General features: G+C 37.4%; 2 protein-coding genes and 1 long non-coding RNA gene across 6 annotated transcripts; 1 reads left to right on the top strand and 2 right to left on the bottom strand.

Annotated features, from left to right (window-relative positions):
* Nucleotides 1-27,334: 27,334 nt before the first annotated feature.
* LOC131433144 (caspase-like) lies at nt 27,335-28,735 on the bottom strand. Of its 2 annotated transcripts, none has more exons than XM_058599987.1 (3): nt 28,527-28,735; nt 27,993-28,442; nt 27,335-27,932 (listed from the first exon to the last, which is right to left on the bottom strand). In XM_058599987.1, the coding sequence occupies exons 2-3, from the start codon at nt 28,285-28,287 to the stop codon at nt 27,406-27,408; spliced, it is 822 nt and encodes a 273-aa protein (XP_058455970.1). In that variant the 5' UTR covers nt 28,288-28,442; nt 28,527-28,735; the 3' UTR covers nt 27,335-27,405. The 2 variants fall into 2 exon arrangements, with proteins under 2 accessions (XP_058455970.1, XP_058455968.1); XM_058599985.1 differs by having other exon boundaries at nt 27,338-27,932; nt 27,993-28,288; nt 28,527-28,733.
* A 6,058-nt stretch (nt 28,736-34,793) lies between these two features.
* LOC131433137 (uncharacterized) lies at nt 34,794-63,231 on the top strand. Of its 3 annotated transcripts, none has more exons than XM_058599971.1 (7): nt 34,794-34,928; nt 35,012-35,349; nt 39,723-40,044; nt 40,641-40,756; nt 49,563-50,081; nt 50,762-50,921; nt 63,101-63,231. In XM_058599971.1, exons 2-7 carry the CDS (start codon nt 35,125-35,127, stop codon nt 63,154-63,156), a joined length of 1,398 nt encoding a protein of 465 aa, XP_058455954.1. In that variant the 5' UTR covers nt 34,794-34,928; nt 35,012-35,124; the 3' UTR covers nt 63,157-63,231. The 3 variants fall into 3 exon arrangements, with proteins under 3 accessions (XP_058455954.1, XP_058455953.1, XP_058455952.1); XM_058599970.1 differs by lacking the exon at nt 63,101-63,231 and adding an exon at nt 62,759-63,082; XM_058599969.1 differs by lacking the exons at nt 50,762-50,921; nt 63,101-63,231 and adding an exon at nt 50,198-50,454.
* LOC131433148 (uncharacterized) lies at nt 54,903-56,297 on the bottom strand. The gene is made up of 3 exons (XR_009230026.1): nt 55,259-56,297; nt 55,101-55,188; nt 54,903-55,033 (listed from the first exon to the last, which is right to left on the bottom strand). It is a non-coding gene; the product is annotated as an uncharacterized LOC131433148 (long non-coding RNA).
* Nucleotides 63,232-72,089: the final 8,858 nt, after the last annotated feature.

Below are 72,089 nucleotides of genomic sequence, written 5' to 3'. Positions count from 1 at the left end.
TTCGTCAGTTTATGCCAAAATAGTTGATGGCAAAACAGATAGTTGGCAAACGAAGTTCGTCGCAAATTGGTGCAGCGAAAAGCCGCGTGGGCAAGAAAGCAGACGAGTCACGTGTCGAACGTGTTCCACACAGTCCAGTGTAACTTTTTGGCTGGCACTGCTCCGGCGTACTGTCGTGAATCACAGAGGGCGACTTAAGAGAGAACGACAAGGTCCGTGAAATCCAGACAACGTGGAATCAACACCTCCACCTTCCACCTGCCGAGGTTTAGTCGAACTCTCAGACAACGGATCAGGCAACCATTGATGGACGTGAAACACCCTTCCAATGGGCATCTGGAATACACGGAGAGCACGTTCCGAGGTTTATTGGCACGGCGTTTGGAGGTTGAGAAGATTGAACGGGAAATACTCATCGTTTCGTGTCAACTCCCATTCTGGACACGCTCCCGATCGCTCCGACCGTGTTGGAATATAAAAGCAAGCGGTAAGACGGCCAGGATGGTAGTGAACTTTGGCAAACTGACGACAACATAAATGGTGAGTGCACCGCTTTTTCTTACTATTGCCTCTTGTAAATGAACCGTTTATTATTGATTGGTGGGTTATTATCGCTTTGGGCAGAGAGACGAATGTCCTCTCCACGACGACCAATGTTTTATAACACGAACCATCCTAGTTTCGTTCGTAATGCTGTCGGTTCATTTGCTTTCCCAATCCGTTTTACAAACGGAATGAAAAGATGACTATGACTCAGTCCAATAAGAATTGTCGGTTGTACATTCTTATAGGTTTTCAATGGAATATTCTTCAAATATGGATATTCAGTCTGCAGTTTTTTAACATCCATTGATTGCTTAGGCAGTTGAAGATTGCTGATCGTCCTTACATCCTTAATAGTGAATTCCTTGTTGGATTCGCCATGAATTTTAAGTTGAACCCTGCGGCTCTCCTCCTCATTTCTGGTGACATTTTGTGTCCATATAAGTGTTAGTGGATCAGACCTTCCTTGTAGCTCTAGTTCTCTAGCCGTATTTTCGTCGAGAAGCGTGAGTGACGAACCGACATCCAAAAATGCATACGTATCAATTTTCTTATTCCCGTTGCGCAAAGTTACAGGTACTATTTGGTAGAAAACGTTTTGTTTGGTGTGTTCGTGGTGGTTATTTAATTCCACCTCTTGAATTTCTTCATCCTTTGGTACCTCTTTTTCGTGTGTTTGTTGTGTAGTAACGGGTGATGCTTTTTGTTGCATCCATCTATTCCGCAGCATTTGGTTTCTCTACAGCCTCGCATTTTATGATTCTTAAATACAAGACAGCTCAAACATAGTCCTGATTTGAAGGCCAGATTGTTTCTTTCTTCTGGTTTCAATACTTTGAATTTGGTGCATTCAGGTAGTTTATGACCATCACTACACATAACGCATTTATCTGCATCCTTGCTTTGATGCATGTTAACATGTATTTTTGATTTTCGCTCTGGTTCTTTATGTGATGCGATCATCAACCTGCTAGTTCTAGCATGCGTCTTTAGCCATTCATTTAGATCCGATAGTGTTTTTATCGGTGTATCATCTTGGTATTGGTCCTCGTGCCATTTTATTTGTAAGCCATATGGTAACTTTCGTACCGTGTCATCCACAAGTCTGTGGTCTATTAGATACTCTTCTCTGTCTAAGAGTGATACGTTGCAGACGAGATTGTCCAATGAATCGGATATCTCTGCTATCAGATTTCGATTTTCCTTTTTTATATTAATCAAATCTTTATAGACTAGTTCGGGTCTTCCGAAATTTTCCTCTAGTCTCTTTATTATTTGATCCACACTGTTTGGATCCATCATTAGTTGACGCACGCTTTTCTCTGCGTTGCCGTACAACACAGTCTGGAGTCTAGTGAGATTCTCCAGATTGTTAAACAACCCCTTTTAGGTTGTTTCCAAGAATATTTTCTTGAATTTAGGCCATTCCTTGGCCGTGCCTCCATATTTGGGCAAACTCATAAGCACTTGTCGTTTCAAATAAACCGTTCAATCGGGCTCTTGTTTGGTGGGTTTTATTCCTGCTGCCGATGTACCTGGTACAGGCTCTTCAGTTTCTGATTTAATTGCCTGCATGGATTTTATTAATTGTTCCATCGCAATTCTATTTTCCCGAAGTATTTCCTGGATGACGTCTTTATATAGCGATTGTTTTTGTTGAGTTTTCAATTGAATAAGTTCCCTTTCTGCGTCTAAACATTTAGGGCATATCCATCTTTCTTCCTCTGGTGGTGAAATTGAAAGTTTCACACACTTCAGATGGAACCATCGATCGCATTCGTCGCATGCGATCATGGCTTCTTTTTTATTAGCTGCCGTACACAGACGGCAACTGCCATGGGGGTTCGGTCGATATGTCGTGAACATCATGTTTCTAGCTGTGTTTAGTACACGAGCTATCCCTTTCGTTGCTAACGAAAGCCTTCTATCGTGCTGATAACGTGAGTTCTCGTCCTCTCTGGAGGACACCAATGTTACTGAGGGATATCTGTATGAAGCCTAGTGTAATTGTTTCGCCGCCGGATAGCTCTCGTAGCGGTCTATCCACCTTGAAATCAATTTCACTTGGGCTGGTTTTCGGATGAGTAACAATTTCCCCCTGACTGCAGTGAAATGCAAGTGATTTATTTTAACGAAATCTTAACTATATATACAAGTATTTTCCTTACAACAAATGTAAATGTTGCGCAACATTAACCACAACATTCTCGGTTTTCCCTTTCCATCTCATTGCGGGATCCTAGCTCACACGGATACCTAGCTATGTCAGCGCGCGCATCTAGTTTTACCCAAGGATGGCTTTTATCGTATCAAAGAATGCTTACTCGCAACTCTTCCACGATTAAATCGGTGCCATCAAAGAGAATCGGAAATCATCGCAACAACAAAAAAACCGGCATGGTACATTTAACATAGAATAGACACTAGTGCGAGAGCGAATTTCTCTCGGTGAACCGACTGAGAATCAACGGCTAGCACGCTGCTGTAGGGATTCTCTCTGAAGCAACAAACGGTCGCTTATTCTCGTTTCGCGATCCGATTATGTATGGGCAGTGGATAATTGCGATAGAATCATTTTACTATTGCCGCTTATTCTAACTACAGGCTTATAACCTTTGTATAATTTGTGTCTATGAAAATGTATGTGAATGCTCCACACAAGGGTTTTTAAATATTGCAACCTAGTATGAGAATCATCAAGTCGAATCATCGATTCGATTTTCTGCGATAATTGTCAACTTGCGATTCTCTCTTGGTAAATTCCACACAGCGGCGATCATTATCAGACTGAAATTTTTTTAAGGGCCATGAAATACTCAGAGTATGAAGTGAAGCGAAGAAATGTAGAAAAATTCTCTCGAGGTTCATGCATTGAGAGACTCAAATTCTTGTAGCATCTTCTACCGGATTGAAAATGTTGTATACAATATAGATAAAAATCGAGCAGCTTCTGTCAAATTTTCAGCAACCACCAACACTGGTTTTACCTGCTTGTTTACAAAGGTATTATTTACTTCATACATCCTGGTGCGCGGCTCAAACCGATGCTGTGTGTTTACATATTTTAGTCCTTATGGAAAGCTGAGCGGAAAGATTTTATTGCTCTAAATGTGTAAATTCCTATATTTGGCCCTAGACCCGCTTGAAGAGCGGCTTGTCTCGACTTGCACACAAATCATAAATCTATACCTGCTTTATTCAGGCACTACAACCGCTTGAAGAGCGGTTTAGTTTTGTTCATTATTTTCTTAATACTTTACAATGTCTAGACACACTCTTTGGGCCATCGGATAAAATCCCTGATTTGATTTAATTATAAACTGATATAATTGAATTATTAAACTGGTCCGTAACAATAACCTTGGATTCCCGACTTACGGGTTTGCCGACGGGTATCACATATTGATTACAGGTATTAGCATGAACACTTTTTTATGTAATGCAGCAAGCCCTGTGATTTGTTGAGAAATGTTGTTGTAAGGTTGGATTATCTGTAAATCCGGACAAAACATCAATGTTGCTTTCATCTCATCGTAGGATTATCACTGGAGCTCGGCCATTACAGCTCTTTGGTTCAGAAGTTGTTGTGGTAGATCAAGGTCAATACGTCGGGGATGTTTTTGATTCAAAACTGAATTGGTCAGCTCACATTGACTTCAGGATTTGCAGTATTCTCAGAGCTCTGACTGGACGTCAGGATTTAAAAAAAACTTGCATGACTTTCGGTCAATGCAGCCGAGCTATTTCTATTATTCATGTGATTTGTGTGAATGCTATCACGTTGCACCCAAACCTCCATTTACGAACCTTATATATGTATGTATGTATGCTTACACAAACACTCATTTGCGTATATGTGTATATATTTATACATATAAATGATCGCTTTTACTTCACCAATATTTATATGTATTAAGAAATACAAATATTTGCACACATGCGTACGTATATTAATACATATATACATATATAAGTTACGTAAATGGAGGTTTGGGTGTACTTCATATCATCTTATATGTAACTGCCCCGCAACTGCGTATCCGGATTTCTAGTTCTCCATACGTGGTTGAGTCTGTGTATGCGTAGCTAAAATTCAAGGGTATTCTATGGTTTCTAACCCAATGTGGTAAGGAGCTATAGTCAGAGGGTTTCATTGCTCTTCCTGGAGTGAATGAATCGTTTATGTATTGACCTTAATAGATTTTAGCAGATTGTTTGACATCCCTTATGGGGTGCCGAATTTACTTCTGCTCATACATACTGCGAGTCGTTCTGCATTCTTCCGGGGTCGGAGAATGGTTGCGCTTTTGTAAAATCCCTAAATCCTCTCGAGGGGTTGGAGGTTTTATCACAGACTAACAGACATGGCAGTATGAGTAAATTCTTATAAAAATATTTTTTGTCGTGAATACGACTTACTTTACTATGGGGCGCCTTTTCAAAATTAGCCATATGGAAGAATGGGCAGAACTTAATCGCGAATATCTCGACTTGTATTAATGGTAGCAACATAATTCTTTCACCATTTTATCAAAAATATGATCAGGAATTCAGGATAATATTTTGAACAGTGTGCGATAACCACAAACAACTCAAAAATTAAGTTTTCTTAAAATTTGAAAACAACGCGGAAAACTTTTTACTTTCGCTTGGGTTTTTCGCGCAAGGACGACGATTTTGAGATAGTCAGGCACATATCTTCAACTGAATGCGTATAAAAGGGGAACCGTGGTCGAAAATCGATCATTCCACCATCCACCAACTCACAAGGGTTAACAACGTCATCCAGCAAAACAAATCAGTGTCCAAAACGACTGCCATGGCAATACTGGATATTGAAAAGGCATTCGATAATGTGTGGCACGATGGACTGGTGTTCAAACTGCATCGGTATAATTTTCCCATGTATCTTATTAAAATTATCAAAAATTATCTTGCAGATAGAGCATTCCAGGTTTCTCTGAATAATGCACTTTCAGAAAGATTTACTATTCCTGCTGGTGTACCCCAGGGAAGTATCCTAGGTCCCATTCTATACAACATTTTTACATCAGACATCCCTCCTCTTCCAGGTGGTGGTGTTCTGTCACAATTTGCTGATGATACTGCCATTCTTTACAAAGGTCGTGTCATTAATGCTCTGAAGAATAAACTACAGACAGGTCTGGACGCTTTAACGGAATATTTTACAAGCTGGAAAATTGTGATCAATGCAGCAAAAACTCAGGTCATCTTGTTTCCACATTCAAGATCTCCAAAACTTGTTCCATCCGACGAATGCAGAATACGATTCGGTGATGAGATCATTCAATGGTCCGATGAAGTTATCTATCTAGGACTCACCTTTGACAGACATCTGATATTCAGGTCACATGTTGACAAAATCGTTCAAAAATGCAGCATACTCATTAGGTCTCTGTATCCGCTGATTTGTAGAACATCTAAACTATGCCTGAAGAATCAGATGGCTGTCTATAAACAAATCATCTACCCCGCAATTGAATACGCAGTCCCTGTTTGGCGGGGCTGTGCACGAACACACAAACTTAGGCTTCAGCGCATTCAAAGTAAGATCTTAAAGATGATTCTAAATCTACCCCCTTGGACAAGAACTAGTGAAGTACATGAGATGGCCTCACTGGATATACTAGAACAAAAATTCGAACAATACTGCACGAAATTTGAAGAGAGGTGCTCAATCTCTGAAATACAAATAATTCAAAATTTGTACGTATTAGGTTAAGGATAGTTATAAGTAGGTAGACATTTTATAAATAATTAAAATAAATATTATGATTAAACATTAGTATGTAAAACAAGAGTAACTAAAACACCTAATATCAATAACGAATCGTATGAACAACAAAGATGAAAGGCCAAAGGGTCAAAACACTTGTACTGTAAAATGTTGATGTAATACACAAAAATAAGATTAATAAAAAAAAAAAAAAAAAAAAAAAAAAAAATCGATCATTTCTTTTCGTGCGTTCGATGGAAGCAGACGTCGTGGGAGTGGAATCATCAACCAGCAGCGACAGAGAATGCACCTTCTGCGTGGTTAATAAAAACCTCAAACGCTCAGGTCGCATCTCTCATTCGCTTGCTGGCCATCGAGGCGCGAGGACCAGCCAGCAGCAGCAGCGGGAGTTAACCAGCAGCGAGAGAGAATGCACCTTCTGCGTGGTTAATAAAAACCTCAAACGCTCAGGTCGCATCTCTCATTCGCTTGCTGGCCATCGAAGCGCGTGGACCAGCCAGCAGCAGCAGCGGGAGTTAACCAGCAGCGAGAGAGAATGCACCTTCTGCGTGGTTAATAAAAACCTCAAACGCTCAGGTCGCATCTCTCATTCGCTTGCTGGCCATCGAGGCGCGAGGAGTTAACCAGCAGCGAGATAGAATGCACCTTCTGCGTGGTTAATAAAAACCTCAAACGCTCAGGTCGCATCTCTCATTCGCTTGCTGGCCATCGAGGCGCGAGGACCAGCCAGCAGCAGCAGCGAGAGAGAATGCACCTTCTGCGTGGTTAATAAAAACCTCAGACGCTCAGGTCGCATCTCTCATTCGCTTGCTGGCCATCGAAGCGCGTGGACCAGCCAGCAGCAGCAGCGGGAGTTAACCAGCAGCGAGAGAGAATGCACCTTCTGCGCAGGGTTGCCACATTTAAATCTGCATTTTTCAGAAGAAAAATCTGTAAATCTGTATCGGGAGCTCAATAACCTGTATTGAAAATCTGTATATAGAAGTGCTAAGAAATCGAAGCACAACGGAATGAAAAAGTCGTTAGAACACAAATTTAAAGATACCAAAACTTTTCTTAGTCTGAAATTTATGATTTTGTAGTTGAAAAAACGCTGGAAGTTGTTTTTGTGTTGGAGCCTTTCGAACTAATGATTTGACGAAAATCTTTCAAAATCCAATCTGAAAGTGAAACTTAATCTGATTGATCAATTGGTAATCTTTCTTCTTTACTACCTTACGTTATGGCCATCTTTTTATCTTATCAGAAGCAATTTTTGAAAGCCTAAGCAATTTTTAATCCACGCTATCAAAAATCTGTACAAATCTGTATTTTTTGCCAAAAATCTGTAATCTGCATATACAGAATCTTGGTCACAAATTTATCTGAAAAATCTGTAAAATGCAGATTAATCTGTATATGTGGCAACCCTGCTTCTGCGTGGTTAATAAAAACCTCAAACGCTCAGGTCGCATCTCTCATTCGCTTGCTGGCCATCGAAGCGCGTGGATAGGGATGTCGGAAATTTCGAATTACTCGATTATTTAATAATCGAGTATAATTTTGAAACTAATCGATTGTAATTTATTCGACTATCTGGGTTACTAATCGATTACTCGATTATTCATTCGATTATTACTATGAGAATTTTTTAATTATTCGATTAGCTCAATAATCGAATATTAGTTTTGAGCTAATCGATTGAATATTACTCGATTATCTGGGTTATTAATCGATTACTCGATTAATCGATCGATATTACGACATCCCTACGCGTGGACCAGCCAGCAGCAGCAGCGGGAGTTAACCAGCAGCGAGAGAGAATGCACCTTCTGCGTGGTTAATAAAAACCTCAAACGCTCAGGTCGCATCTCTCATTCGCTTGCTGGCCATCGAAGCGCGTGGACCAGCCAGCAGCAGCAGCGGGAGTTAACCAGCAGCGAGAGAGAATGCACCTTCTGCGTGGTTAAGAAAAACCTCAAACGCTCAGGTCGCATCTCTCATTCGCTTGCTGGCCATCGAAGCGCGTGGACCAGCCAGCAGCGGGAGTTAACCAGCAGCGAGAGAGAATGCACCTTCTGCGTGGTTAATAAAAAGGCGGGTGAGTAATGTCAGAGACATAACTGGATGTCGTGAATACGAAAAAACTGACACGCTCCCATCACTTTTCCGAATATCAGTTAGTTGATTGATTGTATGAATTGTGCAAGCTTTCCTCTTTTTCACTAATAGAATTTGAAGCGATACACCTACATTAAAGTACAGTTTAGTTACATTAAACAGCTACTATTCTACAACTATATATTCCAAACTTGAAACAATTCCTTTTTAATTTGCTAATATAGGAAGCTAGGTACGACAAATTTGTAGTTTATTTTTATTAAAGCTATGAAGTTCGAAGATATCTGATTCTTCTCGAAATTTCAGTACGAGACAATTGCAATGGCCTGGTCTGAAATGTATCTACGATCTTCGGTATGCAAGAGTGATTCTAATAATAATAATAATAATGATAATAATAATAATAATAATAATGATAATAATAATAATAATGATAATACAGATTAATCTGTATATATGGCAACCCTGTTTCGCAAGGCATATTTTCACACGACCCCATACTAGTATAAAGATGTGTTCAACATCATCATTTTCGCTTTCGCATTGCCGTTCGTAATTGAATGTGTTAGTGACGGTACAAATCTGCTTTTCTACCTGTCTTCGGAGCCATCGTTCTGACGGTGTCTCGTACGTACAGAGTAGCTGCTTTAACTTAAATGACGCTATTTCTCACATCACATTTCCTTTTATACGTGCTAGTGGTAGCACGGTAGGACGTCCCCTTTGTTAGAATTCCTTTCCTATACGCAGAACGGGAAACAGTGAAACGATATAAAAGAGAGAGTTAGCAGAGCGGCAGCCAGTAATACTGAATGGGTCGTCGAGCTGTGGAGGAACAATTAAGGGCAAGGCAAAGTCCCGCTCAAACCGTGCTGGTCTGAAGTGCCCAGTTGGCGGCAGAATCCATCGTTTGCCTCGGAAGGGGAACTACGCCGAGCGTGTCAGTGCTGGTGCATCGGTCTATCTGGCGGCAGTGATGGAGTACTTGGTTGCCGAAGTGTTGGAGTTGACCGGTAACGCTGCCCATGACAACGAAAACGAAAATCATCCCTCGCCATCTGCAGCTGGCCATCCGTTGAAAACCCCGTCCTTTTCAGGATGACCACATCACTGTGATAAAGAAATATTTAGAATTGCTTTAAGTTTAGCCAGTTCTGATACGCCTGGAAAGTAGAATGCGCAAATCAAGTGGAAACATTTGTTCTAACAATTTTTGTTTTCGGCCGCATACTAAAGTACTCGCGACAAAAATACATATTGATCTGTGGCAACTCTGTTTCGCACGGCATATTTGTAAACTAGTATAAAGATGTGTTCAAAATCATCACTTTCGCTTTCGCATTGCCGTTCGTAATTGAATGTGTTAGTGACGGTGCAAATTATTTTAACTCCCATCTTGATGAATCTTTTGGTAGGAAATATTGAGATCTGAGATGGTTCTCGTGTGTGTCTTGTTTCGGTAATGGGCCTTGCTGGACTTTTTGGCTGCCTTTTTCGGTGGCATTGTGCTGACGGTGTCTCGTGCATTCATATCGGGAAACAATGAGACGACAGGTCCTCGATGTTGCTGTCGTGTGTCTTGTTTCGGGAAGAGTTGCTCAGCAAATGATAGGAAAAGTGAACCATTCAACTTTTATATGGATGCTCTTGTATAGATACAGACATCTCGCGTTCTGATTGGCTGGTGCTGTCATGGGTTAAATCAAACAGGTTTTTCAATAGTGTACTATTGAAAAACTTCAATATTGTTGTAATACACGTTCAAGTTGAATATTTCCGATTCTATTGGTAGTTAGATTATATAAATCCTTCTACAGATCACTGAGCTATGAGCTTTCAAAATACGAGAAAGGCAAACGCGCCATATGAATTATCCTCTTTGATACTCGTTTATACCAAACATTTCAGAAAAGTTTAATTGTGAACTATTTAAGAATATGTCACACAACTGAAAGTTTTATCATAAAATTGTGATCATATTTCCGATGGCATGTAGCAAGAATTATGTTGATTCGTTAGATATAACAGGAGATATTCACGATCAAAAACTTATCACTCTCTCAGAGGGTAAATTTTGAAAAGGCGCCCCATAGTAAAGTAAGTCGTATTCACGACAAAACCTCAAACGCTCAGGTCGCATCTCTCATTCGCTTGCTGGCCATCGAAGCGCGTGGACCAGCCAGCAGCAGCAGCGGGAGTTAACCAGCAGCGAGAGAGAATGCACCTTCTGCGTGGTTAAAAGCCTCAAACGCTCAGGTCGCATCTCTCATTCGCTTGCTGGCCATCGAAGCGAGAACCAGCAGCGACTGAAACTGGATTCTGAGTCTGTTATTGGATCTAAATTTAGGTCTTGAACTCAGGGTCCAGTTCTCTATTCCAGACTTCTATTCGGTTCTTCTTAAAACCATAATAATACTCCTAAAGAATTATGCGGAATTTACTTTACTGTACCTCTATCCAACCCATTTTTGTCGTGAATACGGCTTACTTTACTAAGGGGTGCCTTTTTTTCGTGAATATCTATTGTTGTATCTAATGAATCAACATAATTCTTGCGACATGCCGACATGGAAATATGATCACAATTTTATGATAAAATTTTCAGTTTTGTGACATAGTCTCAAATAATTCAAAATTTAACTTTTCTGAAATGTTTGGTATAAACGAGTATCAAAAAGGATAATTCATAAGGCGCGTTTGCCTTTCTCGTATTTTTAAAGCTCAGTGATCTGTGAAAGGATTTATATAATCTAACTACCAATAGAATCGAAATTTTTCAATTTAAGGTAGCGCTTCGCCGTGGTCAGGTCGAAGCAAGACAACTCACTGCTTCCTCTTGCTTTGTCGCCGAAATTTCACCCTAAATTGCAAATTTCTAAAATACTAACTCGATTCACGAAAAATCAAAAACATACGATTGTAGGTAAATGATTTTACTATGCATTTGGCGAAAAATATCAGTTAGAAAGCTTTTCTTTCGCGAGATTTCGTGCGAGTTTTGTTAAAATTTGGTTTTCTTTTTTCCTTTTCTCGCTATAAACAACTCGCATATGTAGGGATGTGCTACGTTTTCAACAAAGCGTCAAAGCTAGTAGCGATGAAAATCATTACTGATTTCTGGTTCTACTGAAACATGAATAGAAATTGTTTTACAAAGTAGTAACACTTACTTACATTTTCTACTCATCTATATGCAACGTTTACGCAGAGAGAACGGACAACGAAAACAAAAGAAATATTGTTAGCGTCTACCGCATGTAGCATTTTGCACAACCCAATGCATGCGTTGACATTGTGTGCGTGCGAAAGAATAAGGAAAAACTCATTTATTTTTATAACTCGCACGAAATCTTTCGATAAAAATGTTTATCAGGAACAATTTATATACGAATCGATAGAAAAATTAATTATCTAGAATCGTATGTTCTTGGAATTTCCGTTTTCTTCCCCGTTTTCTCACAATTTTGGGTAAAGTGCGTGAAACCCCGGGATAGGCAGCGAACTCCCGTGACCACGGCGAAGCGCTACCTTAAACGTGTATAGCAAAAGCATTGAAGTATTTCAATAGTACACTATTGAAAAACCTGTCTCATTTGCTCCATGTCAACACCATGTCAGAACGCGTTCTAAGGAAGAGAACAAAATATCTGCTGCTGTACAACAAATCGTCCGGGAAAAATGTTCCGAAAAGTGGTGAATATCGCAGTGAGTTCCTCAATTTGGTCCTTGTGAATGCTAGAAACGAATCCCTACATTGATATTGATATTGATAGTTTCTTTCAATAAATTATGCAAATCCGAAATGAAATAATCGACAATAAAATTCTGTATGCTGCTATTTTTATAGCCGTTAGGACCGCCCATTAGTGAAAAAGCTACAAACGAAATCACATAAAAGGAAATCTCTTAACAAAAATTCAATCAGTTTGGATTCAATCGCCACTGCGAGCAGATGTGTTTTGTGTCGTCTGCACGCTTTCGACAAGAGCGATTACGTCACAGCTGCCAGTCATTAGCATTGGGAAAAAAACAACGGTGGAGAGCATTGCACAATATCAGCCGTTCTAATGGCTCTAAAATTTTTCTAAATAACTACTAGGATTTGTTGTTCGCAAATCGTAGGGAAATATCCTCAGTTTACTGCAAATCAAGAACAGTTTGCTTAGATTTGTGCACTTTTCGCTGTGTGAAATTCACAGTAATCGAGATCTAGTGAAGCTTTCTTTATTTTTGCGAAAAATGTGAAAAAGGGGAATGCGTGCATAATTCATACAATTGATATTCGGAAGTGTTAAGGTACATGTCAGTTGTTTTCGTATTCACGACATCCAGTTATGTCTCTGACATTACCCACCCGCCTTTTCGTGATGCACTAGTTCCACCTATATTGTACTGCGCGAACTATTTACTATCTGTACACCCCTTGTGTTATGTAAAAGTTTTTTAACTATTTGGTTTCCCCTCGTTTGTCAACACCGATCAGCTGCTTGCAGGGATGCCTGATATCATCAAAATATTTGGAAATGAATCGTCACAATAAATTATTTGATTACGTTGATAATATATTCAACTTTTTCGCGATGTTGGAAGGTAACCATTTATTTGATTCAACGTTGTTCATCTAGACTAGAGTGTTATTGTGTTGGTAGTTTTCACCCGAAATTAAGTGGCGGCAGACCAGAAGCAAGTAAATATTGTAACAAAACGGGATCAATTTTGTATTGCGTTGGAGGATGAGAAGTAGGCACAATTATGTATATAGTTTTGGCAATATGTATTAAATCTGTATCCTGCATGAAATTCGCATGGACGTATAGGGTAACAGGGGTATTTTGGCCCACTTTAGGATTGATTTTATTTTGGCCCACTTTGTAAAACTATCCACCAAATGCTGTAATATCTTTGAAAACCCCTTCCGCAATAGATAATTTAATGTGATTAGCTTCAAATTGATGCAACATGGGTTACTTAACATCGATTAAATCCATAAAGTTTGGTCGATAAAGTTAGGTGTGCCAAAATATATGAAGTGGCCAAAATACCTCTGTTACCCTACAAATCAATACATTACAGGTAATTCTGTATGAATGGCAACTCTGTTGGTAAATGAAAAAAAGTAAACACAGTCTAGATGACAGACAGGATGTTTTTGATAGGGTAACGTGGCGCCATCATGACACATGTGAGTACTGTCCCAAATAAAGGAATATTCGAAATGACCGTTAAAATGATTGAAGAATCTAATTTGAGCGTCCTGTCTGTGCTTACACCACAATTACAACTATTTTTTAATTTATCTCTAAATAAATGAACTTTTCCTAAAACATGGAAATCTTCGTTTCTTGTACTAATATTTAAATCTGGTGCAAAGTCTAACGGAACTACCGTGGAATAGCCGATATCTCATGCATTCCAAAATTTTTTCATCAAATGAAAAAATGTCAAAACAAACAACATGGCTTTTTTAAAGGCCTGCAACAAATCTACTAGAATTTGTGACATTCACTCTGAATGCAATGAATTCATGCAATCACGAAAAAACTCTACACCGATATGAGCAAAACTTTCGACCGTATTGACATAAACAGACAATAAAACACAAGCGGTTCATCCGATTTCAAAATTTATTTCTTCATATTAAAGTACAATCCTTCCGGTTAATTGTGGAATATAATTTCATTCAAATGGCTGCCTCTGCTGGCCTTGCAGTACGCCATATGGTCAATCCAGTTTTTTAGTTCATTTTCGATTCTATGCAGGATGATTTTTTTTTTGCAAACATCGGCGTCTTCGTCAAGCTGATCGCAGGCCCAGTTGACGAAGCGATAACGCATCGGATGGTCTCGTGGATTCAACTCCTGAACCAATTGAACTTTGTACGGTGTCATACCAAGGTCTTTATGCAAAATTCGTCTCAATGATGTCTCCGAAATGTTCAATTGTTGAGATCGACGCTTCATTGATGTCCCTGGCGTCTCATGTACACTCTCGGCAACAACAGCGATATTCTCGGTTGTGCGCACTTTTTTGGCTTATCACGCGTTGGTTTGTCAATAATAGTGCCAGTTTCTCTCAATCTTTTCAAGAGAAAACGCACATACGGAGCTGACGGGCGCCTCTTCTCTTCCCATTTTCATACGTAATTTTCGCACACGTTCCGCAACATTACCATGATTTTCAAAGTAAAACTGCACTATTTTCACGCGTTCCTCAAGCGTATACACAACCATTTCCGTTCAGCGGAAGGATAAAACTAAGTTTCTGTCAAATCAGAAGTGACATTAAGGTTACCAATGTCGAAATAACCGCTAGTTAAAAAAAAATTGGATGGAGGACCCTGTAGTACATATGTCAGACCCATTTGGAATATTGCAGCCTTGTATGGAATTAATATAATATTATTCACGAAGAACGCATTGAATCGATCCAGAAAACAATTTCTTTTATATGCACTTCGTAAATTAAACTCGGCAGCATTTCCTCTGCTGTCATATGAAGCACGCTGCAAGCTCATGAATATACACATAATTCAAGAACGACACGACCTTGCAATGCTTTATTTTATAAGTGATATTATTTCTCAACCCATTCAATTAGCTTCATTAATATCGCAATTAAATTTCAATATACCTAGCCGTCAATTACGAATCAGAAAATTATTTTTAGAAAAACACACAAGAGCAAATTATACAGGGTGATTTTTTAAGAGCTTGAGAACTTTTTTAAACAATAAAACGCATAAAATTTGCAAAATCTCATCGGTTCTTTATTTTAAACGTTAGATTGGTACATGACATTTACTTTTTGAAGATAATTTCATTTAAATGTTGACCGCGGCTGCGTCTTAGGTGGTCCATTCGGAAAATCCGCTTTTTTATCGACAAATTTTGTTCAGCGATGAGGCTCATTTCTGGTTGAATGGCTACGTAAATAAGCAAAATTGCCGCATTTGGAGTGAAGAGCAACCAGAAGCCGTTCAAGAACTGCCCATGCATCCCGAAAAATGCACTGTTTGGTGTGGTTTGTACGCTGGTGGAATCATTGGACCGTATTTTTTCAAAGATGCTGTTGGACGCAACGTTACAGTGAATGGCGATCGCTATCGTTCGATGCTAACAAACTTTTTGTTGCCAAAAATGGAAGAACTGAACTTGGTTGACATGTGGTTTCAACAAGATGGCGCTACATGCCACACAGCTCGCGATTCTATGGCCATTTTGAGGGAAAACTTCGGAGAACAATTCATCTCAAGAAATGGACCGGTAAGTTGGCCACCAAGATCATGCGATTTGACGCCTTTAGACTATTTTTTGTGGGACTACGTCAAGTCTAAAGTCTACAGAAATAAGCCAGTAACTATTCCAGCTTTGGAAGACAACATTTCCGAAGAAATTCGGGCTATTCCGGCCGAAATGCTCGAAAAAGTTGCCCAAAATTGGACTTTCCGAATGGACCACCTAAGACGCAGCCGCGGTCAACATTTAAATGAAATTATCTTCAAAAAGTAAATGTCATGTACCAATCTAACGTTTAAAATAAAGAACCGATGAGATTTTGCAAATTTTATGCGTTTTATTGTTTAAAAAAGTTCTCAAGCTCTTAAAAAATCACCCTGTACAAAACACGCCACAACCATCAATACTGCGAACATCTCAACCTTACCATACCTAAAAATCAATTTGAATCTGAGTTTTGTCGTAGATATAATACGTAGTATGTAAGTAAACATTATAAATCATTTATATGTAGTCTACATTTACTTGACGAAATAGATAAATAATTTTTTTTCCTTTTCAATTTTTTTGTTACTTTTGTGGTTACGTTTCTACCTACTTACGTTTGTATAAAAGGAACTTCACTGCAGCATTATTTCAATAAACTTATAAAACTGATACACTGAAGAAGGATGTAAATAACATTCCGAAATACGTATCTGTATTATAACGTTTGGTACACTTTCGGAAAAATAGTGACTTTGTGAGAGTGTAATGACGTGACATAGTGGAATTCAACGGTACAACAGCAGTACTATTAGTAAGAATATTCTACTAACAGCTCAAACAGAAATTTAGTGAAATTAAATAACTTTTTGTCGTGAATACGACTTACTTTACTATGGGGCGCCTTTTCAAAATTAGCCATATGGAAGAATGGGCAGAACTTAATCGTGAATATCTCGACTTGTATTAATGGTAGCAACATAATTCTTTCACCATTTCATCAAAAATATGATCAGGAATTTAGGATAATATTTTGAACAGTGTGAGATAACCACAAACAACTCAAAAATTAAGTTTTCTTGAAATTTGAAAACAACGCGGAAAACTCTTCACTTTCGCTTGGGTTTTTCGCGCAAGGACGACGATTTTGAGGTAGTCAGGCACATATCTTCAACTGAATGCGTATAAAAGGGGAACCGTGGTCGAAAATCGATCATTTTTTTTCGTGCGTTCGATGGAAGCAGACGTCGTGGGAGTGGAATCATCAACCAGCAGCGACGGAGAATGCACCTTCTGCGTGGTTAGAACCTCAAACGCTCAGGTCGCATCTCTCATTCGCTTGCTGGCCATCAAGGCGAGAACCAGCAGCGACTGAAACTGGATTCTGAGTCTGTTATTGGATCTAAATTTAGGTCTTGAACTCAGGGTCCAGTTCTCTATTCCAGACTTCTATTCGGTTCTTCTTAAAACCATAATAATACTCCTAAAGAATTATGCGGAATTTACTTTACTGTACCTCTATACTAATGGGACAATCGGACGTTTTGGATAAAGACCTACAACTTGCTAGAAATAACAAACGCGTCTTTATTGCTCTAACTTTAATACAGAATGAATAAAAGTAAAGAAGGTTTCGTGAGGGGTCACGGAATAGCTGTTTGGAGAGATGCACATTACACTGTCAAAATGCATTACATACATTATGCCTCAATACCCCTCCTTAATTTATGGAATCTCGTAACCCTATGGCATCTCGAAGACATTTGAACTGACCAACGGCCACACCTTTAGTAAGGATGTCTGCTACCTGCTTCTCCGTCGGGACGTATTTTAACACAACAGTTCCTTGTTGAACCAAGTTTCTAATGAAACAATGCTTTATGTCAATATGCTTCAACCTACTGCGATCACGAGGTTCTTCAATAATCCTTATGACGGACTGGTTGTCCTCATGATACGGTATTGGTGTTTCGCTTTTGTATCCAATATCTTCGAGTAAACGTGTCAACCATATTCCGTCACAAGTTGCTTCGCAAAGAGCATACAATTCAGCCTCGGTAGAAGATAATGATACGGCACGTTGTTTACGTGTTGTCCATAATACTGTGCAATTAAACACCTTAAAAAAATAGCCAGTAATCGACCGCCTGTCGTTTACATCGTTCGCCCAGTCAGCGTCACAGTAGGCTATCATCAATTCATTACCGTCTTGCCCTGTGTATTGAAGACCTAAATCCAGAGTCCCCTTTATGTAACGTAACACACGTTTTAGGTGTGTCCAATGCACATCTGTTGGACAGGATTGAAACTGACTGTAATAATTTACCGCTGCCGATAAATCTGGTCGAGTAGTAAGGGTTAAGTACATGAGACAACCTACCAACTCCCGGTATGGCTTAATCGTGCGATTTGCCTCGCTACCTTTGTCTAAACGGATGCGACATTCCATCGGTACAGAGCTTGCCTTACAGTCAGCCATATTGAAACGGTCAAGCAAAGCCTCCAAGTATCTACGCTGACTTATCCTCATCGTTCGACATTCCAGATTTCGTTCAACCGTCATTCCAAGAAAACTTTTAATTTCTCCTCCATCCGTCATCTCAAACCCCTTAGCAAGATTCCTTTTAACAACCTCAATCTCAGTTGGAAGGTGACCAATAATAAGAATGTCATCAACATATAGCAATAGAAATATCTTTTTCGTTCCAGTGCCACGTACATACAAACACTGATCGCTCTTTGTTCGTCGGAAACCCAAAGTCGTCACGAAGCCATGAAATTTATCGTTCCATGCTTTAGAAGCCTGCTTCAGACCGTAAAGAGATTTCTGCAATTTGCAGACCAAACCATCTTCTAAACACATACCCTCAGGCGGAGTCATAAAAATATCTTCCGAAATCTCACCATTCAGAAATGCCGTCCGCACGTCCATTTGATGGACTGACATTCGCTCCTGGTTGGCAACTGCTAACATAACACGGAGGGTGTCTAACTTAGCCACTGGCGAGTATGTTTCCATGAAGTCGAACCCTTTCTTTTGGCAAAAACCTCTGGCAACCAACCTTGCTTTAAAACGGTCCGGCTGTCCATCATCACCAGGCTTGATACGAAATACCCACTTACATGTTATCGCATTCCGCCCCTCCGGAAGTCTGCAAATGACCCACGTTCCATTTCTTTTTAACGAATCTAGTTCTTCTTGAACTGCCAACTTCCACATCGGCCAGTCATTTCGCGTTTTCAATTCGGCTATAGTATCCGGCAAATTATCTATATAATCAATGGCACCAAGCGCAACTCCAGCAAAGCTCATGTCATAATCTTTACACCACGACGGTGGCTTTCGCACACGATGAGGATTCGTCTCGCGATCGGTTTGCTTAACAGTATCTTCACCAGTATCATCATTTGAGTCTTCATTTATTTCGCACTCTTCTATTTGTACTTTTTCATCGGTTTGATCGGCTTGTTGATATGATCCATCATTTTCTTTGGCGTAGTTCCAAATACTCACTTCGGGCGATATTTGCTTTTCCGCTTTGGCATCGGACAATTTCGCGTTCTCATCGACAATAATGTCACGCACAGCAACGATTTTCCGCATTTCAGGGTTCCACACACGATATCCGTTCGCGCAATATCCGACCAACACTCCTTTCCATGACTTCTCATCAAGTTTCTTTCGGTGTTCTTTCGGAATATGGCAATAGGCTGGCGACCCGAAAACTCGCAAATTTGAAACGTTTGGCTTCTTGCCTTCCCACATCTCATACGGTGTTACATCCGAATCGAGAACACTACTTGGGCTTCTGTTTACCAAAAATGCTGCAGTTTGTATCGCTTCCCCCCAAAACTCATGACTAACAGCGGAATCGAACAACATCGATCGCGCCTTCTCAACAAGTGTTCTGTTCATTCGTTCACAGATCCCATTTTGTTCGGGAGAATAGGGTACTGTAAATTCCATTTTTATACCCTTGCTTGCACAAAATGAGCGCATCGCCATTGTCACCACCATTGTCTGACCGAAAACTCGAGATTTTTGCTCCAAATTTTGCATTTACTTGGGCTTCATAATGCTTAAAACATTCCACTACTTCGTCCTTCGATCGGATTAGATACACCATTGTAAAACGTGACCAATCATCAATAAAGCTAACAAAGTAACGCACACTATTCCACCCATCAGGAATCACCGGTCCACAGACGTCCGAGTGAACAATCTTCAATACTCGGTTTGAACGACGCTCTTCACGTAGCATAAACGGATTTCGTGTTTGTTTCGCGGACACACATGGCTCACAGATTACTGTTGCACTGCCACTATTTTCCGTCGGAATCCCGTTCACAATTCCGCTCTTGAAAAGCAACGACAGGTTACGTTCTCCCAAATGGCCAAACCGTCGATGCCATAATTCGGTTGCTTTGTTTATTTGTCCCGAAAAACTTAACATATCTCCATTACACTGACTCGAAAAGAAATTCAACTCGTATAGTTTATTCCGACGTTCACCAGTGGCTACCACTTTCGACCCGCTGCGAATTTTTACACAAGCATTCTCGAATACCACTTTCATCCCTGCAGATTCCACTTTGCTTATCGAAAATAAATTGCATCGCGCCTCTGGAATGAACAACGCTCCGGTCACTGTTGATTTGATCACATTTTGTCCAACTTCTGATAGCACAGGTACATCTCCTATGTATTTGGCTGTCACCCACTCGCCGGTTTTTGCTACGGCTATTTTCAATGGTATCTTCAGTAACGACAGATTTAAAAACAAACTTTTGTCATTGCAAATGTGTTCGGTGGCACCAGAATCCACGAACCACTGCACACGCCGCATAGGTGGTTTGTTTTTATTTTCACCCATCAAAAACATCACACCGTCTTCGTTAGTTTGCGCACTGAAAGCCGACAGTTTTATTGCTTTCTTCTCATTTTCGTTGTCTGGACAATTCGCAATTCGGTGACCCTCTTTTTGGCAGCCGAAACACTTCAATGGCTTCTTCTTTTTAAATTTCGAGTTGCGAGCCACATTACCACTACCACTGAAGGCAGTGGAGTCGTTTTCCTCTTCACACACATCTTTCGCGCCAATTGATTTTCGCTTAATTTCTTCGTCAAGAAGTCTACACTTAACGAATTCCATTGTTACTTGCTCTTCGGGCTGACTTTCGATTGATGTCACAACTGCATCGTACTCAGCACCTAACGACAAAAGCAAACGGCATACGACATCGACATCGTCAATTTTTCCACCAGCATTTCGGAATAAACGGATTAGACGATCGTATTTTACGAAATACTCCTGTAATGGACCTCTGGAATGGCGCAGTTCGAAAAATTCCCGGTTCAATTGCATACGTTTCGCGACACTTTTTCTTTCGAAAACGCGCACTAATGTGTCCCACATTTGTTTTGCGGAATTTTTCCCGTGTAGCAACTCTAACTGGTCATCAAGCATTCGCGACACAATAACGGATTTACACTTTTTATCCTTCTTTCGACGTTCGTTAAGGGCATTCTGCTTTTGCTGTCGTACTGCATCCGAATCCGCCTCCTCCACTTTTAACTCCTCTACGTCGTCAATCTCGGCTTCAATACACTCGATTAAGTCATGCTCCTCTAATAAGGTCAACATCCGAAACTTCCACGAGACGAAATTGTGGCCATCAAACATGGCGACTCGGCGCATCTCTTCCTGCACGGATTCCGTCATTTTACATCCGAAAACACTTTTACGACCGAAACTTACATCAAACTCACGGCGCAATACGGAATCGATTCTGGGCCCATAACCTAATGGGACAAGCGGACGTTTTGGATAAAGACCTACAACTTGCTAGAAATAACAAACGCGTCTTTATTGCTCTAACTTTAATACAGAATGAATAAAAGTAAAGAAGGTTTCGTGAGGGGTCACGGAATAGCTGTTTGGAGAGATGCACATTACACTGTCAAAATGCATTACATACATTATGCCTCAATATATACAACCCATTTTTGTCGTGAATACGACTTACTTTACTATGGGGTGCCTTTTCAAAATTTACCCTCTGAGAGAATGATAAGTTTTTGATCGTGAATATCTATTGTTGTATCTAATGAATCAACATAATTCTTGCGACATGCCGACATGGAAATATGATCACAATTTTATGATAAAATTTTCAGTTTTGTGACATAGTCTCAAATAATTCAAAATTAAACTTTTCTGAAATGTTTGGTATAAACGAGTATCAAAGAGGATAATTCATAAGGCGCGTTTGCCTTTCTCGTATTTTTAAAGCTCATAGCTCAGTGATCTGTGATAGGATTTATATAATCTAACTACTAATAGAATCGAAATTTTTCAATTTAAACGTGTATAGCAAAAGCATTGAAGTATTTCAATAATACAATATTGAAAAACCTGTCTCATTTGCTCCATGTCAACACCAGCCAATCAGAACGCGTTCTAAGGAAGAGAACAAAATATCTGCTGCTGTACAACAAATCGTCCGGGAAAAATGTTCCGAAAAGTGGTGAATATCGCAGTGAGTTCCTCAATTTGGTCCTTGTGAATGCTAGAAACGAATCCCTACAGCATATTGATAGTTTCTTTCAATAAATTATGCAAATCCGAAATGAAATAATCGACAATAAAATTCTGTATGCTGCTATTTTTATAGCCGTTAGGACCGCCCATTAGTGAAAAAGCTACAAACGAAATCACATAAAAGGAAATCTCTTAACAAAAATTCAATCAGTTTGGATTCTATCGCCACTGCGAGCAGATGTGTTTTGTGTCGTCTGCACAGCTAGTTTCGCTTTCGACAAGAGCGATTACGTCACAGCTGCCAGTCATTAGCATTGGGAAAAAACAACGGTGGAGAGCATTGCACAATATCAGCCGTTCTAATGGCTCTAAAAGTTTTCTAAAGAACTATTAGGATTTGTTGTTCGCAAATCGTAGGGAAATATCCTCAGTTTACGGCAAATCAAGAACAGTTTGCTTAGATTTGTGCACTTTTCGCTGTGTGAAACTCACAGTAATCGAGATCAAGTGAAGCTTTCTTTGTTTTTGCGAAAAATGTGAAAAAGGGGAATGCGTGCATAATTCATACAATTGATATTCGGAAGTGTTAAGGAACATGTCAGTTTTTTTCGTATTCACGACATCCAGTTATGTCTCTGACATTACCCAACCGGCTTTTTTCTTTCACTTGTTACCGACAGGTAAATTTGATGAGTTCGGGGTTGTCTGTATTTCCTCGAAGTGATTTTCATATATGTATATAAAGTACATATAGTACATTCTGTGAAATATGTTAGGTAATATAAATACTCTGCATGGTAATGTTACTTTGGAACAAAAACCCTAACGTTTTTATTTGGACGCAGGACTATGTTTTCCATCGCTACACTCACCTGGGTGCATTTTCTAAATTTCACACTTCAAAAGCGTTACGAAATTACTTCAGAATTGATTTCTTAATAGCTTTTCCCTTGTTTGATAGCTTTCTTTCATTGTTTCACTTAAGAAACAGAATAGGTGTAAGATTGTTATCAATATCACGTTTATTACGTAAAGTTTGATAAGTCTAAACACAAAACATAAAAATCTATCGAACTTATAAGTAAACACAAAACGCCATCCACCTCAAGATAGTGAATAACAATGCAGAAAATATAATCAGCTCTTCAGTGCGGTTCCCAAAGAGCTTCAAGATATACATCCTCATTCTTGTTTACGTCCGTATCGATCACTCGACGAATACATACTTTTGAACGAATACGATAAAGCCATTCTTGTTTTCACTCGAATGTATTTGAACGCGACTCGTTTGCAACAAAATATTGAAATATCCTATCTTGATCATATGTGGTTCTCTTCCACAAAGATCAAAGCTGATCGAATCATCCAACGACCTTAAAAAGGTCAGATAAGTAGTGATCTTTATTGGGAAAAGTTACGAGTGATCTTCTTTGGCAGTGATCTCGATTGGATAAGTTTTCAATCTTGCTTTTCCAGCCCAGGTTATTAATAAATGTATTCTTAACTGTTATCAACTATATGTTTAGCTTATGTCTAATTCTGCGCGTAGAGCGTCTACGCATTGGAATCATTGTTTTCATTTTTTGGGCCAAATCAACTGTTTTTTATAAATCATGGAAGAAGATGGACATTTTTCTTTTTACATTTTTTACCAATCGTTTTAAGCATACAATTTTTGCGCATACCTGAAAGATTACGAGATGATCATTCATAAACATGGATTCAACGAAAACAATTAAGTACAGACGAACGCATATAAACTTGAGGACATTTCGTTATTAGCAATCTTTTGAATTTCAATATCTCTGTACGGGAGTAAAAATGTATGTGAATTGTTTGATTTTTGTAACACCAAATCTGTAAACGATTCCTAATTTGTCACTAAATCTTTTTCATCTTAAACAAGGTTAACTTTATCACAAAACCGCTGTTTGATAAACACTTGTTATTGAATCATAAATTTCTTCAAATCGAATGAATTCAACTTTCCCAAACGCTTCAATTATCGATGTTGTTTTCATTGACATTTTGAAGCGACGCAACTAAAAAAATTATTGATTTTCCACTGCAATTATTGTTTTCCTTTCAGCTGTCTCCGGTATTTGACAGCATTCAAAACAAGATATTTTTCAACTACTTGAATATATGCAAACCAAAAACCATATTGGTTGAATCAAAAAGAAATTAGTTGAATCAACTGGTTGGTACTGTGTTGCTAACAAATCAATTATTGATATTAAATTTTGAACAAACAACTCAAAGGTGGTCTGACGTTGGAATGAAACCCTAACTAATGGAGAATAATTGAAAAACTCTTATTTTGTAAGATCTCGTTCTCATATTATCTGTGTGCTAATTATGCGATCTGATTTGTTTGGATTTCACGACCAAATAAATAAATGGTAAAATAGAAGCAATATGAAATTATATCGTGGATATTCAATGAACAAATCCAAATATTTATATTTATGATAAGTACTATGTATATTTATTATGTGGCATTCGTTACTACCTGCGATGCCGATCCTTCTTTTGCACAGGACTCGCGTTCGTACACATTCGAATGAAAACAAGAATGGTTTTTTTGCCGTATGTATGTCGATCCAACTTCCGGTTCCGAAATTACAAGGATATATGTGCAAAGTTGCAAGTGCAAGTCCCCAAAAAAGTTGATTCAGATCCGACTTCCGGTTCCACAGTGATTAGAGAAAATTTTCAATTTCATGATTATTTTTTCACAAGTGATGGCGAAACGAGGTGCACATTTTTATAAAACTTACTGCTAAATTCATCTAGTCGACAGATCTTGTTAGTAAGTGAAAATATAACACTACTTTGGGATTACTAGTCCCCGATTTCCGCTTCCGAAAGCACCGATAATAGTGAAGAAAAGCTCCAAAAACGAAACACACTTCGATGTCTCAGCAACGGTTAAACCGATTTTCACATATCATGATTCAAATTAAAGCTCTCATTGTCCTAAAATATACTGTGAAATATCATTCAGATCCGACTTCCGGTTCCGAAATTATAGGATGATGAGTGTCAAAACATTTGAATCGTCATTCAAATGACGATGCAAAACTGGTACGCATCGGTACGTGCGGCTATGCTCCGTTCGCAGCGTGTTTTGTTCAATTTCGTATAGCGTGCAGGGTTGCCACGTTTGAATGTATATTTTTTAGTTGTAAAATATGTAAATTTGTAAATCTTTTATTCAATTTGTACCTGTAATCTGTACCTGTACTTGTTAATGTTACTACAAAACCATGATAACGATGCTTTTCAATAAAAGTACACTTATTGCCTTTTTCATATAGAAAGTTTATACAATCATTTGAAAAATTGACCCGGAGGTCTAAGTGTTCTTTACAGCCACCTGCTATGACGTCATGTAACGGTGGTCAACTTCCTTTTGTAAAGACCTAAACTATGAAGAAGAATGGTTTACAAAAATTTGGGTATTACTAACTATTGTTTATTCAGCACCCTTTACCACACTTTCCCACAAATTATCGATCAGAATATCATCACTACGATAAAGAAAATTAAGACTTTACTCGATTTGAAATGCTCGATGGTTTGTTTACCATACTCTGAGCGCTCTGATTGCCAACAAATGCCCCAGATTTTGTTTACGGTAGCACTTGCAGGAGCGCCTTATCATTACCACCGGGCTGGTTCTATATCATTCGACACAGTTCCCCGCTTGGCTACCTGTGCAGCCATGGCCATCACCCCTTGCTATGGAAGCTGGTTCCTGAAACCGACGCATTTTGTTTTGGCGGCGTTGTTGTCAACAATATGTTAAGCTACGTTCATACCAGACAATCAAACCGCGGTGGTGTCAAAAGTTAATTTCTGCAAACCCAATATAAATATAACTCTAGGCTAGTATTCTCTATAAAACAAGTAATTTTTGAATAAGAAAAAGAAATTGTGGTTTATTATAGTTTGATTATATGGGGGACGGGTATAGCGTGATGGGATAGTCGATGCCTATCACGCAGCCCACCTGGGTTCGATTCCCAACCCCGCACATAGGGCCAGAAAGATTTTCTGGTCCGAAGAGGCGAATGACCTTAAGATGTTAAAACCTCTATAATTGAAACAAAAAAAAAAGTTTGATTATATTCCATCAAAATCGTTTCCTTATGTTGGTGCAACCCAATGAAGAAAAGTGTGATGGCTGCCAGCCATATTTTGCCCGCTGGCAACGTTTATTCAGCCGTCCGGCAGCCATGCCCATGCGGGTCATCGAGCTGAGCAATGTCTGTGTGTGTTTGTCTATGTGTAAGTATGTGTCAAATAATGTCACTCTGAGTGACACAGTGACTCACTCATAAAATAAAAAATCTCATAGTCCCATAGGTTGCTATCAGAGAAGACAGATTTGCAGATTTGATTGTAAAACTGCAGATTTCGTACATAGTGCTGCAGACTTGTTTTGTTCTGCAGACTTTTGAAAATCGAGGTTTTCGCAGACTTGCGTCAAAATTTACAGACTTTTGAAATTGTCGCGACCTTTTTTTTTTGCTCGCGTATCATACTTGATGGAGAAATGTCTGCCGGAAAGACATACTTGCTGACTGCAGATTTTTTTTCAGATATACAGACATTTGCAACCCTGTCTGAATTTTTTTGAAATTTTAACCTGGCATCTCTGGTTGCTATTGAATTTCATCATGCTTTCATAAGGTAAAGTTTGTTTAAAGTTGCACACCGTCATTTAGAGCGACGATGCAAGAGGGTAAAATTATTCTAGATGTGGCTGGAAAAATTGGTCAAAAACACTCAACGAGACTCACTCAATTTTCTCAGAAATGATTTGATCGATTTACACAAACTTAGGCTCAAATAAAAATTTCTATAGTCTCAGGTTGTTGAATGTGTTTTTGATCATTTAGTGCGATGCAAAATAAAGAAAGATTCTTATTAACTTGACATAACTGTTTACAAATTGAAAAGGTTATGTTAGTTCATATCCAAAGAAAGTATGTTCTTATGCGATGTATGAAAGTGTGATTGATTCGATCGTAAACGGAATTTAACATACTTTCGAACGTATCGCATACGACCGTAAACAAGACTGAGGGTGTATAATCTGACAGAAATGATTTTTTTTCAAATTTGTCATCATTTTAATCACGACACAACAGATATGATTAGTATGTTAATACAACATATTATAAATATTAAAATGTTACATAATACTTTTTTACAATGGTAACATTAATGAGAGTTAAACATAATTAAATAGTAGCAACCTAGTTAACATTGAAACAACACATGGTGTCTGTTTTTTCAGATGGTATTCTGGGGTATTTGGAGCAATTGATTCGTAACCATACGCGACCTTCTGCACAACGAATGTGAGAAGTGTCAACAGATCATATCTTTGGCCATTTTCGTTCAATTCATTACATAGTTCGCGTATGAACCACGACCCGTTCTTAGTGTTTCGAAACGACATAAATCCAGGGATTGTTGCATATGCAAATAGGAAGTCGGCATGCGTAGGTAGACTGTAGCGAGCCACACCATCTCTCTCAACTTTTACTCCAGCATCTAATTCGTTGCCTCGACAAGCCTGTATAAAAAATATTTTTGGTTTTCCGATTAACGTTGGACACCGATCGCCTGTAAATTGTTTCCAAACACTCGAAATCTGATAGGGACAATCGTGAGCATAAATAATTTCTCCTTCGTCGCCATGGGTAAGAACTACAACCACTATGCAATCGTTGTTCGAATGATCCATTAAAGAAACTAAAAAGGTATGCAGTTAGACAATTTAAAAACGATTTTCGAATCACCCTATTTACTTGCCTTTTTCAGTAATTTGAAGAATATCTTCCAAGCGTTTATCCTGGTGCAGATCCACATCAAATCCTAATCGTTTAAGTGAGCTAGTTAACATTTTACAGTCCACATCACCTCCTTCTCTAGTAGGTAGTTTCACGTTGGGTACATTAAATACGTCATGTGTGAATATTAAGGCCTTTCCACGATTCTTGTGATTCATCGGATAATACGATGAATACCGATCAATTATGTACGCAGGTACCACCGGTGCTCGCACTTCTGTAGAATCAACATCTTTTCGTCCAAACATTTTTTTCATTCTATAAAATAAATCAATTACTAAAGCAAAATTTTCACTAGGAACAAAGAACTTTCGGCTAGTTAGTAATTGTGAATGCGCGCAACTGCATGTCCTGTCCGTGACACAATTTATCAGTTGTAGTCAAGTTCATTGACATCTTTTAATCTGACTCACTGCAGGCGTACCGAATACACGGATGATGAACACGTGTGAAGTGTATATAAAAATAATTGTGATTTGAAAAACCTTATTCTCACCTTGCGGCGTGTATGGCACACGTTCTATTATATCTAATAACAATGTTATTTCAGACTTTTCGTTCGTTTCGAGGTATAAACTTATCACGTTATGTTATGAATGGAACTCATCCCTGAATGACCTCATCTGTAATGTGTTGCTTTTTTTCTTATACAAAGTACAAAACAACTCCAAATATCAAAATGTCATCATTTAATGAAGCTCTTGTGACTGTCAAATCCTGAAGACAAACCTTTCAAATTGATCTATATGCAAATGAGAACCCCATTTTGTTTACAATCGTTTTTTCGATAGTCAGGGCTAGAGTGACGCATATTTAGGTAGGCTTTTAAAAGAAATTTTATTTCCTTGGTCATGTTTAATAAAGAGTTTGAATTATTTTCATATATTCCAAAACATTCAGATACGTCTAGTTTCCATGGGTTAGAAATTCGTTTTATATTTTTATGTCATTCATCGTAAGTTCATGATCTTCAATAAAGGTATGTTCAGCTACTTTCGACTTGAAATGGTCAACATTTTTTTCCAGGGGCAAGGTTAGCATTCTATGGGTCATATGGCGAAAAACTGCCATTTTATGCCGATGAGAATGATTAGAAATATTTTTTATAATTCTCTCCGTATTGGTTGACTTCATTTATATTTAAAAAGATAGCTTTTCCGCCTACCTCATGATGAAAATGTATAACAAAGGTATTTAACTGCTATTTTCTTTTACATTCTAACTTTCCCTGAGAGAAAAGATAATGTGCAGCTAATTTAAATTCAATGTCATGAACGCAATGAGAAACATATCACAATCAAAGTAACTTGTAATACACCGTTCATTTCATTTTAATTTTTTTCCTTATATCAAAAGTGATCTGCCAAACATTGCCTTCGCAGCCTATAGGTTTCAGCTTTCAGCACTATTCATAACATTCACGAGCAAAGTTAAATACTACTTCATAACTCTTGAAAGTGAAAACGATAGGTCTAAAGAGCGTAATTCTACATTATTTATAGGCGATATTTACTTTCGCCGGAAAAAAAGCATTAATATATAAAAAATGTTCTCACCGTTATGTAGGCATCATGCTCAATTCGACCGTCCCACGACAAAAGGGCCTAACTGCAAATGACAGTTTCTCTTTGTTTACTTTTTCTTTCACGATTTATCGAACCGATTTTATATTTGACGCTTCACTCTTCGCAAAACTTTCAAGGTAAAACTACAAGCTTTCGATTTATATTAGAAACATTAGAGAATTTGCAATAATGGCTTCGTAATAATCTAAAGAAAAAGTAAACAAAGAGAGGCTCTCATTTGCAGTTAGGCCCTTTTGTCGTTGGACTATCGAATTATTTTTGACATTCCACTTCTGGTTGCACGCTAAACGCAAACTATTAAACATGACTGAACTAACAACCTTTTCCGTCACGAGATGGCGTTACTGTGATGTCTTTTTCGATTTGTATTGAATTCGTTAAAGTGATCCATATTGATATATAGTATATTTGAGCATAGTCTATAGGGTTACTGTTCCGAAGCCCAGTAACCTTAAAACGGTATGCACATAATAATGCTTCTTGTTTCAGAAACGCATGTAGTGGCTTAATGCAAAGCTTCTAGAGCAGCAGCATGTATCCAATTTGTGATACTTGAAGGTATGCCATGACCACGAGTGGCTTCCAGAATTGAATTGAAAGACACGTTATCGTGAGAAAGCTTTCTCAATGTTGTAGACAACATCATGTAACAGGGTTGTAGTCGACTTACCACGCCCAAACTAACATCCTGCCCATTTGAGCAATTCAATCGTCACTATTCTTCGAGCAAGTGTCCAAGAATCGTAACTACCCGAAAATGTCTCAGGAACAGCTGTCGGTGATGGCACCATACATCCTGGAAAGTGAGTGTTAAAAAGGTAGTGAAATACATCACCTTCATCGAGCAAGTACTCACTATCTGAATTTATTAAGGAGGGGGTAAATGATGAAAAAAATCATCATTTTCGCGAATTTTTTTTCAGAATTATCGTTCAACTAAATTAATTCAAATGTTTTGCATGATAAAAAGTATCATTCGAATAACATTTTATAATTTTTTTCGTGGAAAAATATAGATAAATAAATCGGTGAAGAGATATTTTTGAAAACACTTCTTAAAAATCATGATTTGCGGTGTCCACTGTATCTCAGCGGAGACTAATCAGAAGTCAACAAATCCACGTAGCATGGTTAAAGTAGAAGTTTCTCTATATCCCAACGTTTCTGATTGATTTTTTTTTAATTTTTGGAAATTTTGTTGGTTGCTCAAAGTGAAAACTACGTCATTTTGTAACTGTAAAATCTTCTCAAGGTAACAAACAACGAAAAGGAAAACGTTGGGGTTTGATTTTGATGTGGAACACATCTTTATTTTCTATATAGGGGTGCAAATAAGAAAGTCAAGGAAAAATACACGTAGAAATGTGGTCAGGTTTTAAACACTTACAGCTCAGCATATTTTGTATCAATTATTAATATTATTTCATTTTTTGATAGGAAATATTTCTATGATTCGATTTGCATGTATCAAGCCACGCATTTTCAATTATAAATTATTGAAATTTTGATTAGTAGCGAGCAGTGTCCTATTTTGTCTGCTAAAAATCACCGGCATATCAGATTCCCCTGCCATACACAACGTTTTGAAGGAGTATGCGATATATCAAAGGGAAAGCATCGCTCTGCCCAAGTAACCATATGCATTATATAACTGCACATTTACAACTATATTTTTACATTGTTAATGTATAATTACACTAATCCTACATACTTTAAAGCAATGTGCATTACATTTGCATTCAAAACGTAACTGAGCATTATTTTACAACAATCTTCCGCGGTGCTATACATCGATATTCAATGCTATATTTTTAGGCAACGAAACTTTAATGATAACTATAAGAGTAATAATTCTATAAGAGTCCAATAATCGCCCTTTTTACCTTTATAATAGTATTGAAAAAGCATGTGTAACTCCGTTGCATTTAATCAAATTTTACACGAATTTTCAAAGCTGAATTAATGTAAAATTATAATGCGTCGTGGTTACTTGGGTGGTTGGTCAAGCGAAGCTGTTGGAAGCACGCAAATCTATAAATAGAAGCAAAATTATGGCTAACGTTTCAGTCCTACGCGTAGCAAGCTAGAGGTAGGTTGTTGCTAGACAGCAAGTCAAAAAGTGCGATAAAACGATTTGAAGCTTTAATTGGTATGCTCTGATCTTGTGTCATGCAAGCTCGGATGAAATTCCATGTAATGTGGTTTCGCCTGAGAAATTGACATCTACCCCAGGGTAAATTTTGAGTGTTTAAGAATAATTTCTAATTTATATAAGATGAACTAGATTGATATTGAGAAAAAGTTTATCGCTTCAACCGAAATCGCAGAATGGTGGAGAAACTTAACGCTACAATAATAACTGCTTGCATACAAAACTTGAACACAAGCTTGGCGAAGAGAAGCTTTATAATCAATAGCGTATCGCAAGTATGCACAAAGATATAATTGCATACATTTTGGATATTGGTGTAATTTCGTCGGCTATAAAACAAACAATGTTCGGTGTTGGTTCCTAATCAAGATCAATCTAGACAGACTCTCGTGCAATTGCGGATTCAAAAGTGTGACGATTGATTGAACTGTTTGATTATAGATCATTAGAAATTTTGGTTGCCTTGTTCCACAGCAATGGCCGGAACAACCCCATGGGGCTGATCCTTGTAGTTTTTTATATGTAAAATGTGTGTGCAAAATTTGAACAAAATTGGTGCAGTAGTTTTTGAATGACGATTAACACGGACTTTCAAAACCTGCTTTCGAGAAAAACGCGTTTAAAGTTTTTTGTCCATAAAATCGAAGTAAACAATTCATTACACAAGAGAGTCTGTAGGTACTAATATTCTCAAAAAAACATATTTTTTATTTTGTATTTTGTTAAAATAAAACAATTCGATAATCTTAGGCCTTGGCGCCGAGTTCTCACTTCTTCGCAGTATGAGATAAACAAATTTAAAGGCATATAACATGTTGAGTTTTGTTTCGATAGGCTCGAAAATTTCTCAGAATATTCTTGAAATGTTTTACTATAAGAAAATATGAAGAAAAAAATTAATGATTTTTCGAAAGTGTTAGACCCTATTTTACTTATATTTTGCCCCGATTGATTTTTTATATAATAAGTTTAAGTTCATTGTATTATTTGCGGTTTGTGAATGTTGCATTAAAATCTATTTATTGTTAAGGAATGGCATGATTTTGCTGAAAATGGGACGAAAAAGGCGGGTGGGTAATGCCAGAGACATAACCGGATGTCGTGAATACGAAAACAACTGACATGTTCCTTAACACTTCCGAATATCAATTATTGATCAATTGTATGAATTATGCAAGCATTTCCCTTTTCCACATTTTTCGCAAAAACAAAGAAGGCTTCACTTGATCTCGATTACTGTGAAGTGCACAAATCTTACCAAACTGTTCTAGATTTGCACTAAACTGAAAATATTTTCTTTCGATTTGCGAACAACAAATCCTAATAGTTCTTTAGAAAACTTTTAGAGTCATTAGAACAGCTGATTTTGTGTGATGCTCCCCACCGTTGTCCTCTTTTCGTTGTTTTTTCACCAATTCAAACGACTAGCAGCTGTGACGTAATCGCTCTTGTCGGAAGCGAAACTAGCTTTGCAAACGACACACAAAACATCTGTTCGCAGTGGCGATAGAATCCAAATTGATCCAATTTTTGTTAAGAGGTTTAAATAGATGATTTCGTTTGTAGCTTTTTCACTAATGGGCGGTCCTAACGGCTGAAAAAATAGCCGCATACAGAATTTTAATGTCCATTATTTCATTTCGGATTTGCAGAATTCATTGAACGAAACTATCAAAATGCTGTAGGGATTCGTTTCTAGCATTCAGAAGGGTCAAATTGTGGAACTCACTACGATATTAAGCACTGTTCTCCCCCCGGTGAACGACCAAAAGGTTAAAGCCGGGGTAAAATAAATTATATTAATAATAATAAGCACTGTTCAGAACATTTTTCTCGAACGATTTGTTGTACAGCAGCAGATATTTTGTTCTCTTCCTCAGAACGCGTTCTGATTGGCTGGTGTTGACATGGGTCAAGTGAGACAGGTTTTTCAATAGTGTACTATTTAAATACTTCAATGCTGTTGCTATACACGTTTAAGTTGAAAAATTTCGATTGTATTGGTAGTTAGATTATATTAATCTTTTCACAGATCACTGAGCTATGAGCTTTCAAAATACGAGAAAGGCAAACGCACCTTATGAATTATCCTCTTAGATACTCGTTTATACCAAACATTTCAGAAAAGTTTAATTTTGAATTATTTGAGATTTTGTCACACAACTGAATATTTTATCATAAAATTGTGATCATATTTCCGATGGCATGTAGCAAAAATTATGTTGATTCGTTAGATACAACAAGAGATATTCACGATCAAAAACTTATCACTCTCTCAGAGGGTAAATTTTGAAAACGCGCCCATAGTAAAGTAAGTCGTATTCACGACAAAATTTCATTTTGCAATAATTTTTAGAATTTTTTCTGTGTTTCTGTTGGAAAGTCTTTTTATTGAACAAAACAGAAAAAAACACAATGTGCGATATTTGAATTTGATTTCTGTCTACTGAGCTTAAGTGCCATTTTGAATGAGATGTGAAGTACTACTGATTTGTGATCAAAATACCATATAAAACTGCTAAATGTTAGTGATAAAGCTTACCGTGAAATACAAAAAGTGTTTAATATGGGTAGAATAGGAGTAACGTTCGGTCAAACTGATCGTCTGGTGTTTTGGATACCAAAACTACATTCTTATATTACTACGCGAGGACTTATAAGATGTTTTGACCTTTTTATTGCTTCGTCAACTGACAGGAAACATTTTTACGCACATTCTATACATCAGAATAGAAATCAAAATTGATCCCAAAGTTATAGAATTATGCTTTTCATTTGTTTGGTGGGTCTAATCTCTCCTCCTTTTTCACGTCTATGAATATAAACCTGCAAAGCAAAACTATCTTTACAGGTACATACACATAATTCATTCAATGGTAGCATACTTCTCAGTGGTTTATCTGTGTGTGCGGTATCATCGCCGGTTTGTGCATTCACATTCAGCAGGCAAGTTCTCGTTCGAAGCTTGCGTTTGTTTAAGCGCAGCACAGGTGTTGTATCCATGTCCCACTTCTCCAGATCTTAGTTAAAGTGTGTGCTTGTATATGTGATTTGATTCATAAAATTGTTCATTCCATTGGGCGTTCAGGAGAGACTGCTCTCATCGTGATGAGTTGTTGTGCCAGCTTTATTCCGCAAGTAGGTGCCAGATATCAAACAGGTATGTGATTCTCCACGTATACAAATTAAATCCAATTAGTATTCAAAACTAATTCTTTTCTGATGGCCACTGCTGCTGACCAGAACTTGACGAGACGTTTTCAAAGTGCCTAACTTAAATCCATCACACTGGATTTGGTTGAAGAATTTAAATCATTTATGCTTCAGAACAACTGGAAAGTGTAACGTTGAACGTTATGAGTACCAATAAGGGCACCGATGAGACTGACCGAAGTGCGGTGGCTAATGGTGACGAGAAGCAAAACAATGCAGCAGCGCTACCGTCAGAATTGGAAAATAGGTACTCTTCCATTCAAGAAACATCTCTTTCAGTGACAAATAAACTAAGTGTGTCGTCAGATAAAGAAGCTAATAAAACTACCAACTGGGTGAAATTTGATGATGACGAAGGCGGTAAAAAGGTATGTTAATACAAACATTATTATTTTTCTAAAAGTTAAAATGATTATCTACCTAATATTGAGGCAAAAAATGGGAAGAGCTCGTGCTACTAGTCATTGATTTAACACTTTTGTATATTGCAATTGGTAATGCGTCCATCACGCTTGTTCCCTACGCGACGGGTTCATCAGCAGTGGCAGGACGGAAACTGTGCTTTGAGCTATGTACATAAAATTCTCCAATTGCACCAAGACACGATCGGTTGTTAGCTCTATTAATGATCAAAAACTAATTGCGTAAGTGTAAACGGAACTGCAACTTTAGCAGCGAAATGTGACATGTGTATAGTCACATGTTACCATTTTTATGGATCATTAATTTTCAAGAATGATTCAAGCGGGTAGCAATCAGTTCAATTTGTTTACTTCCTCTCTGGTGTACAATGACATATATTCTTAAAATATATGAAATTGTAGTAATATTTGTCATAAGTTCACATAATTAAAATATAGATGTACACTGGATATAACAGACAAATAGTGTTGAAAAGGCCATCATCTGATTTTGAACATCATTCTTGTACAGAAAGACCCTGGAAGCCGAGTTATATATACCATTCAAATCAGTTCCACGAACTGTATTCTGCAAATTTCAAATCAGTTCTCTGGTTTAGTTTAGTTGACAGCCCGTGTGATTCCTACGATAGCTTAAAAGAGATGAAATTGCATATTGAATCAAATGCAATAGTTGGGAGTAGCACATCATGCTCACCGTAAACAAAAACTGCCTTGTTTTACGTGTATAAGGTTTCCCAATAACAGGTGTTATTTCGATTTTCAAAGAAAAATGGCATTTTCTGAGATAAATGATCGGATGTTTATTTCAATGTAGAAAGGAACGAAATTGCCACCACGACTACGCTTACAGTACCATATCCTTTTCATGAAACTTTTCAACACCAAATCACAAGGTGGCTTTTGTATGATCTCAATAACTTCACGAATTCCATCATTAAGGTCATTTTCGAAAAAAGTAAAGTTCAATGACCTGCCGAATCATAAATAGCACCATGTAGTAACTCGGTCGGCAGGCGGGTACAGAACATGTTTATAAATTTCCATACGTATATAATAACTTGAAAAATTTTATGCACGACATTCTAACTATTACCTTGAAAACCGATACGCATAATTTTAATACTGTATACCATAATATGTTGATGACTTTCAATTCACAAGCACTTCGTCTCGTGTTAGTATTTTGGCGACTCGATGTTGCAACAAAGCGAGGTTCTTACTTGTAGTCCAGTAAAAATAAAAGTCCATTGAAATATCAAACGAAAATTTGCTGGCAATATAGCAGTTGCTGTGCTATCAATCGACGTCATCCCAAGTCAGGTGACGCCTCAGCTGAAGTGCCCATTGTATTCCACACAGAATCGCGCAGATTTCTGCTTGGAACACAGTCTACCAAGTGAATGAGACTGCTCTAGTTTTATTTCACGACAGTAGACACCAGCACCAGCACGACCATTCAACAGAGAACCGTCCGTATAACAAACTATGTGTTCATCAAGTTTTCGTTCCAAACAACCAGAAAACCATTCCTCACGAAGAGGATAGCTCACATTGAATGTTTTGAAAGGAAAACTGCATGTGAGAGTTAGGTCACTAGGAGCGAGTAAATACTCATCCCACGTAACCATTTGAGACCACAAGCGAGTGTGGCTAGTAGCATAATCTAAAGGGTTACTGTTCCAAAGCCCTGTAACCTTAAGACGGTATGCACAAGATAACGCTTCTTGTTTTAGGAACACATGTAGTGGTTTAATGCACAGTAGCGCCTCTAGAGCAGCAGTAGGAGTTGTCGTGAAGGCTCCTGTCATCGCCATTAGGCCCATCCTTTGGAGATGATTTAGCTTTGACTGAACTGTCGCGACTTCTCCTTTCTGACACCATACAAGACATCCATATGCTAAAATTGGTCTAACAATAGTTGTGTAGATCCAATGAATGTATCTGGGTTTGAGTCCCCAAGATTTTTCAATAGCTCGTCTGCATTGGCCGAAAGCCATGCAAGCTCTTTTAATCCTGAAGTCAATGTGAGCAGACCAATTTAGTTTTGAATCAAGAATAACCTCGACGTATTTAACTTGATCGACCACAGTGACCTCTGAACCGAAGAACTGTAACGGACGATATTTATAGCCTGCCATATGCGGCTAGCTTCAGATTCCAATCCAATGTATGTTTAGATCATCTTCCTAAAGTTACGTGTCACAATAAAAACGTCGTCAGCGAAAATGTGAAGTTGTGCCGATCCTCGCTCTTTGAATTACAACTTTCAAAGCAAAGCAAACAAAAGTCAAGGGTGTGCATCACCTTGCCGTAGCCCTCTCTGAGATTCCTCCTCCCATATCATAGAAATCATCCAGTGCACGCTGTAGTAAGTGTCCATGTTCATGCTCACCATATAAAAGTATGTTAAAATTTCTATAGTTGTGCCATATGTCGTTTTCAAATGGTATAATCTTTTACGTATCGCTTTCTAAACAGCTTGAATTATTATTATTATATCAATTACACGCTTAAGGACTGAGGACAGTACCGTAAAGTGGTAGGTTTTCTGCTATTTTCCCGTTTCAAATTGAATTTTCTTGGAAACGGTGCAGAATATAGAAAAACCCACCTGACAATGTCTTCGAAATTTAGTTGAGAATATTCTGTGAAATTTTCAGAATGATTCATTGAGTTTAACGGTCGTGTTGTATTTTTTCTGACTGAAGAACTGCTGAAAATTGGAACGCTCGGAAATGCATACCTCTACTTGTTCATCGAATATCTCGGCTTTGAAGACTTGTATCATAAATCTACCGTGACAAAGTCTAGATAATTTAGTTTAGATGCGATTAGTACATAAAAACATATATGTTATCGCGATAAAAATAAAGTCTTGTATTTTTCTGTGAAACAAAGTCAGTTTCAATGCATTCACCATTTTTTTCGCTTTAGTTTCCTGATAGCATTCTGAAAAAGGTGAGAGAAATAAAATTTCCTCGACAAGGCTGCCAAACACACAGACATTCAATCTTTGTGAAAGTTGAATATTTTTTCATTGTTCATGGGAATCCATGTAATGTCCAACCCATACGATGGATTAATGTGATAAAACTTCTCATCAAAATAATAAAATTTCTGTGCTTTTTTGGAAATGCAAAATAAATTTTTAATGAAATGTGGCGCTGGGTATAGAAAACTCTATAGGACACTCGTCTTATTAGCCAGTTGTCGTATGGTCGGGCGCAAACCTGCACACCTAGAAAAAATCGTGTAAATTTACGTCTTCTGAGACCGACATATATGAGCTTCATTGTTCATGGGAATCCATGTAATGTCCAACCCATACGATGGATTAATGTGATAAAACTTCTCATCAAGATAATAAAATTTCTGTGCTTTTTTGGAAATGCAAAATAAATTTTTAATGAAATGTGGCGCTGGGTATAGAAAACTCTATAGGACACTCGTCTTATTAGCCAGTTGTCGTATGGTCGGGCGCAAACCTACACACCTAGAAAAAATCGTGTAAATTTACGTCTTTTTAGACCGACATATATGAGCTTCGAAAATAACTCAATTTTACAGTAAATAGAACTTATATTCAATTCATTCTGACATACTTTTAAGTGCTAAAACATGTAAATTTACATGTTTACAGAACCAGAAACACTAGTCAGGCAATGGTTCTGTATGCTAAGAACCGAATGCGAAATCGAATTCCACAAAATGATTGTAAAATCAGAACACTGCTTTGCTTGTTACTCCGGAATCCGGAAATTAATAAGTCTCTATGGCCAGGTAGAAATCTCCGTGACATTTGAGACAATGGGTTCTAAATCAGGCTGATGGTGAGACTATTGAAGAGAGTTATTCAATGAATAGATGTCAATTTTTAATACTTTGGTTAAGTGTTTTATATATAATATTATAGTTTAAGTACATATTTATTCACTGGCAATCAATTAGGCTAAGTTAAGCAATATATAGCACAGAGAACAGACATCCATGTAGAGATTGCAACATGTGTAAGAAATGTTACGATTGTTTGACAAAGTGATGATCCAGCAGCAATTCGCATTTAGTGGCGCTTTGAGCCCCGGAAATTATCTATTATGGGCTCTTGCGTTTGAGCTTGCATACAATGGTAATTCATGCGTGCAAAGTCGTTCGCAACGTTTATTTTAAATGAATTTTCATTTGTATGCTTTAAACAGCTTTTTAGAAAAAAAAGTTTAAATTAGGATGTCTGATCTCTGTAATTACAGATCATAATATAGTCAAAATAAAAAGGTCACCTTTGGTCTCTACAGTTGAGCATTTTTCGTTTTTTTCAGGAGGCAAAAGCTTTGCAACTTCCTTCCTCCATTAAATCAATGACAGCGCCTGCAAATGAAAATGTGACACCGGCGGTACTAGCAACAGAATCGGTTCACGTCACTGTTGATTCAAGGTTACCAGCAACACCAAAACAGGGTACTGCCACAATAAGTTCTAGTGGTTCATCCATGTTAACGGTAACGACTGCAGCGAATACCATCAACAAAACATCACAACCGGCAGTCATAGATATCCCAAAACAGTCAGTCAATGTTGTTCAACCTATCCAGTCGATGCGCACAATTGAACTATCGACAGGTCGTGTTCGCGAGGGATTTGGTAAGTTTCATTGATACACCACGATGTCTTCCATATCAAAATTAGATTAATTAAAAGTAGATTTATGCTCCCATGGAATGAAGTAAGTAACATAATACTTACTGTACTGTAAAATATGTTGAATTGCTTCCTCCGACCTGATGGTTCAACATAAATGCAAGTAAAGTTGGTTATGTGCACCTAGAATAAATTAGGGGGTAAAAACCCTTTGCCCATTAAACTTACCGATTGAAAATTGCTTTTATTCTTCTTTTTCTTTTTTTCCCTTTATGGGCTACTCTGGCCGAGGGGGGATTTAAAATGGCTTTTATTCTTCATAATAAGATATTTTGAAAAAAAAACCATAATATTATGCTGAGCTAGCGTATTTGAAAATCTCTTAATTCGATTATGTTCCCATATCCAGCAGTTTTTCGAAATTTTGACGATTATATTGAGAGAGAAACTGCCACTGCTTATTTTTCCTTATCAATGAACTTTACGCTTGACTCGGAAGTTATGGCACAGAGAACAAACATCTAAACTAGTTCAAACTTTAAAAAAACCATAGAAGTTAAAATTCGTTAAAACTCTATTACTGTGTTTTACCATTTCAGCAAACGGCGATGTGATAGTGACATTACTACCAACTAACACTCGTTGGCCGTGGATAACACCTGCAGTATTTCGACCAGAACTTGTGCCGGAGGAACTAATGGCACAAGGTTTGACGGTAAGCATAATGTAATAACTGAATGGTTTCTCTGAAAATTTTATCTAAATCTGTTGGGATCCGTACCGACAATTTAGAATGAATGAGTGGTGAATAATATTCATTGGGCAAGATTTACTATTTATGAGAGAAAGTAGTTGAGTTCAATTTGTAAGCAATTGTTTCCAAACAACACGTTTAATAATAAATTTAGAGCTAATTTTCACACTAGACCTTCATAAAAATGAAGAATACACAATCATTGATTTTAAGAGGCAATTTTAGAAAAACAGCAATTGTAGAAAAATGCAGAAGCAGTTTCCTCAGTTGTCGTTAAGTGGAATTTCAAAAAAAGATAAATCCTTTTTATTTTGCAAATAATGATATCTTTTCACGAAAATTTTCCTGACCATTGCGAAGAAAACTGATTTAGCGTTTTTCAACAATGTCTGTTTCTTCAAGATTGTCAGTAGAACCTTAATGTAAACGAGGTCGATCACTTTTGTATTGTACTAATGGTATGTTAGGTATTCGTTACTTCATATAATATTTATTTTAATTGTTCATCTTCAGAAACCACTAAAACAATTCGAAGGTCATACAAAAACAAAAATTTGTTCACTCCATCTCTCGGCTGTTATTGATTGATTACGCTAAACAACGAATTCAATGCAATATTCGGAGTTCTAGTTCACGTGAAATAATGAAATCCGCCGAAATGTAGGAGTGTTTTATTGTGAATTGTCCAATGATGAATTCGTCCACGAGAAATTGTTCGATGAATGTGAATGATGTTTGCAAAATGCGGTTGCACAGATTGTTGTTGTTCTAAATAGCTCGAGAACGGACATTTATAATGATAAGCAGTACTACGAATTACAAGAAAATATTCGGCAAAATACACCCATTCAACCTTTTAGGGAATCAAATCAAAGATATTATTCAACTTTTTCCATGTTCGCTTTATTCATACCATGTCTAACTGCACGAATGGTCCTCTCAACACTACTCAAAAGGTCTTGTACAGCGTTTTGACCAACTTTTTTTTGCATGGGCATCCATTTTTTCTTCATATCTTCTAATTTTACTTCCTTGAGTGTTGCTTCATGACGTCCTTTTAAAAAAAGTCCTTCGGCACGAAGTTTGCCTCATTGGCCTTGTACCACTTCAGAACGTCTTTCGAGTAATGGCACGATGCTAGATCCGGCCAGAAAAGCGTAGAACCAGTGTGTAAGTTGTAAATCGATTGTCCCGGATTGGCGACTTAGTACATAGAATACCGGGTCTTACAAACCAATTGTCGTATGTTCGAGTCCCGACCTGGAAGGATGTTTAGTGTTGATAGGATTGCAGTGCAAGACATGCAATAGTTCTGTTAGCAGAAAATCGACTTCGAAGTATTTTGAAACAAAATGACCAAGTGGTAAATCGATACCTACAAAATAGGTTAATAACTTATGCTGCTCGGTAAAAGAAGTTGACAATAAAATCTACTTTCCTGAATTGGCGTGCAGTACACAAAATCAGATGCTTGAAGATCTTTAATAGGAGTGCCAAAGACTTGCAAAACTAACAAAAAATGTATCATGTACGGCTTCGGCTTATATCACAATTAAATTGTGTCTCAGTAAGGCATTATTGAAACATGAGTAAAACGGGTACATTGTTTTCAAAGAAATTGAAAGGCATAATTATTCTCTGTGCACTTATTAAAATGTGTAGATAATTTAATAAAAAATATACCTTAGACGGTTTGCGTGTTTCTAGCTAATGTAAATGTAATTTACTAAGGTGAATGCACCTAGTTTCAGGTCGACCTGGTCAGCGAAATAGTTATTAGTTTGTAAATGTTTCTTTATAGCGCCGTATAGCCACATACAGGGTCCGCCATCTAACTTTTTTTTAACTAGCGGTTATTCCGACATTGGTAACTTTAATGTCACTTCTGATTTGACAGAAACTTAGTTCTATCCTTCCGCTGAACGAAAATGGTTGTGTATACGCTTGATGAACGCGTGAAAACAGTGCAGTTTTACTTTGAAAATCTACTTGACGCCGATTTTTGCCAAAAAATCATCTTCTCGGATGAGGCACATTTTCATCTGGGCGGGTATGTTAATAAGCAAAATTGTCACATCTGGCGGACGGAAAACCCGTACGTTATCATGGAGAAGTCGATGCATCCTCTGCGAGTGACGGTTTGGTGCGGATTTTTGTCTGGCGGCATCATTGGGCCATTTTTCGTCGAAAATGAGGCAGGAGTCGCCGCCACGGTCAATGGCGAGCGCTACCGCGCCATGATTAGCAAATGGTTCTTCCCGTTACTTGAAGAGGAAGACTTGGACACCATTTGGTTCCAAGAAGACGGCACTTCGTGCCACAGAGCCAACGCTACGATCGATCTTCTGCGCACAGTCTTCAAAGATTTTTTTTTTTTTTTGTAAAATATCGTTTATTTCGCTTAGGATAACTATTTACAACTCATCTTTGATCAAACTCATAATTTTCATTCTTCTAGATTCAAAACGAACTCTAGCTCTGTTAGGTCGATATCATTCATTTGGTTTAGAATGAAGTTGACGTATTTTGTAAGTAATTTAAATATTTCGTATTTCATTGTGGTTTGCGTGTTATTTAGTGTAGGCCGCAGCAGATCAGTGAAAGTTAACCTTCGCCAGCCACCCAGGATTGTAGTTATTCTTCGCTGCAGATATGACCAAGCTGCAGTCACACGCGGACACTCACAGAATTTGTGTGTAAGCGTTTCGATGCTTCCTGTACAGTGCAAACAGTTTGGGTTATCCGCTCTTCCGATCACATGCAAGAGTTTGCGATGCGCTGTTTTCTCATTAACCAAGAGATACAGATCGCTGCGTTGGTTCGACGATAGTTGTCTCGTAGAAATGTTTTTCCAAATATTCCTCCAGTTCAATTCTGGATGGTTACGTTCTACCCTTGGAAGTTCCGTTTGTTCCAAGTAAAAGCAATGAATTTCACCGCTGGTGGAGTTTTGAACGATTTGACGGGGAAGCACAGGAATTTTCTGATGCAAGATTTTGAGACAAGGAAAGTCGGCGGAAATCGGGATGTTTTGGTTTAAAAGGAAGCGATAAAAAGGAAGGAAATCCATTTCCTTCAGATGGCGATTTATAAGAAGCGCGTTGCTTTTGAAGGACGGCAGCTGTAGCTTTAGTCCACCTTGCGTTTTGTCTCGGACTAACTGGTGCATTGGAATACGTCCTGGTGTTCCACGAAATAGAAACGACCCCATTGCCGATGTTATTCGTGCGGAGTGCATGTTTTGTGGTGGGATAATTGACGATAGATACCATACCCTCGCCGTGATGAAGGTATTCAATAGTATCACTTTCTGTTGAAGATTTAGAGTGCGCGTGTTGTGCATCCACATCATTTGTATCACTTTGATAACTAAAGGATCCCAGTTTCGCTTCACCATCTCCCGCACCGAGTTAGCGAAAATAACACCGAGTACCTTTATCGTCTCGGCAGTTTGCAGTCCCGGCACCGACATCGCATTTCCATTAATGAAACCGACATCCATACACACCAAGATTCCATTCCGTTGTTCGGTAATTTTTTTGACGAAAACTTTCGGTAATCAATAGAAGTTTCCGATATTTCGGCACATGAACGTCATTTTACAAAAAGTATGCAAATTTTTACCGGACGATCAGTGTTACGCAAGTTTTCATTAACGAATCCTGTGAATAGATATACAATTCATACGGTAAATCTGAATAGTCGCTGAGTACGGTAAAACTCTACCGTCCGCATGGTAAAATAATTTTCCAATAACCGAACTTCTGTAAATACTGATTGTCGTGAAAACTAACTGTCAAAAAATTGATAAAATGTTCAGTAAGAGTCTTTTTATAAACCAAACGAAAAAAATCTTGAAGAGTTCATCGAATGGATTAAGGTACAGGTGTTAAAATTTTTGAAACATTAGAATCACTAAAAGCTTTTTGTTTACTTATAGGCAGAAAATAATTTTGTATCACTTGTCCACTTGCTCCCTACACAAATCGTTCGAGGGTGATTTCTGGTGGACTCGACGGATTGTGCGGTGTTTTGGAAGGTAGAATAAAACCATAGCCACAACAGGTTGGAATTAAATTAAAAATTCAATTTTCTTCATTCATTTTTTGTGAACATGTGTTGTTTTTTGAAATCCGAAAATAAAAGAATTTTAACCAAAGGAAAACAAACAAATAACAAATTACCGAACAATCAGTTAGATCCATTTGGTTTACAGTTTACGGTAGTTGTTTGACAGTTCAGCAATTACCGAACGATCGGTAATCAATTGTATTACCGAACTGATTACCGAACGTTCAGCTGTTGAAAATTCGGTAAAAAATTACCGAATTCTGCGAAATTTTCTAAGTGTGTACCAACTGTTTTTTGACGATTCAATTTTGATCCAGATACCGTTTCGAAGCAGTTGAACAGTTGAAAACATCGTTCGATCGTTTCTGTTGTTGTGACCAACACGGTGATATCGTCTGCATATCCCACACATATATCTTCTCCACAGACGCGTTCCAGTCGTTCTACGAGGGGGTTGAGGTAGATAACGAAGAGAAGCATCGACATCGGGTCTCCTTGTCGCACAGATCGTTCGATTTGGAATGGTTGTGATAGACGTCCATTCACGAGAAGTCGGGACGTAGACATGGTTTGCACTCGAGAGAGCCAACTAGCGAATCTCGGATTGATTCCCATAGAGAGTAGGGTGCGACACAGAAACGAATGAGAGACACGATCGAAAGCATGATCGAGATCGAACGAAATCAGTTTTCCTATTTGCTTTCTCGTGATCAGCTGCGCTAACCGATCTTTTAGCGAAAGAGTTGCCTGGAAGATGGTTTTGCTACCGTTTGAGCATTTTTGTGCGTCACTCAAAACCCGATGATTTCGGAGAACGAGCTCTAATCGTGTTTTCTTCACACGACTCAATATTTTATAGTCCACATTTAGTAGGCTGATCGGGCGATAGCCTCTCACTGTCTCATCGCTACCTCTCTTTTTCACTAAAACTATTACCCCTTCGGTAAATGTCGGTGGTAGATCACCAGTTAATGCTTCGTTTATTACGAAGAACAGCTCTCGGTATATCACATCGAACGCTCTCTGGTAAAATTCGATGGGTAGACCATCAAACCCTGAGGCCTTTCGTTTCGGGGATGTGCGGATGGCATTTTTGATTTCCTCGACTGTGATCTCGGTAGTTAGAGCAGCATTGTGTTCGTCTCCTGGAGGTATCGTTCTCTCGCATACGAATTCCTCTCCCTCAACCTGCCCCGCGGCTTCCGCTGTATAAAGGTCCTGGAAGTATTGAAGCACGTGCTGTTCGATCTCTCGGGGGTCATGCATGTTATCGCCTTGCTCACTCTGCAGCTCGGTGATGATTATTTTCTTACGCCGTCTTTCTCCCAGCTGGAAGGTAGATAAACATTCTCCGCTTACGAAAGTCTGGTTGATACGACTAAAATTTCGTGCATGTTCTCTTTGCATTGATAGCATTTGTGCTTTGAGATGGTTGATAGTAGCTAACATAGAAGGATTATGGTAGTATACCCATCATATGCGGCGCGTAGTTGAGTGTAGAGTCGTTGGTAGTCGGCGTTAAAAATGCGTAAGGCTTCGTTAGTTTTCCAACGAAAAAATTTGATAATAATTTTCTTCGCGCATTTTGTCCACTATTCCATCCAACTAGGAAAGTTTGGTCGTTGACGTGTCCAATACTGCCACCGACACCGAAATTCCTCTAGGTTATCGATGGTTAGCAGATGCGGTCGTAGCGACCAGTACCCTCTTCCTGGTTCGTGACCTAGGTGGGGTAGGCAAATGCGCGCAGTCAGCGCTTTATGGTCGGTAAAAGAGCAAACGTGCGTAGCGGCGCTTCGCAAGTGCTCGCATAACCCTCTGCTTACATAGATACGATCGAGTCTAGATGCCGAATTGTGTGTAATGTATGTGGGTGCAGGTGTTGACGGATGGAGTTTTAACCACAGGTCCTGCAGCTGTAACTGTTGAACAGTAGTCTGGAGTGCCGGACTCGAATTGGCTCCTGTGGCGTCGCTAGGACGTATGACACAATTGAAGTCACCAGCGAGGATGACATGCTGGGTGTTGTGACGCAAGTAGTAGGCCAATGTTTCGTTGAAGAAACGTTCTCTTTCGACTCGAACCGATGATCCTGAGGGCGCATAAATGTTGCAGAGGGTTGTATCCTGCACCCTTACTGTAATTAGACGACCATCCAGACTCTTCTCTACGTGAGAGAACTGTATGTGGTGTCTGAGCGCGATTGCCGTTCCCCTTCTCGCATGATCCACGTTACAAATGATGTTGAAACCAGGAAGCGAGAGCTGCTCACTCTCTACTTCTTGGAGAAATACGATATCAAGCTGCAGCATTCGGACAAATGTCCGAAGTGACTCTAGCTTCGTGGCGTTCGTGATATTGTTTATATTTATAGTACCGAGGTTGTAACTGAAGTATTCAGCCATTACAACGGTAGATCGCCTTCTTCTCGCTTGTCATTCTCGTTGTCCACCCGAGGTTTTTTCCCCGTTGGGCGATGACGAAGTTGCCTTCTCGAGTTAGACGAACCAACCGACGAGTCTGTCTCGTTTCCGTCAGATTTGCTAAGCGTGTTTTTGCGAGCCACTGTGTTGGTGGCTGATAGGTTATGATCGGGTTCGATGATTTCGGCTGACGCTTCACCGTCGGGGTAATGAGTTTCAGACGGGCCGGGCGATAGCGCAGGGAAGTTTTGTTCGGTCTTAGCCGGTGGAGACAAAATCTGCTTTTGTTGACGTGGGAGAATTTGTTTCGGCGGCGGCATGCTTGCCGACTTAGCCGAGTTTGAGGCTACCTGTCTCACACTGGCGGCCGGGGGGCTCGTGTTCGTGATAGCGTGGGGAGAATTTGTCTGCTTGGCGGCATCGGCGTACGACTTCTGGACAAGCAGTTTTTTGTTTTGCACACAAGTAGCTCCGATGTATATGTGTTCACGGCAGTGCCGGCACGTTTGAAGTTGTCCAAAATACGACACTTGTGTCACTTCGCCATCGATCGTGACCCACGAATCAATGTTTCGTTTAACTAACATTTTCACGATGCGAATACCGGTCGAGATGCCAGGAAAATCGCTGTCGGCTCCGGTTTTCTGCTCTCGTATGTCGACCTCTCCGTATCTCTCAAGGAATTCGCAAATTTTTAGATCCGAAACGTCCTCCGACAAATCGAAGAGCCGCACTTCAACTGCTCCCTCCTCTAGAGTTATTCGCAACGGGTATTTTTTACCGTCTACTGCAATCCCATGTTTGTTATCGTGTTCCTCGCAAATTCGTTGTGCGATGGCTAGGTCAGTGACCTTTACGAACGAAACACCGAGAGCTCTGCTGTTCTGTATCCGAAGTACTTCACCTTTCTTCAGACCCAGGATGGTTGCACAAAAGCCGTGCACGCGCGTAATGTCCGGTTTCTTCGGAACATTAGAGAAGTCAATTCTAAAAGTGTTTTCCCGACGCACCATCGTGGATTCGTTTGGACGCGCAGCGACACTAAACGGCTCGACGATGAGCATAAGAAAAATTTTAACAGTTTACGCTGTATAGCTCGCCTCGTTTGTAACTTCCGCGTTGACAAAGACGTCTGTTCAGCTCGGAAGATGAGCACTCACTGTGGTTCCAAGAAGACGGCACTTCGTGCCACAGAGCCAACGCTACGATCGATCTTCTGCGCACAGTCTTCAAAGATCGAATTATCAGTCGAAATTCGGATGTCGTTTGGCGCCTCGAAGCTGAGATTTGGCGCCGTTAGACTATTTTTTTTTGGGGCTGTCAACGATAAGTGTTATGACAAGCCTGAGACAATTCAAGCCTTGAAGGACAACATTCGTGCAGCCATAGCTGAAATAATGCTGCATACAATCGAAAATGTACTAAAAAACTGGACCGACCGTATGGCGTACTGCAAGGCCAGCCGAGGCAGCCATTTGAATGAAATTATATTCCACAATTAACCGGAAGGATTGTACTTTAATATGAAAACAATAAATTTTGAAATCGGATGAACCGTTTGTGTTTTATTACATGTTTACTTGGCGGACCCGACGAAGTCAACATAGATCGGTGGCCCCCAGCCGCCGTGTCGACGCGGCCTCTCACGAACAATCCTGTAATCTTCCCGTTTGCCCGGTCTACTCCAAGCTGCAAAGCCAACGAGTTGAGGCTCTTCGAGTCGTCCAATGACTAATCGGAAGTGGCAGCTTCTTGTACACTTTTCTGTAAGCGCATCGCAGAGCAGTTAACCCAAAGCAAAGACATCATATTAACATTATATCAAAGACATCATATTAACAAGATATCCAGCTCTCACATTTCCCGAACAAATCATTGGCAATATTCTATTCTGCGAGCATAGTGCCCTCAGGCGGGTCCGCATCGAATTTCGTACATAGAAGTAGGGGAGAGAAATGTCAAATTCGTGAGTGCCAAAATAGCAGCACTGTGCTCCAATACAATTGACATGATAAGATTGAATTCGCTACAAGCTGACATGGTCTGCCCAAAGCTTAATATTGATTAGTTGAGTATATTTACTTCAATTAGGTATACTTGCCTTAGAAACAAGCGGCAGCAAAATATGGGCATAACAGGCATCAAAGCATTAGGCATATTTTTTCTTGCTCCCGGATAACGGAAAAGTACCTAATTATTTATTATAAGTCATTATTACATATAATCATAAGTACTAATATTATTTTAAAAAACATTTTGCTTCTTATTTTCAGCTTACTGTAGAAGAGTATGTCCATGCAATGGAAACGTTGGTAAATGATTATCGATTTACCATGTACAATATTTGCTATAAACGGGTACTGGTCGTTTGGATAATGTTCGCTTTTATAGTATTATTGGGCTTACTATTTTCCGGCTTGGTTGGAATCACACTATTTTCGTTAGGAGTCGGATGGCTCTTCCTGAATGCAGCTGCCATCTTCCTATGCATGTGGGTCAAGTTACGTTTGGCACGTGGACTTCAACGTTGTATGGCTCGAGTGAATAAACAGTTGATACGACATAAAATTCTACTTGCCTTGGATGACCGAGGTCATATCTCATGCCATAAAGTGAATCTTTGCTTCATGTACTTCGAACCTTCGCAATGTATCAGCTATCTCAATGAGTTTATCGAACGAAGTGAACAAAACGGCAACACAATAGAACCAGGCTGGGAGAGCCGACTAGACGTTTCCACAAACGATATTGTTATACAAGGAGCCAACACAACACGCTTATCTAGAAAGCAGGTATGGACACAAAAGTTTTATCATTTTCATCCGAGTTTTTTTTAAGGGATTACTTAAATTGCATGTAACGTTTAAACTTTTCGTGAGTTTATGTAAATATTATTGATTAAATTTAGGGTAGAGCAGAGGAAATTTTCTTGCGATATCTGCAGCGATGGGGTAAGGATTATCTCCGACGTCGGCTCGATTGGACAATAGAAGAAAATGGCATCGTTTCATCTCCTAGACATATTCCCACTGCCTACTGCCCTTGCCAGTATGCTGAGGAGGTTCTACTTCATAAAAAGCCAAAGGAAGATCCGCGGATTTGTTGTGCATCACTACGACAATGGGTGCAAAGATTAGGATTCCAGATCTAAATTGAATGCTCAACCTAAAAAAAATAGTATAATAGTCGTAATACGCCAAAAGGATATCGTTTTGTTAATTTTAGTAGTGAAGCATACTGTTAAGAAGAAATTTACATCTCATAACGAAACTAACATTTACATTTCCACTAACAACAAGTACAAATATGTTGATAATTTGTGCCTCGATCTAATTAAATACTTATAAGTATAACAGTGGTGAAGGGTTTTGTATGAGTCTATCTTAAGCAGTAGTATTCAGCACTGTACTTAACAAGGCGACAAAATTGTCGGGTCGAATATGCAAAAAGCTTCTAACGTGATTTGTTACAGGAACGTGGACTTCTACTATTGCTGCGCTACGCCTCCCGTTGGGGTAACCAATCAATGCGAGGGCTAATAGACGTAACTTCCGTTGAACCGGCACGCCATTGTCGTCAGTTTCAGTGCCCTTGTCAGTATATTGAGTATCATCTTAAATGCAAACCACGAGGCAAGTTTAAATATTGTAGTTTTTCCTACTGGGTGTCGGCTTCCGCGTGGTACGGCTAGTCTTGTGAATAATACATATTCGGTTGCATGTTCGGTCGGACTGGTGGAAAGTGCCTTAATTAGTTACATAAAATTAAAACTCGACAAAAATGTGATGGTTAAACTGATGTACTAACTGTTAAACAAATATGAGTGCATTAAATGTACGTTTTTGGTTAACAAATTCAATGAATAATTTCAAATGTCTCAACAATTCAATGGATCTAGCTGACAATAAAATACTTAAATTTAAAGTTTAATTAAACGTAATAATTCTTAATCAATTTGGTTGTATATTTCAAGTATTTTCACAGTACGCTTCACCAGTACTTATAAAGTAAATTAACAAATGTGATACAGACAGAAAATCTTGAAGACACATTTGAGCATCTGCGAAAATTGACTCCGTCCTTTAGATTCACTTATAAATTAGTATAGTTAACTCATAAAGATTGTGCATTCCATTGTAATACATATTTATGAAAATACAAACTCATGTTTTGAACTTGTTTTTTTTCTCTGGATTTTATTAGAACATTAGTTTAAACATTTAATAGCGAATAAGTTATTTGAGTTGATTGTGTCTAACGAAATATATTTGTTGAAGAATAAACAGCTTGTATATTAATTCCGAAATCGCACTACTTGTTTCATTTATTTGCACAAAACTATTTAACATGGGTCTTCTGTACTTCTACTATAAAAACACAAATATGTCGTAAATTATTGAACATGTAGATTGGTTACGGTTACGGAAAATAAGCTAAAAGCCATACGTATTGAAATATGTATATAATCACTTGACAAATTTTTGGTTATATAGTCGTTTGTTGGAAGTAATCCATTTTATAGTTGGCTCAAATATCTGAAGAAAAGAACCCCACATCTTTTGAAACACTGATTTACAAACATTGTTACAAGCTCACATAGTACAAATTAAAAAAAAAGCAATACATTATTTTCTTACAAAACAATTCCTCTAAACTACGTCAATACTCCAAGCCTATTTTTAAATGCGTCATTGGAGATGGAAAACTTAAAATGGTCATACACGCTTGGAATAGGGTAAGGGCTCCCTATTTCATCTCATTTGTAAGGACGTCGCCTTCAAACCCCGATTTAGCCACTAAAATCACTGTAACTATTTCATATTACTGCTTCATTCGCCTTGCTCCACGTTGAAAATTGATTCAAATTTCTTGAAAATTGAGCTAATATTTATAAAACAGCTAAAAACACTAATGATGTTTTCACTACTCTGCTCCTAATTTCATCTCAATGGATTTTTATTCATCCTATCGTTGATCTTTTATTCATCCTATAAATTAGCAATGGCGACAGCAATCAAAACAAAATATTCCACTATTACACTCTCACCCGCATTCGCATGGCTGCCAGATGGCTGACTAAACGCTGCCAGCTGGAAAAATATGGCTTGCAGACATTCTGGTGACCGACTGCCTTACCGCTGCCAGATATACAACTCAAACGATACAACCGTACCCACCAGAATTTTTCCACATTATTATTATTGGTAAAAAAATTTACTCGTTGAATTATCTAATTAATGGGGCAATGACTTACGGAGATCTAAAGAACTATCTTTTAACATCATTTTATTAAAGAAAACAGATAGAACAGATATAGACTTTCTATGCAAAGTAATACATATTTTCTATGAAAATACCTGGCATCTCTGTACACAGCCGATGAAATACACACACACTTCACAGCGTTATGTTGGCGTATAGCGGAATGAAACCAGTGCTACTAGATTTGCCACAATGGTTATTTCATTAGTATTTAACACGCTCTTTCTGGTAATATTCGAAGCCAAAACAGTTTTATTTATATATTATTATCAATAATATAATTAAACTAATGTCACGGATACCAAAAACATACTTTTTGGTAATAATTTGAAGAAGAAAATCAATTTATTTTTTGTAACAATATGAGATAACTTGGCAACTTTGCGAAACCAAATGAGATGAAAACAAAGCGCAATCAAGTGAACTAAGTGAAAAACTTTCATCTCATATTTTTAAAGACTTTTATTGTTTGTCGGGTAATTCTTGAAGTTTTAAATCGTTTATTAAACAAGTGGCAAGTGAACATTACTAATTATGAAGTCATCCAGCATTCAATGGTAGTGTAATTGTGCGAAAAAGTGATCATGTTTTGAGACGAATCGATTAGTAGATAATCAGAAACATGACGAACTGTAAATCTTGAGACGAAAATGTGTCCTAAATTGAAAAATGAGTTTATTTTAAATGAAAAAACGATACACGAAGAACTTAAAACCATTTCTTTCAAAAGGAAAGTGTGACAACAGCTTTCATAATCATTTTAAAACATTTCACAGTTTGGTTCAGGTAGGTTTTAGAATATTATTCATGTTCAAAGTAATGAGGTGAAGGGATGAGATGGAAATAGGAGCTCAGATGAAATAGGGAGCCGTTGCCCTACATTGATTTGGATTTGCGAGAGAATAATAGGAGCACCAATATGATCTGCAAGTAGCTTATCTACGAAGGTTGCTCTTGAAATATTTTGCCTCGTGACTAAGGTTTCCATGTTGAGGAGACGACAACGATCAGTCTAAGGTGGAAGCACTGCTTGGTTACACCATGGTAGCGATTAAAGAGCAAAACGAATAAACCTCGATTGTACGGCTTCAATTCTGTTGATTCATTTACATGTGTAACGACACCAGATCGGTGATGATGCTTCCAGGATAGAACGAACCAGTGAAAAGTATAGAGCTCGTAAGCAGTACGGGTCGTTGAATTCTTTAGTAATTCTTGTAATGAAGTCAAGGTTTCTTTTTGCCAGTGCTATGATATATGAATAATGATCTCAAAACGAAAATTGTAAATCTAAAAGTACACCTAAAACCTCTAATAACTAACACCTTTTCAAGAGATTCGCTAGATATACGCCCTTATTCTGAATAACAATAATAGTTTTTCGATCGAACCCTAGCTACCTTTGATTTTGCTAGCGTTATTAGGAATACAAATGAAATACGATCATAAAATCGATGCGACGTTATTCAGAAGGGCGATAGTGCAACTCTGAACTAATTAAGCGTTCCCAAGCTTCACTGGTAGAGAGCGACCAACCACGCAACCAGTTAATAAAATCGATCGATGTACGTTGTAGTTTATCAATCGATATATGATATAGTTTATCAATTTTTGGCCAGCAGAAGGGTATGATTTACACGATCAAATGTAGTCGTATGAACCGTGTCTACCAATCTTCCATGTTTTTGATACAAAACGAGGTGTTTTGTTTCGCGGAACAGAACGTCACCTACTAAGATTTCGAACAGCTTTGATCAAGAGTGCCTATAACTAGAAAGCCTATAACCAGATTGACGACTTCTCATCCGCAATGTTGGCAACAATTCAAAACATTCCATTAGCTTTACATTGAATTGACAGGTCGTTTGTTCGTTTGGAACTGGTAGCTGTCATTCCAAACGAACAGCTGTCGTCACTCTAGTAATAGGCACTCTACTTCGATCCTACACTCAGAAAAATAAAATGGTAACTGTTACTATATAGAGGGCCAACTTGACCATGAGCGTATAGTGGTTTTCAGCCGACTATTAAATCAGATGATTTCAACAATAGTCAAGTTCATGTTTACTATAAATGGTATCGGCTCTAGAATAGTAATATTGAACATTATATTGTATGAATAACTAATACGATTGAGATGGTTAGGCTAACCATGACCGAATCTTCATTTACATTGTAGTTTTCGCTATAACCAGAGCCATAGTATTTTTAACATTTCACTTCTAGTTATTTCGAAACTAAAGGCAGTGGTTGATTCAACAATGCTGAAGATCAGCAAAACATGAGCTAATGTTAAAAAGTTTTATGAATTTGTACTCTAGAACAAGAACAACAAAATAGTTTCATGGAATTTTATTTTATTTTCACATCATATTAAATGATGACATGCCTAGTGAAATGTTGAATAGCAACGTGGACACTGAGGAGCATTGTTTGGTAGCAGCAGTTGATCAAAGGCTCTGATGTCCGGTGGATTTTTTTCCTGAAGCAGGAATGAGCAGCATGAAAGAAATTAATAGCCAAGTCCAGATGTAAACCTCGCTACCCACCTGCGATATGTTGGATGTTATTTCTACAGCGACCGATAATGAATAATAAATCGTACACGAGACGTTGATTTCACTGGAAAACGTAGCCCTTGCCGGAAAAATGGTTGAAAAATTGAATTTCAATGACGGAAACTATTAAGGCTACAAACTTTACTCACCTGCAAGACCTACCAAATTACACAAAGTCATCATATAAAATATTTTTTTCATATCAATCACTGATGTGTTACCCACGTACGAAATTTTCTGTTATATTGTAACTTTATGTGACAATGACATAGAACGTTCGTTTATTGACAATTTGTATAGTCAGCACAAATGAAATACATAGTCGGCTAAAAAACAAAAAATACACGATAATGTGATTACTACATAAATTCTGTTGATATGGACTACATGAATAGTGTTTTCAAACTTCATAATCGTCTATCAAACCATGTATCTATTTATGGTAACATTATTATACTGTGAACATATTCACATGGTAGCAATAACTATTTCGCTTCTCATATATCAAGGCTCAAGAGCAATTTCACCTTACTAGAAATTGTGAGTTTAACTATTTGTTCTTATATTTGAGATGACTACCATTGTCAGTATGACCATGCCAGAAAAGTCATAAATACAAATAGTTTAGTCAAGTCGTAGTCTTTGTTGTCTAGTAATTTATACAATACAGATGGTGAATAGTCATGTATCATGCTCTTTGCTACTATTTTAGCGTATAGTAGAAATGACAATGAAAAACAGGTTGCGGTTACTATGATTCTTTTCTCAGTGTACACAAAGAGAGGTTATACCACGATAGTTTGTAACATTTCACTTAACTCCCTTTTGTACACAGTAAACATAACTGATTTTTTCCAGCGTGTAGAAAATACTGATCGTGACAACGATTCGTTGAAAAATAGTTTCTAGGGTATGCACAATATGCCCGCACACTTTTTAAATACAACAGAAGGGATACCATCTGTTCCAGCCGACGTTGAGGACTTAGCTTATTTATACCTTCCAAAATAATTTTTATCAGAAAAACGTATATTTCCCCAGTTGATAACATCGTGGGGTACATCTTGCAATACATTTTCAATCTGTGTTGAATCAGTCAAGTTAGTTTTCAATACACTCAAGAAGAGTTCCGCAAAAAAATGACAGATTCATTTGAAGTGTTCGAATTTTCATTCGCAAGAAACAGAAAGCAGAAAGTCCATTTTACAGACCATCAGAGTTCTATAGGGTGTGTCGAAATTTAGTAGTTTTTTTTACAGATGACTGTAACTTGGATAAGGTGTACGGATTGTTCAGTAAAATAATATTTTACACAATTGAGCTCTGGTGTGTTCTTCATTCAAAATCTTATACGGATCCACCATTCAAAGGTCGTTTTTGCTTGAACACGCAACTTACCCAGTTCCAACACCAATTGTTATCAACCCGTTAACGTGAATCCAATTTTGAACTTCAGTATGCGTATGTTGTACGTGCAAAGAACGAATTTGCAGAAAAGCACAGCAGCTCATTGTTCATTCACGGTACGGTAATGCTCTTTATCTCGTTTCAATTCATGTATTCACACTTGTCCAGCTCAGCACCGACACGATACGATTTCGCACAAGTGTGAATACACGCCTTGAAACATGTGGACGAATATTGGCGCTCGTACACTGAACTGTGCCGACACTTAACTGGACCGGAATGGTTTGAATAGACATTCAAAGTTTCATACGAAACATTGAATAATTGCCCAAGTAGCACGTTATAAATGGGTTCATACAACGCAATGTTTTATACTATATAACATAAAAATGGGTTCATACAACGCAATGTTTTATACTATCTAAATAATAGGAAACATGACTATGTGAATATTTCAGGAAAAAACGGTCGTAATAAGAAATGCTTTACGTTTTATAATTTATCATACTGGTTAAATTAAACTACAGTGCAGTATAATTATTTATCTTTTCTCATCCTATATTTTTGATACGCACTGTAGGTAATAATTTTTATTAAATGTGCTATTAGCGGTTATCTATACCTATGAAACAAGCTTTGATGAACTTAACTTTGCGTTCAATATTTTTTTAAAGTGATGCCAGGTCTGCTCATTATTTCAGGAAATGGCAAACCATATATCTAGTTTTCGGATTGAGTTTTGTTTTCATTGCGTAGGTAATATTGTATTTCTGCTACTTTTCTAATATTGTTTTTATGTCTATAAGTTTTGATCTCATTTCAAACAAATAATTCCTACACAACTTTCTTTTAAATTGAAAGTTTTAAATTTCTTGTAATTTTTATATAAAACGAAGAAAACTGCACACACTAACCCAAGAATTCATGAGTTGGACATTACTAAATCTGCAGACTTAGCAGAAAAATATTCTTTACAGCATGTTCAATTTGGCTTATTATTTTTGTACCTCGCGGAGAGTAGAATAATACCTCATATATTTTACTTTCGCAAGAGATTTTCACATTTCGACACATATTGTGCCCGATAAAATTATGTCAGTCTATAAGGGCTAAGGCCAGTAGGTCGCATAAAACCACGTGGCTAGCTGTGCGTATTACATTTCTCTCCATGCTCTCTCGCAAATGTGCAAAATGACTCTCGATGTGGGCGGGTGGCCAAGAAAGTTTTGATATTTTCGGTTACAAATTTGACTACATCACATAAAATTCAAGAAAGCTGCCGCTTGTTTGGCAGCCTTTTTGAGCCGATTTTATTTCTCTCTCATATTTCGTTACGTTACCAGGGAACAAAAATGGCGCCGACATAGAAATCGACTTACCTCCACAAAAATAACTTACACTTCATTTTCATCGCGACAACATATATGTTTTTTTGCACTAATCGCATCTAAATTAAATTATCTAGACATCGTCACTATAGATTTTGAAGGCGAGATATTCAATGAACAAGTTGAAAGTTGCCGTTTTCAACTATGCAATTCTTCCTTCAGAAAAAAGACTTTCTCGAGCGCCAAAGTCAAACAATCATTCTGAAATTTTCACAGAATAATCTAAACTAATTTTCTAAGAGATTGTCAGTTGGGTTTTTTGATATTCGTCACCGTTTCTGAGAAAATCAGATTTGAAACGTGAAAATAGCCCTTTAAAATTGGCTTCATCCCTTAATAACATTTTTTATTAAAATGCACAATTGTTATAGTTACTTGCTTTTAACATGACGATGTGAAATTTTTGACAAAATTTCTATAACTACTAGTGGAACATGGACAAGTTGGAGATTTGCTGCTTGTACTTGTTTTAGATGTACTCAAAGTTGTTCTACAATATTTTTTTTTGGTAGCATTGTGAAACTTAACAGTGATAAGTTGCACAACCGATTTTAATATATTCAAACGCCTTTCTAAATATATCTACATTAATAACAATTTTAAAACAATTGTAGAACATCTTGAAATATCAATATGTTACATTTGCTACTTGGGTCAGTAACCGTAACTGTGATCCAGTATGCACTGTAAAAGCGTGAATTTACCCTTCGTTAATAATCGTCGATATACATTGCATATTCTAGTCCGGGTCGGTAGTTCAACTGTTCTAACAAGCCGGATGTGATGTTCGAGTCATGAATTGGAAGCAGGGCCGGCGAAACGTATTGATCCTAGGTGGGTGATTTTAAGTACTCAGAGGAGCGACCTACTATTTTGAAGTACACTGAAGTCTTGTTTTATGCGAGTTTACGTACTGCATAAAAAAATCGCATAACTCTGAAACTTCGCATAAAATAACCGCATAACTCTGAAACTTCGCATAAAAAAACCGCAGAAGGGAAACCACATAACTCTGAAAATTCGCATAAAAAAGTCGCATAAAAAAAGTCGCATAAAAAAGACCTTAGTGTACTCCTCAATTCTAATGAAAATGTTTTTCAAATTCGACATTATATAGATTTCGAACGATTTTATTTATTATTTCGAGCGACCGAAAAATTGCTCTAATTTTTAGTATTGATGATATAACTATTGTTTTTCGCGCAAACGAAAGGTTGTTTATCATCATAACTACATTCGTACTATAGAATAACTATTTAATAGACATCATTCTAATTAGCTTCTGTCGGAGCATCAAAACATGCATTCACGAATAGAATGCATACACATTTAAAATTAGTTCAATGAGTGATGTTTACATGGTTTAAGTGACAACAGTAGTTTCGGAATCGTTGAGAAAATGAAGTCGGAAGGACACTAGCGGTGTAAAATATTTTTTCTTGAAAATCCGGAGCTTTCTCATCATGCCATCAGTAGGAAGCAGAGAATTCTCCAATCTACGATATCTCGTGTTTTAAATCGCTACAACGAACGTGTAGGTATCTGTTGATCGGAAGGAAAGAAGGATGGATCTTCGTATTGTAAAACGAATTACAAGCGGTTTGATCAGGCTTTCAAGAGGAATCCAAACAGTTCTGTAAGAGATGTGGTGAAAAACTGCAGTTTTAACAAAGTTCAAAAGGCACCGAATCACAATGAACAGCAGAATACGGTGGTAAAAACATGAGCACGGAATCTCTAAACTCAGATGTTGACAAAATCGCATTGTATCATTGTGGATGACGAAACGTATGTGTAAGCAGAATTCCGGCAGATTCTGCGACGTCTGTTTGCGCTGATCACTGAGACCAAAATCCGCACCAAACCGTCACTCTCCGTCCCTCAGATGCGACAATTTTGCTTAATAACATACCCGCCGAGATGAAAATGTGCCCAATACGAGAAGATGATTTTTTGGCAAAAATCGGCGTCTTCTTCAAGCTGATCACAAGCCCAGTCGGAGCGTTCCTCAAGCGTATACACAACCATTTTCGTTCAGCGGAAGGATAAAACTAAGTTTCTGTCAAATCGGAAGTGACAGGTTACCAATGTCGAAATAACCGCTAGTTAAAAAAATGTTTTATGGCGAACCCTGGGGTGGAATCATGTAAGGTGATAAGTGACTATCACCTCCTGGTGATAACGAGGTGATCACCAGAATGTTTGGAATCACCGAAGGTGATCACCTTTACTATCACCATCACCGGTGATTGAGCCAACTTCACTCCATTTATCACCTGTCAAGAAACGTCAATTTTTCAGGAGTAAAATATGAATGTGGCGTATACCGTTGATATTAGGAGGAGTAACATATGAAAGTGGCGTATACCCATAAAATATTTTAAAATCTAAAGTTTTACTCTTTTAGTTTTCAATTTTTTTCTTTAATTCGAGTCATGTTTATCAATGATGATTTGTATGGATCGAAGAGTTACGTTGAAAAAAATTACCTGCGCACAAACAAATAAAAAAAATCACTTGTTGGTTTAATTTAGCGCCGATTTTTATTTTTTAATGGAAATCAATGTCACAGTCAATTCTTTGGGATAAATTTGCTAGCTTTGAAATGACACGAATTGTTAGATCTTCTTGATGTTTCACAACGGATGGCATTGAGAAAGATCCGTTAAATAATTTCTTGTATAGTTTTCATTCACTTTACGATTATGGTATTTCACAGAGCTTTCAAATGCTACCTCCATTTTGGAAATTTTAACCACCGGTATTACGAATATCCACTATGATTAGTAGCAACTAATTGTCCAAAAATATTACCTTATTTAGTTCAACTCACAAGAAGAAAATTAAGAACGCAGTTTAATCTTTTTTACTCGTTCAATTGAACGAGACTGATATGTCGCTTACTAAGTCACGGCCATCTAATTCTACTGAAAATGTTAGCATAGATTTTTTTATGTTACGTTATGTGCAACAGGAGATGTCTACATTCATAAACTTATCACTTTTCCAGAAAGCAATTTATCTTTGACTTTACGAATACCCCAATGATATTCCTTCAAATAATAATTATAACATAAATGAATTGATTTCATTGATAAATACTACCGTTCATTCTATGAATTCTTTAAACTATATAAACTAAGTTACTTTTCATTTTGGTATTTAATTCTGACACAATATCAGTACGAATTTTATTAAAAAATTATCCTCTCCGACCAATATTCGTAGGTTTATATCAGTGGCTTGAAATTCACCTAACGGACAATAATTTATAAAGCCACTTCTCAAAAAATCAAATCACTACTGAAAAAGATAACTAAATTGCTATCACCTCCATTTTGACATGAAGGTGATTAAATCGCGGTGACTATCACCTTACGTAATGCCAACGTTTGATAGTGATGTTAGCCTCTCAGCAGTGGTGACAGAACTTGGTGATTATCACCTTACATGATTCCAAATTTTCAAAAGTGATAATCACTTGGTGATAATCACCTTACATGATTCCACCCCTGTATAGATGAAGGAATGCCTCCAAAAGAGTCTACTTTCATTTCTAAGGGCACGCAATGGTTCTACGCCATTACTCGAAATATGTTTTGGAGTTGTACAAAGCTAATAAGGTTGGCTACGGAAATATCCTAAGGAAGTCAAATCGATGAAAGATATGAAGAAAAAATAGACTCCTACGCAAAAACTGTTGTTCCAAATGAAGTACATTCTATTCTGTGAAATTTTCAAGCCTATCGGAACAAACCTCAGTAAGTTATGGGCCTTTATCTTTGCTTATCTCATACTGCGAAGAAGTAAGAGCTCGGCACACAGGCTCAAGATTTCTGCTTCGATCGACTTAAAAACTTGACAAAATATTCTTGAAATGTTTCATTATAACATATTATAAAAGAAAAAAATATTAGACCCTACGGGTTCCCTTGAGTACTAAATTGTTACCATTGATTTTATAAACAAAAACTTTAAACGCGTTTTTCACGAAAGCAGGTTTTGAAAGTCCGTGTCCATCGTCATTCAAAAACTACTGCACCAATTTTGTTCAAATTTTGCACACACTTTCTACATATAAAAACCCAGACCCCAACGTTATCCTTTTCGTTGTAGTTCCGTTTCATAGTTTTCACTTCGAGCAACCACCAAAAATTAAAAAAAAAATCGAACAGAAACGTTGGGGCCTAGAAAAACTTCTACTCTAACTATTCTTCTTTGATTTGTTCACTTCTGATTAGTCTGCGCAAATCATGATTTTTGAGAAGCGTCCTCAAAAATACCTCTTCACCGACTTTTTTCTCAATATTGTTCCATGAAAAAATTACAAAATGTTGTTCGAATGATGCTTTTTATCATGCAAAGCATTTGAGTTCATTTTATTGAACGATAATTCTGATAAAAAATCGCAAAAATGAAGATTTTTTCATCATTTAGACCCTACCCCCTTAATATGACAATGTTGTAAAATATGTTCCAAAAAAGCAATATCAATGTATGTATTCACTCTCTATCTCTCTCGCTCTCTCTCACACACACACACACACACACACATGTATATATATATATATATATATATATATATATATATATATATATATATATATATATATATATATATATATATATATATATATATATATATATATATATATATATATATATATATATATATATATATATATATATATATATATATATATATATATATATATATAAATATGAATACAGACTAGGGTTTACACTATGTACTTGCAAATATTTCCTTTTTTATTAAATTGAATGCTTTGCTATTCACATGCAAATTTTGATTTTACATAGCAAATACGTGTTTTCTATTGACTTATTTTGTAGGCTACCCATGCAGTTGCTGTGCAACCTTAACAGATCCACACTTTCAATACGCATACTGAAACGCCTATTGGAATCATCATTATATCTGAGTGATATATACCAACTACAAAGTGAATTTAGTGCTACCAAATGTTTGTTTTTACTTGAAATTATGGTTAGGACGATCAAACTCTATCTGTTTGGATATTACGTTGAGGCTACATGATTATTACTAATCCAACTGGTGATAGGAATTCTGAATGTTACTTTGCGTTGAATGTGGATCTACCTGCACAATTTTCATATTCTCTCTAAAGTGTAAGTTAGATTATCGTTTATACAAATGATCTTTAAATTTTGCAGGCTACCCGTTTAAATGGCTTGCGCCAGTAGTAGGCCAAGTATACCCACATAATTAGCAACAGACCAAACAGAAATAAATAACAATGTTACCATACAAAAGAACTCAAAATCAGAAACAATATTTACCTAAACTACAGTTTTTAACAATGATTATTCAACAAACAGTCCGAAAGACTCATAGACATTACATTCCTTTTGTAGAATTTGGCATTTCTGTTTCAACAAACTTCACAGCCGATTCATAGCGTACAGAGTTATTGCATGGCTAGTACTACGATCCTACCGACAGAATCCTTTCCGGTCGGGGCTCGAACATACGACAACTGGCTTATAAGACCAGCGCCCTTTGCATTGAACCGCAAGCCAGAGCAGTTAAATTATATATATATATATATATATATATATATATATATATATATATATATATATATATATATATATATATATATATATATATATATATATATATATATATATATATATATACATATATATATATATATATATATATATATATATATATATATATATATATATATATATATATATATATATATATATATATATATATATATATATATATATATATATATATATATATATATATATATATATATATATATATATATATAACAGAATATAGGGTAACAGAGGTATTTTGGCCCACTTAGTAAAACTATCCATCAAATTTTGTAATATCTTCGAAAAACCCTTCCGCAATAGGTAATTTAATTTAATAATTTAACCCTCAGGGTACGGACTATAAAAAAGTTACGTTCAGTACGGACAGGGTTAGCCTAACCCGGCGACTTTGATTGGGTGTATATCGAGCTGTTCTTTGTCAATTTGAATAATTTTTTTTTTATTTTGTGTGAAATTGTCTCAAAAATATAATAGAGTTGTCAGATTAATCATTTTACTGATTGAAAAAAAAATTATAATGAAAAATGTGAACGGGTCTTGAATTTTTTTTGTAAAAAACGATTTTTTTTTCAAAATGCTGTAACTTTTTGAAAAAAAAAATATTAACATTGTATAACTCGCATTTGAAAGGTAAAAAGTAGTTCTTACAAATGTCCATAACAGTTTTTTGATTTATTCCAAAAACTATATTTTTTTTGAAAAATGAAAATACGCGTTTTTTCGAGTTAGCGAAAAAACGTTGTTTCGTTGATTTATGATGATAAAGGTTAAAATTAATTACTTTGAGCGTAAAAAAATTGTTTCTCAGATATTGTTGAGTAGTATCATATAAATAAATACCAAACATAATTGTTAAAGGCGAATATTTATTATTAAAAAGTTACACAAGTCATGTTACATAATATTGCCGCACTCGCAGCACAGTTTCGCTACGTGCTCTTTACACATCGCCTTATGACATCTAAGGCACTTATAATACGTTTTTCGGTCAAAGGAACTTGGACATAAGTTACATCTCTTTTGCTTTGGAAGTCTATTATCGACAAACTCATCGCGAATGTCCATTTCTTCTGGCAACTCACGAGAATCCAAAAACTCGCCTCTCGGAGCAGCTGCTTCTTCTTCGCCTGACAATGGCTCTCCTTCAGATTCTGCGTCTGTTTCAGAATCGTGAGAACTTTCCTCTTCCGCACCTACGGCGTCGTCGGTGTCACTGTCATTCTCTGTAACGCTGTCCTCCTCGTTTTCCTTGTACAACTCCTCCAAAGCAGCAACGCTTCGAGTGATTCGACGCGTTGCCATGTTTTTAATGCGTGTTCTTTAACAAAAAATTACAAGAAACAAAATTTAATGAGTTATAATTCACTACGAGCAGCAAAGATTTCGATATAAGACGTACGTTCAAGTGATTGAGATCTACTACAATACTTCGCTTACACCATGTACAACGCGTTATTTTGAGGTTAGAATCTACAAAATTAAGTAAAGAGTACGTATTCTTACTTACCTTTTTATTCCTCAGCGGCAAACAGACGAAAATTAAAACTTAATTTTTTTGAAAATTTTGGATTTTGTAATGTTCGATACGGACTGGGTGTACCACACCCGAGCACAATGTTTATATGTGTCTAGCTCGGACACAAAGCGAAGACTGACTCTGCCGCTTGGGCCTCTAATAGTGTGTACCTATAAGTTTTTCCCCCCTGGTCCGGACCCCCCTCGCCGGCTTCTCTTCGTATGGCGCTTCTTTCAAATTTCGCTCGGGTTACGGTAATCCAGTCCGTACCCTGAGGGTTAATTAGCTTCAAATTGATGCAACATGGCTTAATCAACATCGATGAAATCCATAAAGTTTGTTAGGTGGGCCAAAATATATGAAGTGACCAAAACACCTCTGTTACCCTATAAATCGAATTTTCAAGTTTTTTTGGGTAATTAAAACTAGTAAGGGCATGTTCAGGGGAGTTCTATTTCTAGATGCATAATTTATTCAAATCTAGAATTTGTAACAAAATAAACTGGCAGCCCCAGCAACGTTTTATCTGTGGTTCAAATATAGAAAATATTAGGGGACGGGTATAGCGTGATGGGTAAGTCGATACCTTTCACGCCGCCCGCCTGGGTTCGATTCCCAACCCCGCACATAGGGTCAGAAAATTCATCTGGCCCGAAGAGGCGAATGACATTAATGTTAAAGCCTCTATAATTGAAACAAAAAAAAAATATAGAAAATATAGAACGGCAGCGTATACCAGTTATAAATTTGACAGTTGAACTGTTCGAATAAATGAGACTAAAACGGCTTGCTGGGGATACGTTCGTTTCAGTTTCAGTTATATTATAGACCACCCATATGAATCTTGCAGTTGCTGAATCTGCTCTAATATAACAGTTCTTTCTAGAATTCCAGCATAAACTGTTGATATGCTGGAAACCAACACAAATGACTACTTTGTGCAATAAAATGGCGTAAGCAGCCTGACTTTTACACTAAAACATTCATAAAGTGAGCGAAAATTCAATGACATTTATAATGTCACTGTCAATCGGGTCGATCGAGCAGTCGAGTTAGAATTCAGTTTGTCTCAGAATGTCAGAATGAATGAAATTTTCATTCAGGATTCCATGGGGAATTCAGTATGAAATTCGAATCATTGCAAAGTCTAGTGCAACAACTGCCAACATTATCTCAAATTGGTTTTCAACACATTTCAACAGTTTATGCTGGAATTTCTACAAAAACCTATTAATTTATCACATCTATGTATCCTAAATCTTATACATTCAGTTATACACTAATTTTATTACGAATTTGTCAATTTTGTATCTTTGGAGAATCTAGTGATGGGTGATAAAGTATATTATAGGAGCATGTACATCAATGGTTTTGTCAATTTGTATGCGTGAGGGTGCTCAATATATGGAAAATTGTCAATTTGTAACTTTCAGTAATGCTCTTTTAACGCTCCTTATCACCAGAGTTGGGAAAAATACCGGTACGGCACAGTTTCAACACATGTTCTCGTTTGATACGCCCCGTATTCGATTTCACAACTGGTTGTTTAATTCGCAAATGAATACTAAATGAAAACAATGAATGACAGATGAAGGTTTTAGGAAAATAATCAGTTTGGATCGCAGTCACATTAAATATATTAATTTTACAACTTTCACTACGCAAAGCAATACGTAATGCAAAAGAAGTGAAAAAATAACATTCCACAATGAATAGCGACAAAAGACTTTGTTTTACTTCCGGCTGGTTGATATTGATGTTAATGTTTATGCACTATTTAGATTGAACCAAAGACATCATATTATCACGATATTCAGTTCTCTCATATTTCACGAACAAATCGTAAGCAACATACTTTTTGGCAAGCATGGCGCCCTCAAACGAGTCCTTATCGAATTTTGTACATACTGAACTGAAGATTGGGTTCTCTCTAAGATCTGATTAAACCTAAAAAAAGCTGTTCAGCATGAATTTGATTCATAGAAGTAACAGGAGTGAAGGATTTTGCATATCTTGAACACACAGTAGACGTAGCGTTAATTGGCGTAGCAAAATCCTGCACCGCCGATAATGATACCAGCAGAAAAATTCAGAAGCGTATTTTGGCAGGAAATCGTGCGTACTTTGAACTCAGAAAACCCCTTCGATTGAGAAAAGTACGCCACCGCATGAAATTGACCATGTATAAAACGCTCATTCGACCGGTTGTTCTTCATGGCCGCGAGACCTGGACTATGTTGGTAGAGGACCAACGCGCCCTTAGTGTTTTCGAAAGAAAGGTACCATTGTAGAAAGGTACCATGGTATGGCGGAGTGCAGATGGAAGACGGAACGTGGAGACGGCGTATGAATCGCGAACTGCAACAGTTGCTAGGAGAACCACCCATCGTACGGACAGCTAAAATCGGACGTCTACGGCATGTCAATAAGATGTCGGATGACAGACCAGTGAAAATAGTTCTTGAATCTTATCCGACTGGGACATACGAAGCATTCGTGCCTTGAGTGGCTGGCGACAAGCAGTCATGGACCGAGTTATGTGGAGCTGTAAGGTATATCCTGCGTTCCTGTTACTGTAAGCAATATCCTGCGTTCCTGTTACTTCTATAAATGATACTCAAGCTAAATAGGGTAATATTTTTCAATCAGCTGCATAGTATGCTTTGTGATTGAACATTTATTAATGTTTTTTCATCATTAACTAATCACAGAATGTATGTTAATATTATTTGCTGCTCCACCACTACGGTGTTGCCGAATAAGTTTCAAATACATCACGGAGTATGGAATTCCGATGCGACCGACCAAACATTTTCATTGATATTCATTTATTTTTCCTGCCATACTTCCCGTAAAGTGATTTTTCTCAATCGCTGCACCGTGTACAATCAAAACCAAGCACTAATAACAGACATTTGTACAGGCACCGTGATTCAACAAGGTTGAAAACTTGTGCACATGACTGTGTGCTTGGTGTTGATGGACTCGGTGATGTTTCTAAAACCAAGCTTCGGTATCGGGTATCGTTTCCTTACCGTGTGTACGAAATCTAACTCCATACCCTGTCAGAATCGTTTGTAAACGCGGTGTTGCGTTTTCTTCATCCTTACCAGTGCATGAACGAACCGGTGTGATTTATTATCTCTCCTCTACTTATAAGCTAGCATTAGATTTTCGAAACTTAGAAAATTGATAGTTCCCAGCGATTTGTGCACCCAAGCTTATATAAATTGACCAAAATTATCAATGTATAACTTTAGTTCAAACGTTTGAATGCATCATGTTTCAATACTCATATTATGTTGAATTTATAAATTATGCTTATTTATTCGCCGCTATGAGCACTTTTGGCTAATCATCAGAAACGATTTTATACATCAATCAATTCTTATCGAATCAATAGTGACTCTTGGAGATCAGATTAGTTGTGAATACGTATGATGATTTTTTTCTTGGCTCAGATCACTTGTGATGAAATCCGTAGTGATTTTTTTTTATTTACGCGATCAGTGATCTTAAGTTCAGTAGAGGTCTTAAATCACTAATGATTTTTATTATTTACGGTAGTTTTCCCAGCCCTGCCTGCGCATATATCGTATCGTTGTTTCGAATATAGAAATTTTAATCTTAAGGTCATTCGCCTCTTCGGGTCAGAAAAACTTTCTGACCCTATGTGCGGGTTTGGGAATCGAACTCAGATGGGCTAGTTAGATCACCAGTTTCCAAAACTAAACTATAAATATTGCGAAATAGGGTTATTTTTCGGCGCAACACTGAGAATCTACTATTTGAAAAGGGTTTTCTTTGATTCCGAATAGTCCTATTTATTAGAAAACTTGAATGTATCCGTCAATTAGTTTAGTTTTGGAGCTATCGTTATACTTCATACTCACGTGTTCGTCAAATTTTCTGCAGCCATTTTTGCATTGTCGTTTATTATGGGCACCATTCGAAAACATAACAAAATCGTTTTTAATTTTCTGATGACAAGAAATTCTGGAAAGACTTCATCTAATCAGGAAAAAATAGATTCTCTGATTTATCGGTTAACGATTTTCCATGGAAAATATACTACTGCATTACGCTCAAATGTTAACAACATTTTTTTCAATATCGCACATAATTTTGTGGGATTTCATTACATAAATAACTAATACAAGTTTAAAATACAATTAAAATATTAAAAACTGAGAGCATCTTCAATGCAATAAAAAAAATAAATAAAAACTTTTAGCTTGTGTTCTAGTAAAACAGTTAGGAACTATAGTATGATATATAATACGCAAAACTGTCCATATTTCAAAACATGCTTTGAAATATGGACAGTTTTGCGTATTATATATCATACGCTAGGACATATTGAGTTAAGGTGAAATTCAATGCCAGAAAATAAGGCTTGAAAAATTTCAATCGCATGAAATGATCGAATCATCGTACACTCAGAGAAATGAATCATGTGTGTAGATTATTAAATTTGATTTATGTTGATTTAAAGATAAAATATGATTGTTTTGAACCAATTTCTCCCTTCAACCACAGAGAACAGACATCCAAGTAGAGATTTCGATGTGTGTAAGAAATTAAACGATTGTTTGGTAAAGTGATCACCAAGTAGCAATTCGCAGTCGCTTATGGACTCTTGCGTTCAAGCGTTCATATTTTTGAAAAAGTTCGTACTGGCTTGGATGTCTGTTCCCTGTGATTCAACATCAACAATAATCTCTATTTGATTTGAATCAAAATTTTGGGTCATCCAAACAAAAAATATATTAGTTCCGGCTGAATATATTGTTGAAATAATCTAACTACTTTTTTCATATCAACAGAAGTTGTGTTGATGTTATCGGCAATGTCTATGTTGATTCTATCCTGATATACCTTTTGATATTATTTTTCTCTGCTTTCCAGTCAACTCGTCTTTGATTCTGAAATCAGTATTTAGAAATTCTGAATTTTGATTCTGAAATCAGTATTTAGACATTCTAAATTTTGATTCTCAAATCAGTATTTAGAAATCATACTGAATTCCGAATGGAATTCCAGATAAATCAACTGGGTTGTACCGGTATTTGCAAGTTTCCAAAAAGAAATACTTGAAGTCGACTAAGTTTATGGTCGAGGTAAACTGGGGTGGAATATATAATTGATATGTTTTATTTCGTTTAAATCGTGTGTAAAAATACGTGATTATAAGTTATTAATTTAATTAACTATTTCTCATGAATCTTTGAAGGAACCAGATACTTTTTGTCCACGTTTGGCGACTGTATATCAGTAATTTATAGTTAAAGAATTCTTAAAAACCAAGATATCGGTTTTCGGTTAGTGGATATTTTTTTCAAATCGCTATATCATATTCATTCCTAACTTGAATTTAGAAATTCAAGATAAACATAAACGATTTGTTGTGGCTATTTCTAGTTTAAATTTGAGTATTGCATTAATGTCATCGTAATCGGTCTGACACAACACTGTGTTTTTGCTTTCGTACGTTCCGCGTCAAACCGTTTATTTTCAAGTGAAACATTGAAAATTTCCAAAATTCACAATCAATCAACGTACGTTATCGATATTTGGAAGGGTGGAAAAAGCATGCCAGTTTTATTCGTATTCACGTCAACCAGTTATGCCTTTGGCATTATCCATCCACTTTTTTTTTATCTAATGCACTAGAGCGCCGCTTTAAGTCTCTAAATCTTCTAGATCGCAAAGTAGTTTGCCTGAATTTTTCCAATTTATATGCTACACCATGAATGAAAACACGATGTATATATTTACAATGGTGGGTAGATTTGTCTATGTCGGTTGTAATTTTTTTAATGAGAATATATGAGGAAGAAAAATGATAATATTGACAGTAAAATTCGGTGTTCAATACTCATAAACCATTCCAGACAATAAAGACTCCGCATTTTAGCTGAACTGAACTGAAAGCAAACTGATATGAACTGGTCGTATACTCGTATACTGGCATCAGCATGCTGACAACCACCAGGAGTGTAAACGGTGCATTAGAATGCTTCGTAAGCTGCAAATCAGTCTTTTTGTTAGTTGGATCGATACCTTTCACGAGCCCATCTGGGTTCGATTCCCAACTACGCACATAGAATCAGAAAGTTATTCTGGATTGAGAGGCGAATGACCTTAAAGCACAGAGAACATGTGTAAAGCATACAAGTGAAAATTCGTTAAAAATCACCGTTGCGTACGACTTTGCACGCATTAATCGTCATTGTATGGAAGCTCGAACGCAAGAACCCATAAACGACTGCTGGGCTGCTCGAAGCGCCTGTACAGGAGAATTGCTACGCGGTGATTGCTTTTTAAAACAACCGTTGAGTTTCTTACACACGTTGAAATCTTTACTTGGATGTCTGTTCTCTCAGACATCCAAATGATTATCAATTCATTTTATAAATAATTTTAATAATTTTAAAACAATTTGTATGAGTTTTTATTCTCTGTGCTTAATAAAACCTTTGAAGCCTCTATAATCGAAAAAAATATATGTTGGTACTTTTCCGTTAGACACAAGACTATGCCCAACACGATTTACTTTGAGGTGTGTTATGCACAAATTATGCTTCCGCTGGCTTCTATCTAAAGTAAATGTACCTTACTAGAGTGAATGTACCTAACTAAGATAAATACACCTAGATTTGAGTAAACCCGACAAACAAGACGGTTACAGGTTTGTAATGTTTTTTTCATTCATCGTTCACCTAAGTTGGCTCGGTGGCTTAAAACCACCGTGGTGTCTTCGGCTGGAACGGCGACCTCTCGCAAGCAAGCGTGTAATTCACCCCTTTGCCCGGTCTAATCAAAGGTAGTTGCTTTGGCTTAGTCGAGTCCCCATTACGAAGCCGTAATAATAAAAACTTTAATTTCATTTCAAGGACAAGGCAACCTCGGTGTTGCAAAGCTTTCAAGGTGACGCAGTCTGAGTCGTCCAATGACCAATCGAAAGCGGTGGCTTCTTGCATAAAAATCTATTCTCGCCTCGTTCAACTGGGCTACCCAAAGTTAGATGAATTTTCCTTAGGACCATTT

The sequence above is a fragment of the Malaya genurostris genome, chromosome 2 (genome assembly GCF_030247185.1).
Source record: "Malaya genurostris strain Urasoe2022 chromosome 2, Malgen_1.1, whole genome shotgun sequence".
Taxonomy (NCBI): domain Eukaryota; kingdom Metazoa; phylum Arthropoda; class Insecta; order Diptera; family Culicidae; genus Malaya; species Malaya genurostris.
Note: the sequence above shows the minus strand (reverse complement) of the source record. Positions and strands in the feature narration are given on the sequence as shown.

Bases quoted from the DNA above. Each gene is read 5' to 3' on its own strand.
- LOC131433144 (XM_058599987.1), bottom strand. From the start codon at position 28,287: ATGAAAAAAATGTTTGGACGAAAAGATGTTGATTCTACAGAAGTGCGA. The intron at 27,933-27,992 runs GCAAGTAAATAG...ATACCTTTTTAG, and splicing joins TCTTCAAATTACTGAAAAAG to TTTCTTTAATGGATCATTCG.
- LOC131433137 (XM_058599969.1), top strand. From the start codon at position 35,125: ATGAGTACCAATAAGGGCACCGATGAGACTGACCGAAGTGCGGTGGCT. The intron at 40,757-49,562 runs GTAAGCATAATG...TCTTATTTTCAG, and splicing joins TAATGGCACAAGGTTTGACG to CTTACTGTAGAAGAGTATGT. The intron at 50,082-50,197 runs GTATGGACACAA...GATTAAATTTAG, and splicing joins CACGCTTATCTAGAAAGCAG to GGTAGAGCAGAGGAAATTTT.